Source organism: Choristoneura fumiferana, chromosome 12 (assembly GCF_025370935.1).
Source record: "Choristoneura fumiferana chromosome 12, NRCan_CFum_1, whole genome shotgun sequence".
In the NCBI taxonomy this organism is placed as follows: Eukaryota; Metazoa; Arthropoda; class Insecta; order Lepidoptera; family Tortricidae; genus Choristoneura; species Choristoneura fumiferana.
The window spans coordinates 2,419-74,507 of record NC_133483.1 but is presented as its reverse complement, the minus strand read 5'-3'; the positions used below and the strand labels follow the sequence as shown (position 1 = coordinate 74,507).

Sequence of the window (72,089 nt, the reverse complement as noted above, 5' to 3'; positions counted from 1 at the left end):
GGTAGCTATCGGTTATCGTTTGGTAATGGAGCTACTAAGGGGCCCCAATGCATCGCGAGGCCCTGGGCACGTGCCCAGTGTGCTCAATGGGGAAGAGGGGCCTATAGAAAAAAAATACCGTCGAGCGAGCATTCGGGGACACGTTCCTTAGGAATTCTTTCAGTTTCTCATATTGGATGCGTTTTGTGTCCTTCGGTACGGTCGGTACATAGTAGGTACATGTCATCACATTTTACGAGTCGTCCGCACCCAAGCACGCGGGACGCATGCTCTGTGATAAGGTCTGAAGAACAGCTTGAATAGTTGAGATGCTTTTCCCTCGTGCCTCTGTAAGTGTAGTCCGTACATAGGTGTGAATGTGATGTGTTGTTTCCGATGGCGCAGAGTCGGGCCGGTACGTGTGCCACCGCTGCGGCTGGTGTTGCGGGGCGCCGCACGCGCTGCGCGTTCACCTGTTCCTGGCGTGCGCGGCGCCCGGCGCGCTGCTGTTCTGGACCACGCTGCTGCGGCGGCTGGAGGGGCGGGGCGGGGGGCGGGGGCCGGGGCGGGGCCGGCGCCGGGCCGCACACGGCGCTCGAGCCCGCGCTGGAGGCGCTGGCCGCGGCGTGGGGGCGCGGCGCGGGCGGCGGCGCGGGCCACGCGTGCGTGTTCTGCGGGCGGCTGTACTCGCGCCGCTACGGCCTCAAGATCCACCTGCGCACGCACACGGGCTACAAGCCGCTGCGCTGCCCGCACTGCCGCCGCGCCTTCGGGGACCCCAGCAACCTCAACAAGCACGTCAAGCTGCACGCGGGCGCCCCCGGGGCCCCCGGCGCCCCCGCCCCGCACGCTGCTGCGCGCTGTGCGGCAAGGCGCTGGTGCGCGGCGCGACCTGGAGCGCCACATGCGCGCGCGACACTCCGCGCCCGCCCCCGCCCCGCCCCCGCCCCGCCCGCAACGGAAGACCTACTGAAATAGTACCTGCCTCTTAAAATAAACTAGCTAAGTCGTTTTAACTGTGATAACTATATTTAAGAAATATAAATCTATCTAGCTAAGTATTTACTATATTCTGCCTATTAATAATTTAGAATTTATAAAGATAATAATATACGAAAATCTATAAAATAAAAACTTTAGTGAATATCTTGATTTTAATTTAAACTTTTCCTCTGTATTACACCGTGTAGCGACAAAAACTGCTTGACTCGTATCAAATTTACTTATCTTTTGAAACAGCCCTGAAGCACCAGTAAAAGACCATCCCAAAGTGGTGTGGTGACCCCTGTGAACTTAATTATCGCTTAAAGTCTTCATTTAGGCTATGCGAGGACTTGCTTGCAGTTTCACTATAATAAGTTGCGGTATTTGTTTGATCGACTGAATTCATTGGCTCAATAGTCTGCGATGTAAATGCAAGACTGGAATGCAGGTTCTTGAATGGTCTAAATGAGGCTTTACTTGGAGTATTTATAACAAAAAAGTAAAACCGACTCCAAAAAAATAACATTAAATGGAACCGCTTACAAAACCCTTCAAAATGTTTTTCTACGTAGGTACATAGTACTAGCTCGAAGTCGGTGACACAGCACGAGCCAGCAGGAGTGGAACAATACCTACCTCACCTATTATTACTATGAGTTTCAATCCCTCCTGCTGGGTCGTGCCGAATCACAGATTTAAAGCTAGTAGGTACATACGTAGAAAAATATTTTCAAGGGTTTTGCAGTCGGTTCCATTTAATGTTATTTTTTGGAGTCGGTTTTACTTTTTTTGTTTAAAAATTTCTTTGTTTCTCACTATTTAGTGATTCTTAGGTAGGTAGATCTCACAACGATTCCATCCAACACGGCTTAGTTAGTTACGTTGTTTTATAACAGAGTTCCGTTGCCTACCTTCTGGCTTCAGCATGAGATCAGTTCGAAAGAATCATTAACTTAAAGCTTCTTCTTAGTCACTTATCTTATCGCTTAGACGACCAGATGGCCTAGTGGTTAGAGAACCTGACTACGAAGCTTGAGATCCCGGGTTCAATTCCCGTGTCGGGGCAGATATTAGATTAGGAATTTTATTTATTGTTAACTCAGGGACTTTCTACATCCCCTTGCTATATAGTAATTTTATTATTAACTCAGGGACTTTATACATCCCTTGCTATATTTAAGGCTGTATATTGTTAAGCTTATGATTTTAAACGTGTATATTTTTAGTTTAATTTCTAGTCACAGGCCCGCGACGTCGAAGCTCCCAAGACGATCCCATAGAGCTTATGGGAACGGAAGCAATACCATGCACTCGGTACCGCTCTGCTTTCAGAGCATGACATGAGTTCGTGTGAGCTAACTTTGGGGCGGCAGACGTGAGCTTGCCTTCGGAATCCAAAAGTTTAATGGTTACTTGACCTGAAATGTAAATTTCAGAATTAAATTATTATTATTATAATTATTATTATTTTTAATTTATGACGGTGGAAGCAGTCTACACTTCCACTGAACGTAGATTATAGTTAGAGTTTAGTTTTGTAACTAAGGGACCCCATACATCCCTGTATTATTATTATTATTATTATTTTGTATTTTCTTTTATTTCATTGTATACTGTAGTTTTTAAGTATTTTATTTGTAATTATTTTATGTTGAAAAAATGACTTTCTGCCAAGTTTCTTGCGGCGCATTCTTCTTGGCAATGATGGTCTTTCCGAAAGCGCTGGTAGTTTTAAAAAATGACGTGTAAAAGTGCCCATTGCGGCCTATTTACTGAATAAATGATTTTGATTTTGATTTTTTGATTTTATGAGTCGCGGCCCAGACGGCGAGGGGCCAGCCGCGGCCCAGGCGGCGGGGGGCCACGCGGGCGGCGGGGGGCCACGCGAGGCTCGGAGCCCGGCGCAACGGACTGCCGCAGCGATACCTGAAGCGCTGAACGAGCTCACCGCGACCTGCCATATCCTAATCCTACCTGCATAGACCCAACTACCCTAGCATATTGCATAGGCCAGTACAAAGATATCGATTCGGCCGAAGTTACAATAGTTATTTGTGTCACAAGGGAGCAATTACGGCAAGGGCGTACATTGAATCCAGAATGTAGCGAAGGATTCTGCAATAGAATCCTGAGCGTAGCGAGGGATTCTAAAGTAGAATCCTGAGCCTTTAATTAACGCTCAAGATGAAAATAATTTTGCTCCCGAGTGGCTCATATAACTTTTCACACCGACCATTAAGAAACTAGAAAAAAAAATCTAAATATTATTATAGAACAACCAGCATAGAAAATGGCGTGGCTTTACAATTATCAACTTCAAAAAATGGCATTTGCAATAAAACACCCCTGAAAAGCCTTGCACTTTGCTCCCTCTCGTCAGGGATAAAAAGTTACTTTTCTGAAGGAGAGGTGTGAAAAAATAACGACCTCAACATTAAGGTCGTGTACCTATACATATTTTTGTAACTTTGACCCTGTCGATCTTTGCACTTGACTGTACATGTACGATGTATTAGAGTTTAATTAATGGACGGACGTACTTCGATGCCGCTTCTTCATCAAACTTGCAACGACATGCGGCTGCGCACGCTAACGGACATCATTACACATTCGTAAAATAAGCTTTTTATAAGGATCACTTATCGCAAGGTGTACATCTCTAATGGTACGTTTCTTAATTATATGGACGGCCATAACAACAAGTACACGTACACGTAGGTATGTACATTTCGGTAGTGCGCATTTTAGAAGTGTATCTTTTTCGAAATTATATTCGAGAAACTCTCAAGTGCCCGTATTGAGAAAGTACATTTTAACATTTGACAATACATTTTGTGGCAAGTGTCTTGCTAGCCGCGGTTTAAACCCACGACCTTTTGCTTGAGAGGCGATAGGACAAACCACTAGGCCACCACGGCTTAATTCATGTGCGATGTTACATTTTAAATTTACCACGAGCTTTGCGGTAAAGGAAAACATCGTGAGGAAACCTGCACTAACCTGCGAAGCAATTCTATGGTGCGTGTGAAGTTCCCAATCCGCACTGGGCCCGCGTGGGAACTACGGCCCAAGCCCTCTTGTTCTGAGAGGAGGCCTGTGCCCAGCAGCGGGACGGATGGCTGGGATGGAAAGTTGTCTTGCGAGCCTAGGCCTCGAGCGCACAATATTGTTTTGCGGCGCCTGACGTGTCGTGCGACAAGGTATGTACCCGTACCCGTGGTACTGGGCAAGCTGGGCCGCCGGCACACTGAGGTACGTAGAAGCTTAGATAATTAAAGACCGTAGAAGAGTACAAATTAAATGAAAGAGTTGCTTGTAACCACATATTTAACTTTAAATGTTTGTTTGTATTTCAAGTGTATTAAGATTCCTTTCTACTCTTTTACGTTGTACTGGATATGTAATTCTAAGCAGGAAATGAAAGTATGTTTTAGTTTTTTTGTTTATTTTAGTGTTTAATCCTAAGATCCTAGCTGGCCTGCTGCTTGGCGGCGAGGCGCTTGTCGCGCTCCTCGGCGATGGTGAGCCGCACCCCGCGCGCGCGCGGCAGCGAGATGTACGCCTTCGTGCCCTTGCCGATGATGAACACGTTGTTCAGCCTGCAACACGCAACCACCTTACTGCCGCTGTGCCGCTGCACTCCCCGTCCCCCGTCCCCCGTCCCCCGACACGGCCGCAGTGGGGGCCTCCGCGGGCGCACGGCCTGGCTTGACGCGGCGTGCTTATTTCGTGTCATCTGACAGAGCAGAGCTGCACATCTGCCGCGCCGCGCCGAGCCGTGCACCCGTGCCACTCAGCAGAGGCCCTTACAGAGATATGTGTATACGCGACTTCATCGACTTGATGTTATGGTTATTGGAGTGCACATATTTTTGCAACATTGGCCGCATCGATCTCTCTGTGGTCGACTCTACGTCCATCAGGTACGGACGGTACGGTGGGTGTAGTTATTGTACGACCTGGACAATGCTCGACCGATTTTGTACGACCTGATAATTCAATCACATGTCACTTGGAATACGGGTCGAGCTTTATCACCTTGTACCGATAATGTTCAAGGTGCTAATGGACAACCTATTGAAGATCATTAATTCTGAGAGGAGGCCTGTGCCCAGCAGTAGAACGCATATAGGCTGAGATAATGATGATGATGATGATGATGATGATGAGGACAATGATGTCATAAGTATCAAGGTTTTGAAAGAGGTTGTAAGCTCATAGAATAAACCATTAGTACGGTGACTGAATTTTAAATTAATAGCAATAAATATACAAAAATAAGATTGGTTATTTGCCGGCTATGTATTACTAAATTAGAAAAATTGGTACCTGATCAGATCACCAATAAAAAAAATTACAGCTTTGTAGCACTAACAGTCAAAGTCGGGATGGACAAACAGATGTATGGACAGACATAGCAAAACTAAAAGGGATGTTTTAGGACTATGGAACTCTAAAAATGCTTGCATATTCCCTTTTCCTATTTCCGCCACGTGCGTGTGCCCGTTGTAAACGAGGGCAAAATCCTGTTAGTGAGCCATCGTGTACTGGAGTCTTTACAGCAGAGAGAAGGTGACTCATTTTAGTATTATTGATAGCTAATTGGCAGCGTGTCTGTCTGTCTGTCTGTAGTGGTCACTTTGTGGCCGTGGCCGTACCTTGTGGCGAATGTGTGTCCGGTGGTGTCCTTGACGTGCACGATGTCGAAGGAGCCGGGGTGGCGCTCGCGGGACACGATGGTGCCCACGCGCCCCAAGTTGCGCCCGCCCGTGATCATGCACAGGTTGCCTGCAACCAACAACGACACACGACTCAGTCACGTTACGACTTACAACTAAGAGAACTTGCTTTATACGAGTACACACCACGAGTTATCGGCACGGCACTGCTTACAACAACCAGCAAATAGTAATTAGACAGCGATTATAAATAAGAGGCATAAGTGGCGATGCTGTTTGTTCGTTCAAAGTCCCACTTTGGATATGCAAGGAAAATCGTGCAAGTCCAATACATGCGAGGCCGTCGAGAGAAGGAGTTCGAACCGCTCCGTCGAAAGTCGCAATCTAATAGTAATAGGGACCTGCACTATTTTTCTTGCAGATCTAAACTGTACTTATGAAGGCGTTGGCGACGCATTAACCTGAAATTACCATAGCTGGGTATAAGTTCGATTTCGTTCTAAAGATAAACATCTTAAGGTGGTTTTCCACCGGCGAGGCGAGACGAGACGAGGCGAGACGAGAATTGAAATTGGTATGGCAGCGCCCGCGGCCGCCCGCTGCGGCTCGCGGCGGGCGCGCGAGATTGCATACAAATTTCAATTCTCGTCTCGCCTCGCCGGTGAAAAATCACTATTAGACTGTGCGATTTATTTCGAGTGCCATCTAAAGTGTTCGCTGAAGAGCACTGGGGCTCTGCAATGCTTCTGCGAGCGTTTCGCAAAACTAATGACCATGATCAAAATAAATGCTATGCGAGGCAAAATATTTGGGATACTGTAAACAAACAAACAGTACAACCAATAAATAGTGAACATTTTAGTTTACGTCAGTAATATGATTGATCGAAGTATTGTAACGTATTTATATTATGAGATTAGTATTAGTATAGAATGCATTATTAAATGAATTTTTACTATCTCAAGGTTCTGGCTGTTATTCCATTAGGGTTCTGCCACCAAAAATTTAAAGAACCGCTAGTCTATTAACAGGTTATTTGGAAGAGATTACTGTTTAGTGGTCATAGTTTGTTTTCTACATCTTTCAATATTTTATTAAATTAAGTGTCTGTGCTGTATTGTATCATTAATATACTGAGTATATTATGGCATGTAGCGAGGGGTGTGGGGTGTGTGGTGTGTGGGGTACGGGGTGTGGGGTGCGGGGTGCGGGGTGCGGGGTGCGGGGTGCGGGTGGTGCTGACCGGATCTCGAACTTGATGAACGGGGTGTGTACTGACCGGACTCGAACTTGATGAAGTCCATGATCTTGTTGGTGGCGATGTCGAGCTGCACGGAGTCATTGACCTTGATGAGCGGGTCGGGGTAGCGCAGCGTGCGGCCGTCGTGCGTCACCAGCAGCGGCACCGCCTTCGGGCCCGTGCCCACGCGCCGCACCTTGCACAGCTTGTACTGCGGGCGACACAACACACATGACACATGACACATGACGCCAATACAGACACCACTGTACCCTCGCCCTCCCTCCGCTTTTTGTCGGTTCTTCGGGCGCGAAGCGCGAGTCGAAGGAGAGAGGAAACTAGACGTAGTGGCCATAAATAGAGTGGATGGCTAGCACCCCTGCTGCTTTACAGAGTCTTAATAACAAGGTAAAGATTCTCATGAACGTCACATCCATCAATGCGTGGAAACATTTGTCAACCACAACTAGAGCATGAATACCGGTATTCGATAATATCGAAAAACCGGAATATCGGACCAAAATTCCGATATTAACACAACCGATATTGAAATCGTATAATACCGGTATTTCGATATTTTCGATATTAATCTCTAAATAATATTTATTTGGTTTTTTAATAGAGTATTGTACTCTCAACACTCTCAAAAGTCACAAATTAATTACTTATTTTATTAATAGTATTATTTAAAGTAAATTAAATTAGAATCTACGATTTATAAAGATTACCAACGATACCTTGATAGGTACCTATGACAAAACCGCGTGTCATCACGTGCCGTGTCTTACTTAATATCTGCACCTGGCCATATAGTAAATGCATGGGATTTATTAGTACTACTGACAAGGGTCAGGTGGCGTAGCATGGCGTCGTGTTTTAGAAGTGTGTTCCTACCTATCTACCGTGAACCTGCGACTTTAACCAGGTCATCCATCCGTCCGTCTCGTTGGTGGACGTCCTACGCTTTGCTTGCTGATCCGCAGTTCTACATCGAGAATCTTTCGGCCCCAACGGACATCTTTTCTCCGTACTATACGTCCTCCATTGCCACTTCAAAGAGTTAATTCGCTTGGCTATGTCGGCAGGCCCCTCTTCCCCTCCCCTCCTCTTGGGCAAGCGCCCAGGGCCCCGCGATGGTTTGGGCCCCCTAGTCTCTCCTCCATTACCAAACGATAACCAAGCTACTCTACTCTCGCCTGAAAATCAGGCTTACCGAATGCAGCATGTTGTGCCCAGGGCCTCTAATAGGTGAAAGAGGGCCTGTACTCAATGCAGTGTACTGTATGTCGGTGACCCTTGTTCTTCTACGTGTCTCCGCATTTCTGATTCGATCCCGTAGAGAAACCCCAAGCATAGCTCTTTCCATAGTTCTCTGAGCAACTCTGAGCCCATTTCAACATATGGCCTACGTATGGTAAATCACCACGTCTCGGATATATACGAGTATGTCATCATCATCACTGGTAACACACATTGGTTAAAGACTTTCGTCTTAAGGTACTGAGGAATTTTGGACGAAAAGTCATTGCCGTGTTTCCCAAACGCTGCCCATCTGAGTTGAATTTGACGATTGACCTTCTTCTCGAAGTTGGACCTACCTAATTGCGGTATGTCCCAGGTATACATACGCGTCAACAACTTCAAGAATCTAATTCTCAACCAACACACCACACGACACCACATGTACATTGGACATGACCTTCGTCTTGTCCATGTTTATTTTGAGGCCTAGGTACCCGTTGGAAGACTCGATTGAGGCCTTCGAGCATCGTACTTAGTTCTTCCATCGACATTGCCATAACCACGATATCATCGGCAAACCGAAGTTGAGTGATATACTCGTATTATTCGCCGTTCATATTGATGCCTTGTCCTTTCCATTCCAGAAGTTTGAAGGCGTCTTCTAAAGCGGCAGCATACAGCAGGGCTACTACGAAACTCGAAATTTGAAGGTCGTGCGGTTTCTCTCGCTCTCGTATTAAATAGTATAAGTGTCAGAGGGACCGCACGACACGAACTTCGAGTTTCGAGTTTCGTAGTAGCTTTGCAGTTACGGAGATATGCCATCTTCTTGGCTTACGCCTCTTTTCAAGGGAATCGCCTTCGAAGTCTGTTCCTGTATCTACTCGGACTGACATAGTGGCGATTTTATACAGACACTTCAACACTTCGATATACCGATAGTCAATACGGCATCGCTGGAGAGCCTCAAGCACCGCCAACGTTTCGACCGAATCAATAAACATTAGTTTATCGGAGTGATACATTTTTGATTGTTAAGCCTTTAAAACGAATAAAGTTTAAGACATATTTGAAATAATCTTAGCTACTTAAGATTGTCGGTACCGGAAAGTTTTGTTGCGGGAAAATCATTTATTTACTTTAATAATACGAATATCGAAAAAATATCGAAATACCGGAAACCGGTATTTGAATTTTCGGTATCGAAAAAATACCGGTATTGGAAAAAGGTCCGATATTAGATGCTCTAACCACAACTAAAAAAAATCTGCATAACCTAACCAACAAAAAGGTGGAAAACCCTCGACTTTGTTACTTCAAAGTTCAATATAATAAGAACCGATTTTGATGAAACATGTCCACCATCCACCATTGCTAGAAAACCTGTATTCAATTAAAGACACTGTGTTCAAATCGGTCCACCCGTTTAAGAGCTACGGTGCCACAGACAGACAGACACACACACACAGACATACAGACACACAGTACAGATAGCAGTGAAACTTATAACACCCCTCTTTTTGCGTCGGGGGTTAAAAACAGACAGAGGTGTTCAACCATACTAACACAGCCATCGGCTGATATTTTTCGACTTTGAAATACAATAGAAGTTAAACAGAGCTGAAATGACTGGCAAATTGAAAATTCCTTTTAAGCCGAGTTCAGACTTTCAAGAACAATCATGCAGTTGCATTACATTGCGGCGCTCGATTGACCACTAAAAACTCGTTGGCTTTACGGCCTCGCAATGTAATGCAACTTGCACGATTTTTCTTACAAATCTAAACTCTGCTTTAGGAGAAACCTAGGATTACATTTGACAATTAACAGACAAAGGTTCAATGTAAACCATTCATATGAATGTAAGCCCGGTCTGGCCATGCTCACCTTGGCTTCCTCGGGTGTGATGCGGTGAATGGTGAAGCGACCCTTCACATCATAGATCAGACGGAACAGCTCATTGGTCTTCTCAATCGAAACCACATCTGTAACCACAATTCATAAACATTAAACTGTTGATATGAATAATAAGCCTAGTGGTTTGACCTACTACCTCCCAAAGAGTTGTGACTTCAACCTTTAATTTTTTTTTATAATTGTCCCAATCGTTTATTTAGCTTTTGACAGCTCGAGTACTAATTAAAATAGTGATGCCCTGATGCGTTACTGATTTGATTTCTTTTAACAATTGATTTTATTCATGAAGAAGTTTTAATCGATTTAACACATTCATATTTTATTTTTGCACAGGTGTTTAAGTTACTTTATCTTACATATTAAAATAAACCATTTACGTTGAGTTAATATGTTTATCACTTCCGTAATTTAGTAATTTTGTCAATTATGAAGCGGCAAAACTGGACGCGGCAGCGACGCCAGGTTGTTGTTACTCTACTCACAACGAGATGCCTGTGGTAGGTATAATTAAAAATAGTATTACAGTGCCTATTTTAGTTGTTTTAACTTTTTAATCCCTAAAGGCATATTAATGTATTTATTATTTTTAAATGATTTTGATATAAAATATAATCACAATAATTTTAAATGTATGTTATATTTATGAAATCGATTTACTTCAAAACGGTTTTTATAGTCTATGGTCATTCATTACGAATGGGAAATCACTAAGTGGGCGGTACCCGTCCATGAAGTACGGTATTCTCTGTAGTACATTGTACCGAAAATTATTGTAAAACTTCACATGTGTGATCTGTCAAGTTAAATAAACGATTGGAACGACGAATTCATGAGTAAAATAAAGTTAAGTTCCCAATCTGCTGATTGGCCTGTGTGGGAGTGGGAACAATGGCCCAATCCCTCTCAATCTGAGAGGAGGCCTGTGCCCTGCAGTGGGACATACATAAGCCGAGGTGATGATGGTGAAAGTGCTAATATGTATATGGTTTAACTTAGCATTCATTATCACACCTACACTTTCATCAAGGAGGTTACACAAAGATGCATAAAATTTGATTCTGTATCTATTTCAAGTCATGAGTGTTCTTTTTAATAATAGTAGATTGTACAACAAGAGCATAAAACAAACCATTTTACCCGAGACATTCATACAGCCACCTGAGCCAGTATGGCGAGGGTGGATAGACACATCGAGGGGAAAATGTGGGTTTAATGCTGGAGTTTTACATGCTGCTTTTCACTTTGAATGCAACGAGACGAAATAACAACAGTGGAAACATTGTTCACTTATTAGTAGACCCCACTATCGGAGGTGCAATTTCTAAATGTCGATAATTTTTCATTACCATAATGACAGTCTAATTAAACGTGTTTATTTTCTAAAACAGGAATAATTACAAAATGAATAAGTATTAACATTTTAAAACCACTCTGCTCGATCTTTTATTTATTTCTTTAACAGAAGTAAAATGCCCAAAACAGCTAACACATCGTCGTCTGTCACTGGTGACGCCATTGTTTAAACTGAATGTCGCTGCCAATTGGACAGTTCAAACTGATTGTGTGTGGTGTATATGGACGAACTATAGATTGGATCATGCCTGCAGCGTCATGCCGATTGGACGATAGGAAGGGCGGTGTATGTATGGCCAGCATTAAATGAAGATTTTACTTTAGGCATTAGAGCATATAAATGTATTTTACAATGCACGTGCTCGGAAAGTGCCTCTTGACGTGGGTCAACATATCCATAGAAAATTAGTGATTCCTGCACGCATCCACAAGTGTGCCGTAAAGTTGTATGGATTTTACTTACCGCACTTGTGCGGTAAAGTAACTTTTTTAAATTGCCAAATTATGTCCAAACTATTGTTAAAAAAATAAGTCTAAAGAGTCGTTATAGTTAGGCTTTGAACAAATAAGAAAACGTTTGATGCAACCAACTGAATATTTACTGATAAGATAATACAGATTAATCGCGACAGAAAAGAGAACGTTAATTATTTTTTTTCATGTAAACTCGTATTTTTAATTCCGTCTAAAGTTATGAAAAAAAAGGAAATAAATCTTGAGTCCAATTCGGACCGTGCGACGTCAAGCGCGCGCACTCGAAAGTTAACCAATGAGCTTCCAGTGCGCGCGCACGACGTAGCACGAACCAATCATGGTTACCCGTTCGCGCCTGTCATGAAACCCCGCCAAAGTAATGTCCATAAGTTCAGTCCGGTGAATTAATTTTTGATGAGTAAATTAAAATGAAGAGTTTAAATGATGAATTTATATCTGACTTTACGCCGCCTTACGTCCTTCACGAAGTACATATTGTCAGTGACAAACTCAACGCTGAACAAAATACGTGAACTATAATATACATAACAAAGTTAATAAACATCTTAAATTGATAGAATAATCTACTTCTACACACATGGATATTATAACATTACCGGTATGTCTTATTCTTATTTATTTGCTTTTATCTATTAGAATTAGTGAACCAATTTTGATTAATTTACAGTTCCAAAGCTAAAAAATCTCAGACTTACGGTAACTTTTTGTTAACAGCTGGTAGATTAGATACATAATACATATACTTGATGATAATTAACTATTACACGGATTTATTCACGGGTTGCACTGATATTTAGCATTATAGGAGCGTGCAGGAGATAAGGACTAGCCAATATAAGTGTGGGACATTTTCATAAGCAAAAAGGGCTAATAATTAACCATAAAAAATCACGATACTAAAACAAAGTCTCCTTTACCTATCATTAGTAGCTGTAGCTGTTTCTAATCTTCTGAGTCAATGATCGTTATGAAAGATGGTTTAATAAAGTGTATACGTTAAAGATTTTGGTTTGGCGTGCATATCGGTATGTATATCTACTGCCTGCTACTGTAGTAAAAGGAGTATGGCAAATAAATGATGTAGTCACTGCCTCGATTTTTTTCCTCGCTTAATGCATTGTAAAACATTGTATGATATACGTGTCAAAAGTAGGAAATTCCCAACTCGTGCCGGCTCAAAACACTCGCTTCGCTCGTGTTTCAAGTTCTCCGCCACTCGTTGGGAATTGCCTACTTTCCGCACTTGTATCATAAATAACTATTATGTCGCCTAGATCCAGCATAAATACCAACTTAACGGACATGAGAAGTGAAAAAGTATTTTCACTACAGGTAGTGCCACAAGTGTTAAAGTGAATGATTACACACATAGCTACAACATGTTGTGTAATGACAGTAGGATTTTAACATTTACTCATTAATTTCATTCATTCTTCTTTTGTGCAATCAGTTCTTTTTGTAGTTTTTTTGTGTATAGTGTGGCCAGATGTCGAGTACCCTAACTGTGTGTGTAATCATTCACTTCAACTCTTGTGGCACTACCTATACTTACCTGTAATTTTTATTGACTTTTTTATTGACTTACATCTTACATCCAATCAATAGCCCATGGTAGTCATGAAGTAAATCCTGACACATTGCGCAACTATGAAGTTTCTGTATAGCAAAACAACCAAACTAAAACTCAACAAAATATCAGGCGTTACTTCGTGGAGGTCCATATCAATGGACTAAAAGAATTTCTTTGCTCACCTGTGACCTTAATATGTGGTGGTGGTGATAGATGGGTTTGTGTGATTTGTGTGTGTTCTTACAGTGTGGAGGTGGAGGAACTGCATGAACACGCATATTTTGCATAAACTTAAATATCATGTTAAGGTTGCGGGTGAGCAAAGAAATTCTTTTAGTTCTTTGAAATTGAAATAAGAAATTTAAAACGAAAATGAGTGAACATAGATTTACAGACCATCAAATAGAAAACGCTCTAGGTAGTATCTCGTAAAAGTACAGTTACACATCAGATTCCCTGGTAGCGGTAGTGGTACGTACCCATAAAGCCGGCGGGGTAGGTCGGGTCAGTGCGCACGCGGTGGTCCACGCGCACGAGGCGCTGCTTGACGATGCGCAGCGCCTCGTCGCCCGTGAGCGCGTACTTGAGGCGGTTGCGCAGGAACACCACCAGCGGCAGACACTCGCGCAGCCGGTGCGGGCCCGTGCTCGGCCGCGGCGCGTACACGCCGCCCAGCTTGTCCAGCATCCATGCGCGCGGCGCGTTCAGGCGCTTCAGGTGCTTCTTGGGGCCGCGAGCCTGCCCGAACAGAAACACCACGGGTTAACCACCGCCCCACACGGATCCGGACCGGACGCCCGCGGCCCGAGACCGGGGATCGCATCCCGGGCCCTCGTCGCCGTTCGCGCGCCTCGGCCTCGCTCCCTTCCGATTATTTATATGTTTCCATTGACGGTCGTCCGAAGTACGACATAACCCGCAAGTTAGAGAATTAGGCGAACGGCCCGACCGAAATAAAACCCTCGACGTGATTCGAGGATATGTGGCGACGTTTAAGGATGAATTCCGGTGCAGTTTTTATTGTTTTAGACCACGATTTTAATGGATTTAGCGAATAATTCCGCCTTGACTCACCATGTTCAATACAAACTTTTGACAGAAAGAAAATGTCAAACTTGCACCACAGACAAGAGCTTGTCTGTCCTGCCGAGCCGAGGATCCCGTCTATGGTCGTTGTCTGAAATGTCAAACGTAAAAATAATGTGGCAGCATAAAAGGACAGTGTTCGTAAACCTTTTGTGATTTTTTATTATCACTGTTTTCGTATAGAAGTAATGAATAATGTATTTTGTCGGAAAAGTTCGTATTTAAAGCCTGACCAGAAATATATGACTATTCGCCATGTTGCGGAATTTCATTGGAACTAATTTCTTACACTGGCAATAATTTTAATGATTGTCAGTGTCACCTGTGGCGGTTTCTTTGAACCAAAGCTTTGAACAATAACAATAAAAAATGCCCAAAACGATTCTTAGTCAACAACGAATCATTGTAAATAATGTTTATAATAAACTACTGGAAAAAAAAAGCTTGGGGAATAAAACTATTTAGCTACAAAACCTGTCCAAATTAACATCGGAGCTAACAGGTAAACGTTGTAGACAAGTCAAGATGTCATTGTAGTCTGGTAAAAATAAGCAGTAATTATAGTAGTTAATAAACTTTCTAGGTATATCGGAGTCATCGATTACGCGAATTATGAAAGAAGGTCGTTCCTCCTCAGGTTTTAGTCGCCAAAGAAAAAAAGATCGCATTGTTCCGACTATATTGAACTATTTGCCATATAAATAAGAACAATAGCGCCCTCTTGACAATAGTCATATTTTTGGTTTTTAGGTATCTTGATACGATGAAAAAACATTATTCACTAGATCTATAAGCAGGTAACTGACTATCCTACTAATCCTACTTATCCATACTAATATTATAAATGTGGCGTTTGTTATAAATATTTATATATTAGTTATTATTAACATATTGGTTAATTTTCGAAGCCATTTAAATAAAATATTATAATTAAAATAGTTGTGTTGGTTTCTTGTGATCGGTCGAGGGATGACACTTATCGACGACCAATCACAAGCAAGTAAAATGGCGGGAAAGACATTTGACAGACGGCCTACGGTGGTATGCCGGGACATTCGTTTTTTCAGCATCAGGGCTAGTAAAATAATTTGAGAGTACTGCGATTTGTCTACTTAACTAAGTTGAACTGTTGTAACTTTTAAACAATAAAACTGTTTTCCAATACTGCTGAGTGTTTCTGCATTCAAACTCCTTACTTCTGAGTGTTGAACCAGTACGGTTCACATTTCAGAAGTGGGATTGCAACTTAATTGCCCACAAAATATTTGGATTGGACTGGAGATACAAATAATCATTTGGTTTGCATAGAAAACGTAAGTGTTTACTGTTATTTTTATTTCGCTTTATTACTTACCCTCCGAAATCAGTGTATAGAAAGTGTACATTCGTGAATTAATTTATCAAAGGTTGTAATCACAAAATTGAAGTAAAGGACAAAAAGTGAAATTTCTTACCTACATTTTCTTTTCGGAATTTGAGTAGAGTATATTCTTTCGATACACTGAGACCCACGAAGCCGTTTTTAATGTTGTTTACTGAAATACCATGGCGAAATTTCCGAAAAGAAAAGTCTGTTAATACTCGTGTTTATACATGCGCGACGGACGCATTTTGTTTCATTCTCCTTTGTGGCTTTATTTAATTTACGCATTAGTTATCCTATAATTACGGGGAATTTATTACCAAAATGTTTCATGTACCTATATATACGTTATTGCGTTACCTGCTGAGCAACTTAAGTTTTTCTTTTGTGCCTTTCTTAACTATGCTTTAAAAAAATGATAATTAAAGAATCTTCTTAACGAATATTTCTTTTTTTTATGTATTGAGGTCACGAGAATATGGACGAACGAAGGGCGTCTCACGGGACGCTTACGCCGCCACTAAGACTCCGCGAAGCGACTCGGAGCCGTAGCCGTGGTAGAGGGCGTATGCGTTCACCTGAAGAGAGCCGTGTCAACCGCCACCGCCGGTCGCGGTCCAGAAGGTCGAGAGGAAGGCGATCACGATTGACGATTAGTCGGTCTCGCTCCCGGTCACAACGTTCAAGGAGGACAAGCTCGCGATATCCCCGTGATTGGCGCTCCAGGACACGGTCGCGTACTCCAGGGCGGCGTGAGACGTGCTGCACAGAATCCAGACGTTCATCTAGGTGCAGAGCTTCGCGCGTTCGTACGCCGTCCCGTGAAGCAATACGTCGTGGTCGTGAGTCAGATAACAATTTGTTTATTGAGAAGTTTATTAATGCTCTTAAGGGTATGAATAATAGTAGCGATCGTGATAAATTTCCTGTGTTGAACAATGTAATTCCTGAGTTTGACCCTTTATGCAAGGAACAAACGGTTGATACGTGGCTTCATAAAGTCGACGAATGTTCACAAATCTATGGTTGGAGCGATAAACAAGTGATCCACTACGCTTTACCAAAATTAACGGGTGTAGCTAAAACCTGGTATCAAGGCCTACCCTCACTGTTATTCTCTTGGCCAGAATGGAAACTAAAGCTTAAGGAATCTTTTCCAACAAGGGACAATTATGCTGATTTACTAACGGAAATGCTCAATAAAAAGGTACGCTATGGGGAGTCATTAGAAATGTACTACTATGCTAAAATGAATCTTCTAAATCGATGTGAAATTTCGGGAAAACGTGCCGTTGATTGTATCATAGCAGGTATAGAAGATCGTGGTGTTAGATTGGGTGCACAAGGAGCAGAATTTACCGAACCAGAGTTGGTTCTCAAGTTTCTGAAAACAGTAAAAGTTGATAGGTCCACAAACGAACAGTTAAAGGGGAAAGATAGAGATAGGCGCTCACAAAATAATACATTTTCTAGTAATAAAGTAGGTGTCAGTTCTCAAAAGCAATCCGGATCCAGCATGGTATGTTACAATTGTAAAGAACCAGGTCACCCTTTCTTTCGATGCACAAAACCGAAGATACAGTGCGCTAAGTGTAATTTATTAGGGCATAAGGACACTGAGTGTCCTGGGACAAAGCAAAGTACCAATGATAAACCAAAAACAATTTTGAAAGTAGAAAACACAGGTGATTCAAGTGCTAAGTATAGAATGCCTATCAAAATTAACGGTCTATTTTCAGAATGTCTTGTTGATTTGGGGAGCGAAGGTACTTTGGTGCGTCTCAGTGAAGCTCAGCGTTTAGCAATAGATTGGAAGGTAGGAAAAGTGCCATTATTAAGAGGTATAGGTAACGTGCCATATAACCCACTTGGTAAAGCTAATGTTACGATAGAAGTGCAGGGCGTAGTAGAAAATCACGTAGAGATTTTAATAGTAGATGATTATTTAATAAATTGTCCTGTACTACTAGGCCACACTTTTACCGAAAGACCATCAGTCAAAATAGTCAAGACAGAATCGGATGTCATTTTTCAGAGGGTTAGTGCAGAGACGGTTCTGATTTGTCCGCTTTTATGTGAGGAAGAGACGCGCATAGGATGCGGCGAACTAAGAGCGGTCCTAGTTGGCTCGCGCAATTATTTTTCGGGTAAGGTTTACGTTAATGGAACCGTGCGCAATATTGTAGGCCATGAACATTATTTATTACCCGGCGAGTATCAATTGACGCAGGGTACGGGTAGGGTCCTTATTCAGAATATTAGCAACAATAATCTGGTTATAGAAAAGGGTAGCCTTATAACTCGGAGCCACGCTTTAACTGATAGTCTACAGGTTCAAAGATTAGACGCTAGTGAGCAACCGTCCACAGATGAATCACCAATTAGTTGTGGAGAAAACTTAACAGCCCAGCAAAAGGAGTCATTAAGAGTCCTGTTGGATAAATATAAATCTTGTTTTTCGATTGGATTAAAAGATCTTGGATTTACAACAGAAACTGAAATGGTGATTCAACTGGATGATCCTGACCCTGTAGTCTATCGACCATACCGTTTATCCTTTACTGAACGCCAATTAGTTCAAGATATGATAAAAGAAATGTTAGAAACTGGCATTATTCGGGAGTCTAACAGTCCTTATGCGAGTCCTATAGTGCTAGTCAACAAGAAGTCTGGAGAGAAGAGATTATGCGTTGACTATCGCGCTCTGAATCGCAAAACAAAGAAAGAGCACTACCCTTTACCTCGTATCGAGGACCAGTTAGACTTATTAGCGGGAAATTCTCTTTTCATTACCCTCGACTTGGCGTCAGGCTACTACCAGATTCCAATAGCTGAGAGTTCTCGGGAAAAAACTGCCTTCGTTACCCCTCAAGGTCAGTACGAGTATAACAGGATGCCCTTTGGGCTAGTAAACGCACCATCCGTATTTCAGCGTACAATGAATAAAATCATTCACAATTCGTCCGCTTCGTCTTATGCATTGGTCTACATGGACGATATTTTGATCCCTGCTAAGTCCTTCGACGAGGGTATGGTACGGTTGGAAGAGGTGCTGAGTTTACTAGCAAAAAGTGGTCTAACACTCAAAATGAGTAAGTGCAATTTTTTCTATAGTAAAATAGACTACCTGGGTTACGAAGTCAGTTCAGAAGGTGTTAGACCAGGGTCCCTCAAGACAGAAGCCATATCCAGATTCCCTACACCAACCAATGTTCATGAAGTTAGGAGATTTTTAGGACTTGCTAGTTTCTTTAGGAGGTTTGTTGCAGGATTCGCCTTGATAGCGCGCCCTTTAACTAGCTTGTTGAAGAAAGACACTCCTTGGAGGTGGGGTAGTGAAGAACTGGGATCATTTGAGACACTAAAACAGATTTTAGTACAAAGGCCGGTCCTGGGGCTTTATGACCCTAATGCACTAACCCAACTTCACACCGATGCGAGCAAGTACGGAGTAGCCGGTATCTTAATGCAGCAAGACAAGCCTGGGGTATTCAAACCTATTGCTTATTATAGTAGGCAAACCAGTGTCGATGAGCAAAAGTTCCACTCCTTTGAACTTGAAACCCTCGCTATTATTGCTTCGCTAAACAGGTTTAGGCACTATTTACTGGGCATTAGATTCACGATCGTAACAGACTGCAATGCCTTACGTACCACTTTGAGCAAACGCGATTTAGTCCCGCGTATCGCTCGTTGGTGGTTGCAGTTCCTAGAGTATGACTGTTCAATAGAATATCGTCCTGGTGACAAAATGGCACATGTAGATGCTCTTAGTCGGGGTGCTATAGATGGTAGTCCAGATACCGAACACGTGTTAGAGGTACTTTCAGTTGGTACTGACGATTGGCTTGCGACGGTGCAACAGACGGACCAAGACATTAAAAATATAGCTGATATCTTAGGCGACTCTAAATGTAAAGATGCCGTTGATATTTTTAAAAATTACAAGCTTGTAAATGGACGTGTATATCGCATAATTGACGAAAACACTATTCGTTGGGTTGTTCCAAGTGGCACCAGATGGCAGCTGTTGAAAGCCAATCATGATGACGTGGGACACTTTGGGTTTGACAAAACTTTGGCACGCTTACAAGCTACATATTGGTTCCCGAAGATGAGACGGTTTGTAAAAAAATATGTTTCAGCTTGCCTTCAGTGCGCACATCATAAGCTGCCAAGTGGTGCCAAGCCCGGTGAACTACACCCGATCCCTAAAGCTATCATCCCGTTTCATACCATACATGCGGATCATCTTGGCCCGTTTATCCGCACTAAGCGTGGCAATACATACATACTAGTTATCGTGGACGCGTTTACTAAATTTGTTGACATCACGGCTGTGCGAAATACGAAGTCAGTTACAAGCATTAGAGTATTCAAAGAGCACTTTAGTTACTTTGGCGTACCAGCCCGCCTGATTACAGATCAAGGGACAAGCTTTACTAGTAGGAAGTTTAAGGAATTTACCCAATCATGCGGTGTTAAACACGTGTTGAATGCCGTTGCCACACCCCGAGCGAATGGCCAAGTGGAACGGTATAATAGGACCATTTTGGCGGCGCTCGGGGCAATGAATCATGACAAACCGAACGGTTTATGGGATGAACATTTACCAGACATTCAGTTGGGTATCAACACCACAGTACATGCCACCACTAAAAAGACTCCAGCTGAACTTCTTTTTGGTCGAAACTTAACCAACCCATCTGAAGGTCTGCTAAATGATGTAATAAACGAAGTAACTTCCGATGTCGGGGAAAATCTGGATGATGTAAGGGCTGCTGCCGGTGAACTTATTAGGACACAACAGGAAAAGGACAAGAAACGGTATGATAGGTACAGGAAAATAGGAGTGCGTTTCAAAGAAGGTGATTTGGTCAGAGTAGCTAGAGTTCCAACAGGTATAGAAGGTCAGTCAAAGAAACTTGAACCTAAGTGTAAAGGCCCCTATAGAATTAAGAAGGTACTCCCCAACGATAGATTCGTGGTCGAGGACACACCCCTCACAAAAACTAGTAAGAAGTATGAGGCTATAGTAGCCATTGATAAAATATTTCCATGGGTCTGTTTTAATGAACCCGTATCAACCGATTGTGAATCCGAGCGTAACGATAGCGAATCGGAATGTGGAGACTTGTAAAATAAATGTATAGAAAATGAATACGTTGTTAAAGACGGATATACTAGTTAAGACTTGTAAATAGATATCGATTAAATTTATTTACATACATCAATGAAATTTAAGTATTGGTTGCCGACTTAAATAAATGGGTAAACTAATGATGAATTATTTTCGGTTGATTGTATTCGAGTACCTATTTCTAATAGATTTAATTAATGAAAATGCGATTGTACTTATCGATGATTAGTGTCATGTATCATCGAAATTGGTTTATGTACAAATGACTAAAATATTTGCGGGTCAACGTCATGGACTAGTAAATACTGATTCATTGGTTAGGGTAATGAACTGATGAATTAGTGTGGGGTGTCAGGTAACGGATGCCACACATTTTAGTCATTGAAACATAAGTATACTTATTGGTCAAGGTCATGGATTAATGAGTATACTGCTGATATTAAAAATGTGAAGTAAGTGAAGGATGTCAGGTAACCGACACCCTGAAAAGTTATAAATATTTTGTTAATGAAAGTTATGTAATAATACAAGGAAGTTTAAAAGTAAATCTAAGAATAAATGAACTAAGAATTTAATCTGAGTTCTATTAACTAGTGACTAATTCGGCTTAGGTAATGTAAACAACTTTAATGGTATGCATGTTCTTAATTTCTTTTACTTTATGTTACATACACTATTTTTGTATAGTTTACAGCCTGTTACTTAGTGTTGTGTTTTTTTTGTTTTGCTCTTTTTCACTTATTTTTATTTTGGTTAAACTTACACATAACAACGAGGGACTCGTTGAAAAGCGGATGGCCGAGCTGTTATAAAATATTTATATATTAGTTATTATTAACATATTGGTTAATTTTCGAAGCCATTTAAATAATATTTATAATTAAAAATAGTTGTGTTGGTTTCTTGTGATCGGTCGAGGGATGACACTTATCGACGACCAATCACAAGCAAGTAAAATGGCGGGAAAGACATTTGACAGACGGCCTACGGTGGTATGCCGGGACATTCGTTTTTCAGCATCAGGGCTAGTAAAATAATTTGAGAGTACTGCGATTTGTCTACTTAACTAAGTTGAACTGTTGTAACTTTTAAACAATAAAACTGTTTTCCAATACTGCTGAGTGTTTCTGCATTCAAACTCCTTACTTCTGAGTGTTGAACCAGTACGGTTCACCGTTATTATGGTAAAAGGTACCTTGTTGTCGGTTCTATGTTTCCTAGATAATCGCGCCTTGAAAGTAAAATGTCGAAAAAAATCATTTTTCTTTTTTTTACTCTATATTAATAAGCAGGGTCTAAATTTTAATTTGACAGAACACAATTTTTAATCGATTTTTTATGAGTTTAAACATCCCTTAAAGTTTAGTAAGAAAGTACCTATTGTCGGTGGCCGTCTTGAATGCTTTCTGTGCGCTCGATATCGGTTGGAAGAGTGTCGGACGTCGGTACTTTGTCGGCGCGTCATCATCATCATCATCCTAGCCTATACGTCCACTGCTGGGCACAGGCCTCCTCTCAGAATGAGAGAGCTTGGGCATTATTCCACGCGGGCCCATTGCGGTGCTTGTCGGCGCGTAAAAAACATCAAGAATCATCATAAAATGCGTTTAATTAGAGTGGTAATCATATAAACTGGCCACCTTAAGCGGTTAGCCATAGGCCTTATTACACTAGCGATTTGCGGCGAGTTGAAAGCGAGGTGAGCGCGCAGCGAAGTTCGCTTCGAGCGCGTAACGATTTTCACTGCGAGCATGAAACGATATCGCCGCACGAGCGCGCAACGATGTCGCTGCGAGTTCGCTGCGTTAGCGCCGAAGACGCCCTATTTATTATACGAAAGTCTACAATATGGCGTTTTTGGCGCTAAAGCAGCGAACTCGCCATGCGCTGCAGCAGCGAATCGTTGCGCGCTTGCGGCGAAATCGTTTATACGCTCGCAGCGAATTCACTGCACGCTTGCCACGCTTTCAACTCTCCCGCGAATCGCTAGTGTTAAGGCCTTATTAACGATTTACGCCAATTTGTCTTTTTATTCGACTGGATGGCAAACGAGCAAGTGGGTCCCCTGATGGTAAGAGATTACCACCGCCCTTAGACACCTGCAACACCAGGGGATTGCAGATGCGTTGCCAACCTAGAGGCCTAAGATGGATACCTCAAATGCCAGTAATTTCACCGGCTGTCTTACTCTCCACGCCGAAACACAACAATGCAGCAGCTATTCACGCAGGATTAGCGAGCAAGATGGTGGTAGCAATCCGGGCGGACCTTGCACAAGGTCTACCACCTGCTGGGTCTTTAGAGGTTGATTTTATAGTAATAATAATAACGATTAATAGTTACAATTACAAATCAAAAGCATTTTTTTAGATCTTATTCTCAACTATGTCACTAAACATTTTACGGCGACAATAAGGTACCTTTTCAAATACGTTAATCATTTAGTTGTTGAGACAAAATTATATGTTTTGGTAAGAGTTTTAATACTACAGTGTTCTTAAATTAAGACTATTAAAATTAATCGTAAGTTATTAGTCGTTTTCAAATGATATCACTTCATAATCACTAAATATTTTACCACCGACGATAAGGTACCTTTTAGAAAATATATAGTGATTTGTACCAACTTTTTACTAAACTTTACCTTGAATTTTGAGACTGAAAAAACTAGTTTTTTAAGATTTGTTGAGTTAATTTGGTCTCATTTGGCTATGTTTTAGCGTACTAATATATTAAGTTTGTTGATTTTGACTGTTTAATTACATTTGTAAACAACAAAGTTATTTTTGTTAAATTATTTTTTTATATAATAAAACAACGTTAATTCAAAACGGAGTAGTTCTTATTTAGTGTCCAATTACGCATAATATTTTTTTCCTTCGATAAAATCCAATGGAATATACTATAAATAGAAAAAAAGTTAAAAAACCAAAAACTTTTTTTTACTTTATGCACTTTGGCAAGGTAAACTATAGGAAAACCGTTGTACCAATTACAAATTATTCATGAAACCTGAAAGCCCGTACAATCTACTCAAATAGCATGTCATCTATGTAACTTCCAACAATAACATACTTTTATTGGGTGTATAAGTTTGAATTCAATTTTCTCATAATCACCTTTTGTGGCTTTTTTAAAAAAAATTATCTATTAAACCTACATGCATGTTTTCTTACATGGTTCGATAGCTAAATGTATGTAGATTATGGGGATATCAATAACTCAATACCGACAACAAGGTACCTTTTCCCAGATAACGCCACATTTTTTGTTCTGGCAAATTGCCTAGATGTTAAATCACTGTAGGTGTATGCTAAGGCAAAGGCAAGTGTGCAAAGTAAATAAAAAAAAAATATTGTTAGGTTATATTTTGATTTTTGGTGCGATGGGTTATCACTTTTATTATAACCTTAAGTCAATATGTCGAGCACTTAAAAGTTGCATTAAATTATGAATGGAGTCGTCCTCGGAAGACAACTTCGCCTGGACCGACACGTCGAGTGACCAATCTGAGAACGGAGTCATGTAAGTTAGGTTGCGAGTTCGTATGTTCTTGTTCTGGCGTACTACATAGATGTACTTACTATTTATTTATATTAAAAAAACATTATTAATACTGAAAGAAATTCTTTCATTACATAAGTTCGCCTTTATTCATCAATTCCTCAACGCAGTCTGTTATTTTTATGCATTTTTTATACATAGGAAGAAAAATTTACACATACACATACTTACCTACGGTCCAGTGTAAAAATCAATCTGAACCACACAAAAATAAGTGACCAAGTCATACGAGCACATAATTAAAACATAGATTGTACTCATCAAACTGAGCGACATTAGTTCAGAGACTTAAAAATAATTAGTTTTTTTCAATTATTCAATTCAATTCAAATTTAGGAGAAAGGGTCTCCATAAATTTTTTGATGATTCTGCCAGTGTGGAGGTTGACTGAGACATGGCAGGTAAGTGGACGTCTTGTTCGATAATCTGCTAGTTTTCGGTGGGGTAACTACCAGTTTAAAGTTTATTTGAAGAAACAACGTAAAGCAAAATGTTTGATATTTCTAGCGTGACAGGCGACATCAATTGTATTCTAGAATGGCATACATTGATAACAGTATGTAATTGTTGTATGAAAAAGGGAAAGTCAGACTCCATTATTTTTAAAAGTCGCTGAACTAATGTTGTACAGTTTGATGAGTATGATCTGTTTTAAATTATTTGCTTGTGTTAGAGGTCACCTCTGGTGTAGTGTCCAAATGTCAAAATGGCTATAATGTTGGGTACAGAAACTCATTTAGTTGAGAGCATAAAAATAAGAACTTTTCTGATAAAATACAATGCGAAACTGTTATGCAGTACATCTGTATTAAGTTCACATAAAGCAGAGGATACAACATCTCTCTTTAATTTTTCAACTATATACCTAGACCTACCCAGAATTTGAGCAAGACCAATAACAGTTTCCTATTGCCCAACCCAAGTTTCCTGTTGATCATTTCACACGCTAGATAATTTATTTTTTCATGTTTTAGGGCTAATGAACAAGAGTCAGATTTCGATAAGAGCTTCAAAAGGAAACTTCAAAAAGAGTTGTTTAAAAACGGCGATCACAGCGAGCCCGCAGCCGATGAGCCGCGCGTCAAAAAAAAGAAAAAAATAAAGCGCGAACCGAGCAGCCCGTCGCCCGTTAAGCGCGAGACCAACGGCCACGACGCGGCCGCCGCCGAGCGCTACCTGCGCCTGCAGGTCAAACAAGAGCAGGCCGCGACCCCCGCGACACCCGCCAGCCCCGCGACCCCCTCGACATCCGCGACCCCCGCCACCCGCGGCAAGCGCGCGCGCGCAGCGGCACGCCCGACCGCGACCAGCCCCAGAGGAAGAAACACAAGCGGCCGCGCCGAGCGTGACTCCGCCGGGACGGGCGTCGACGCCGAGGAGCCCCAGGAAGAAAAAGAAAAAAACGAAAAAGGCCACTTCCGACACCGAGGATGCGGTCATTGACAAGTTTGAGGCGGAGGAGACGGTCGTCCAGGAGCGCCGGTCGGAGCCGCGGCCCTCGCCCTCGCCGGCGCCGCGCGCCCCCCGTCACAGCGGCCGGGAGCTCGTCCGCGAAGACTCAGGCTCCGACGACGAGCGGCCGCGCCCGCCTCGCCGGCCGCTCCCACGCCCGCGCCGAGACCGCTCAAGATAAGAGAGCGGATCACGTTCGAGGAGGAGCCGGACGAGCGGGAGGAGCGGGCCTCCGGCCGCCTCGCGCGGTACCTGCGGGCGCGGTCGCGGCTGACAGAGGCGGCCGGCGGCGCGGCCGGCGCCTGCGTCGTGGGCGCCCACGAGGACGCGTGGCTGGTGCTGGCGCCGCGCGGGCTGGCTGCGGCGGCGCTGGCGGGCGCGGCGCTGGCGCCCGGCGCGCGCTGCCGGCTGCGCGCCGCCGGCCGCCACTACGAGGCGCTGCCCTCGCCGGCGCCCGCACGCGCCGCGCTGCTTGCGGCGGGCCGGCTGCGCGCGCCCGCCTGCTGGGCGCGCTGCGGCTGCGCGAGCGCGTGCCGCGGCCGCGCGCGCCTCGCCGCCCCCGCGCCGCCCGCGTCGCCCCCGCGCTGCCGCTGCCCGCCACGCGCGCGCGCCACCCGCTGCTGGGCGCCGACTGCGAGCGCGCCCCCCCCGCCCCGCCCGGACGCCCCGCAGGCGGAGGACCTCCGTCCGCGACCCCGACCCCGACCCCGAACCCGACCCGACCCCACCCGCGATCCCGAAAAAGAAGAAGAAGAAGCGCGACAAGCCGCGGCGCTCCCCGGCGCCGGTCGCCGCGTGGGACTCGGAGCGCGCCATCGAGGCCAGCCTGTTCGGCTGCTGACCGCGACCAATAATTAATAAAATGAATGTTCAATTGAATACGTTAACATTAGTTTCATTATACGCTTCCGTTTCCCGATTTTCCCGCAACCGAATGGACGAAAAGCGGTCCGCGCCGCCCAGTAAGTGTAATGCCCTGTTCACATTATTCCAGTAAAGCCGTTCCAGTAGCGCGACACTGCGGCGCTCGATCGATCTTGTGTAACTCGTTTGGGTTGTTGCCTCGCGATGTATCGCTACTGGCACGATTTTACTGGAATTATGTGAACCGGGCATAATCTTTAAGTGGGTGGGGAAGGTTGGCGGAACAAATGCCCGATGCCGATGCGTTAGCACCTACAGGGCGTCGCACGCGCCAGCTCGACGCATTCACTGCCACCTGACTTCCACAGGTGCCACCGACGCACATGTGCGTTCAAAATGTATGAATAATTATGATATATGCGTCGGTGGCAGTGAATGCGTTAAGTACCTAATTTGACTACGACTTTTTAACGATCTACAAGAAAATTAGACCACGTTTACCTGTTATAGAATTACCTCTCAGGAAGGAATGCGAGTATTATGTCTAACGCTTGGAGGGCTAAGGCCGGTCCTGTGTGCTACGACGGCAGCGATATTCCGCACAAATGGCTTGTAGACGCCATACAATTTTTGCACAAACCGTTTGCGCATGCAAGTCGATGCGTGTAGTCTGGCCTAAACGCACATGCTTGCTCGTGCAAATTGGAATTTGCGCAAGCATGATTGAGCGTATAACCGGACCCTCAGGCCTCGTATTCGCACGAGAGCTAAAAACCGTTGCGTCAAACCTCTGCCTCTTCGTTTGGCGAGGCGTTGGCCCAATTTCAATCGCCCAACGTCCAGCGCAGAAAATACAACACTGCTCGGTTTCTAAAAGCGCAAACGAACGAAACCCATTCGTTAGCGCTCGTTGGGCCGGTGTGTGCACTGCTGTGTACGCGCTAGGCGCTACCAGAGTTGGTGCATGATTACACACATAGCTACATGAAGTACTGATAGCAAAAAAAGTGAATGAATGAAATGAACGAGTGAATGTAAATGTAATTAAGTAAAAGCACTTCAATATGGTATAGTTTTAATGAGTAGGTAAACATAACAAAAATGCCTTTATAAACACAAATAAAAACAAGGCAATAATACAAGCTTATTTAGTTTCACCTGTCCCGTTGTCTGTCTGTCTGTAATCAAATCTTGCAAGTTACTTAAATACTTATGTAAATTGCGTGACAATACAATAATCTAGTAATTCTAGTAATTCTTGCGGCGCATTCTTCTTGGCAATGATGGTCTTTCCGAAAGCACTGGTAGTTTAAATAAAACCGGCCAAGAGCGTGTCGGACACGCCCGAAATTGGGTTCCGTAGCCATTACGAAACAATTACGTAATAGTTTTCTAAGGAGTTCGTATTTTGTACGGAATATTCCAAGTTTAGGTACTTGTACTATTACTTATTCTGTGGTTTAGGTATATTTTATTTTATTACACCCTCGATTTTAATGAAAATTTGCACTTTAAAGTTGAATATTTCGCAAACAAAGCACTGAATCGAAAAATCGTCTTAGCAAACCCTACCTAATGGTTTTAAAAGACCTATCCAACTATACCCCACACTACAGGATTGGATGAGAAAAACAAATCACCCCCACTTTACACTAAAAAAAAATATTTTTTATTTTTTATTGTACCATTTTGTCGGCATAATTTACATATATATCCGTGCAAAATTACATCTAGCTAGTTTTCTAGCATTGATAGTCCTTGAGCAAAGCCGCGGACGGACAGAGACAGACAGACAGACATAGCGAAACTATAAGGGTTCCGTTTTTGCCGTTTTGGCTCCGGAACCCTAAAAAAGGATTAGGAAAGGACTTAAAATTTATTTAATTAAAAATAGCCATGAACACTTCGATAGGCGAGCTATCATAGGCGTGTTTGTAAATAAATAATATTTAATAAAAAATATGTCTCATCCCTTTATCAGATGGGTGAAGGTCGATCTTCCACGTCTTCCTGTACGGTTGTTGTTGTAATGGTTGTTATTTGCAATGTGATTTGCTTTCTGCGTAAACGTGATCTGTAGGGCTACTTACTACGAAATTCTAAAATTGAAGTTCGTTCGTATCGTACGTCCCTCTCACTCTCGTATGAATATTAGCGTCAGCCCGCAGCCGGACGGTGCGATACGAACGAACAGCCGAGATCAGCCGGTCGGTGAAGGTCACGCAGAGGACGCAACTGTCAAAGAAAACTTAGTTTTATCTATCTATCGGCTCGCTCGACTCGACACGGACGGATTTACATGAAATGAAAGAAAACAAAATGCAAAACATCGAGTGAAAAGAAACCCAAGCCGAGTAATTAACAGCGAAATCACGATTTACCAGCTTGTATTATCGACGAAGTGTGTGTCAATAGAGAGCAGAATTCCATGAGCGAGTGTTAACCGCGGTAAGTGTTCTGCTCTAGGTACTAACGCATTCAACAACCATTCTCGTATTTAATTTAAATCTGACAAATTTTAAAAACTACAGTATGACTTGAGACGATAGAGAGGTACGGGATACTTTTGGTTGTGGCAAATTGCATAGTTCCCATGGTATAAAATAAAAATAATCAAATTCTATGCACAAATTCGCGGGCACTCACTAGTAGGTGCCATCAGCCAAATATGTGGTCTACCACCCTAAAGTTGATAATCGTTTGCATGTCATAAAACAATAATGCCAATTTTTTTTTACCGATATAGGTACAGTCAACGCCATAAATAATCACTGTATACATACATACCTACCTTGTCGCTTTCAGTCGGTACACAATTTCGTATGGCTTTTCAAACGTGATGTGAAAATGACAAGGTACAAAAGTGATGACTTATTTATGGAGTTGACTTACATAAATCTGAAAATTGTTTCTTGTGACAAAATAGACAGACTGTATGTATCACATATACCTGTTACTTTTTTTTTAATCTAGTATTTTAACGAGGCTTTAGTACACCAAATGTGACTATGTCAGCCACATGGGGAGCGTCAGTTATATACACCACACTACAGATATTACGCTCTCCCTTGCACTGAAACCACATCTCTGGATGCAAAGGCCTGCCTACTGACCCTGTAAATCAGCATCACTTCTTCTGAAAGCGGTTGACTTAGAATTACATTTACACCTCCATTGAACAAGCCCATACCATCCAAATACCTGTCTCTGATGTCCTTATTCTGATCACATTCCAAAAGAAAATAAATAAGGTCTTCATTCTTATTAACAACAACATGATGTTAAAATGACAAGGTACAAAAGTGAGGACTTATTTATGGCGTTGACTGTACACATATATCTGAGACTATTTCTTCTGACAAAATAGACAGACTGTATGTATCACATATACCTGTTATGATTTGATATACTTAACTGAGTGGTAATGCAGGCCCAAAGTGTTAAGTTACCACTGAAAATATAAGGGTTTACATCTGGTAGGGATACCCTGATCACACACACACGATATGACTGTATAAAATAAATTAAACAATTGAATACTAACAACTATGATAAGCAGTTCAAGGCAATTTTTATTTATTTTATTGAAAAGTTTATGTAACCAATACAATTTACAAGTTGTGTTGCCCGCATGCTGATGCATTGTGTTGTGTACCCATCAGAAACACCTTACGCACAAGATAATTGTATAATGCTATGGCGTGATGGCAGCAAAGGCATAACTCTTTTGTTTTCATTTCATTACAAGTTTACAATGAAGAATGAATGTAATTGTAATTGAATTAGCTGTAGAGCATGTCAGTTGATATTGGAGCTCAGATATGGTTGGGGTTTGCCAGTCTCTTCTATTTCCTGTAAGTTGCATATGTAGTGTGAGTGTTGACTGGGAACCCAGATCCCAACTATGATGCTCTGCTGCCGACGGGCTCCGCAGGTCAGTGCCTGAATGACCCCAGCCCAAGCAGGCTGGCTTGTGGCCTGTGGCTCTAGATCTACCTTGCAGACATTTTAGAAGCATTAAATATAGACAAGCATGGGCGTTTTCAATAAAAAGTGTACCCTTTTCTTTCAAAATGTATTTAATTTTTTCATAAAAAAAACTGTGTTGCTTTTGTGACACCCTTACCGACTGAGTGTATGAAAAAAAAGTCACAAAACTGTAATTTTTTAGGATTTTTTTTAAACTAAGTATTTGAATCGATTGTGCTCTTGATTCTGAGTAGGAAAAACCATATTTTTTCCAAAATTGAAAAAAAAGAAAGGTACACTTTTTTTGTGAAAATGCCCACATATCTTTGAACTGTAAGTACAGAATATTTGTTATTAATCATTGCCACTCAATCCTTCCTCCCTCCCAAATCATAACTACTCACTGATATATTTTAAAACTAAAAATATTTGACTGTGACTCCTCCAAATCTTTGGCACTTCTGACTGTGACCTCCCTAAAGCTTGGGTCGCACGCACTGTCTGCACCTTAGTAGGCAATGTGAGATAATAATGTAGTCTAGGTAGGTCAATTTGAAACAAGAATACTATAATTATGTCCTGTTCTGCTTTGTTTGCAGCAGGGTTGCTGTTCTGTCGATTTTTGTCCCTATACTATACCTACGTACATATGTAACTGCAATGCTTTTGCATTTTTTCCTACCGTTTTTTAGTTTTAATAAATCAAATACAGAAGCCAGTCGCGTTTGCTTTGAAAATCACTTGCAATCTAAAGTGAACCTTATCACCCTAAGAACATGGTCCATCGAACCAGGACTCTTGACAGTGACGAGAAAAAATATTTGGTTCTACAATAAATAGGTGTAATTTCGGTGAAATAACGTTAAATAGATATTAAAAAGTGTTTAAATTAATGAACAATAGTGTAACGAATGTGAATTACGGCAAAAGAACTGTAAGGATCGAGACAATTTGGTGCTTTTTTACTTAAACAAAGTCGTACTTTATTCCGTGTGATCAACGAACAAAAGACAAAGTGTATCGTGAAATCATAACGATAGTGTTGCGTTAACGGCAGTGCATTAGTTAGAATAAATAGTAAGCCGCTGAGGTTTGGACAAAATTTGTTGGACAATTCCGTGTGGCGGGCGCTTGCTTACCCTACGTTAAAAAAAAAGTAAAAAGAGGCTGGAACTTTCTTATACAGACGTACTATTCTCGCTGTGTTTTAACCGTAAAAGACAAACTATTTTGCTATTGCAATGAATCAAACAGAAAAAAGTGTACTTATTCAAGAAGATAAGTTAGACAAGGTGAAAAAAGGGTATCTTAATTACAAGAAATCACCTAAGGAAAGAATTACGGTTAGTTACCTAAAAGGCAGAATGGATACATTGGAAAAGTATTGGAAGGAGTTTTCGCAAGTACATGAAACCTTAATTATATTGGTTCCAATGGATCAGCGTCAACTAAACAATTATTTTGCCGAAAACATGTTTGAAGACTTTGAGGAAACATATTACATGTACAAAGGCGAAATGATGTCCAAGTTAGAAAGTTTGGTGCCAGGAAAAAGTGAGTCTAAACCAATATCTACTTCAAACACATCTGGTAGTGAAGTTAAATTGCCACGAATTTCTCTTCAACCTTTTAATGGCAACTACACAGAATGGCAGTCCTTCCATGATTTATTTCTGGCATTGGTGCACAACAATGAGTCCTTACAAGATGTTCAAAAGCTACATTATTTAAAAGGCAGTTTAGTCGGAGAGGCGGAGGTGCTATTGCGTCAATTTTCAATCACCGCTGAAAATTATACAGAGGCTTGGTTAGTGCTGAAAAAACGCTATTCTAATAAAAGATACATAGCAAACTGTGTTTTCAAGAAATTCTTTACACAAAAGGTAATATCACAGGAATCAGCTACAGCCATAAGGCAACTATTAGACACTTCAGTGGAGTGTATGAGTGCACTAAAACAATTAGGGTTGCCTACGAATCACTGGGACGCGATTGTCAACTATTCAGTTGTATCGAAACTGGATACGAGTACCCATAAAGAGTGGGAAGAGTTAATAAGCAGAGATGAGACTGACGACTTACCTAGTTTTGATAGATTAAAATCATTTCTGGAAAATAGATTTCGCACTTTGGAGATGGTGGAACCTACAAACAAAAGCTATAAAACTGTTAAAACTAAAATGTTTCACGTTACTGCGCCGAAGGAATTGAAATGCACCTTCTGTAGCGAAGATCATTATATCTATCAGTGCAAACAGTTTTCCAAGCAGTCAATAGAAGACAGATACAATTTCGTCCAGAAAAATAATCTCTGTTTTAATTGTCTAATACCGAACCACACTGTATTCAAATGTAAACAAAGAACAACTTGTCAGATTTGCAAGAAAAGGCATCATTCGTTATTGCACCGAGATAAGAAACAAGCAAGTGAAGAAGCGCATACGTCTGGAGAAACAAATAACAACAAAGAGAAAATACAACAAACATTTGTCTCGGCGCACATGTCGAGCGTACCACAAATATTACAACCTGGTCAAAATATCCTGTTGGCGACAGCACTGGTGCACGTCATATCTGAGGCAGGGCAGTCACACGTGCTACGTGCTCTTCTGGACCAGGGTCAGAGGCTTCCTTCGTCACCGCAAGGGCGGTGGAGTTGTTAGGTTTGAGGAAAACTAAGGTCAGCGGAGTAGTCTCTGGTGTTGGTGAGGACAATCAAATGTGTATAAAACATTTGGTAAAATTACACATTAAGTCAAGGTACGATATTTCCTATTCTCTTCATGTTAATGCTTATGTATTGAAGACGTTAACCCGTAGGCTTCCAGCTAGGGAAATCAGAGGTTTTGTATGGCCTCAGGTTAACGAAGTGAATTTAGCTGATCCTACTTTTAGCATTCCTGGGAAGATTGATATACTCCTAGGCGCAGACGTTTTTGGTGACATCATAGACGCAGGTTTAATGAGAGGACCAGGCAACGTTGTTGCCCAAAAAACACACCTGGGTTGGATTTTGTCTGGAGGCACTAATTCGTCATTTACTGCTTCACAGCACATCACTAGTCTGCATGTCACACGGCAAGTAGAAGAGGATAATAACCTACTGAAAAGGTTTTGGGAAGTGGAGTCAGAGCTATACAGTAAGCAGAGCATTTGGACAAAGGAAGAAGAAAAATGCGAGGAAATATATCAGCAAACAACAACAAGGGATGAAAACGGGAGGTATGTGGTACAGCTTCCTTTAAAGATGGACATTGCAGACACCGTGAAGGTGTGCGGAAACACCAAGCAGCTAGCTGTAAGTAGACTAGAACAACTGGAAAGGAGGTTCGCCAGGAATGAGCAGTTAAAAACTGAATACACCAAAGTTATACATGAGTACTTACAGTTAAATCACATGAAGAAGGTTGAAGTAGAAGATGAATGTAATGCTATCTATCTTGCGCATCATGCTGTAATCAGGCAGGATAAAGATACGTCTAGGGTGCGTATAGTGTTCGATGCCTCGGCGCGCGGCTCAAACGGATGCTCCTTAAACGAAAGCATGATGGTAGGGCCTACAATTCAACCAGATCTGCGAAGTCTGATATTTAGATGGCGATGTCATAAAATCTGTGTTATTGGCGATATAATCAAAATGTATCGTCAAGTAAGAATGAATGACAAACACACAGATTTGCAGCGCATAGTGTGGCGTGACGTTACAACTAAAAAAATTGAGAGTTATAAATTACTCACCGTAACGTTTGGGACATCAGCAGCGCCTCATCTTGCTGTACGAACTCTTCAACGCTTGGCAGATGATGAAGAAAAGAATTACCCTCGAGGAGCAGTGGTAATTAGAAATTCTTTTTATATGGATGACCTTATGACAGGTCATGAAGATCTCAAGGAAATGAAGGCTATCTGTAAAGAAATTGACAAACTGTTGAAGTCTGGAGGTTTTGAAATGCAGAAATGGTCCAGCAACTCCGAAGAACTCCTGAAGGACCTGGCTGACAACTCGAAGACTCTGGAACCTGTAAGAGAAACGAAAGAAATTAAGTTAGATAAAGTTATAAAAATACTAGGTCTTAGTTGGGATAGAAAAAACGATACCTTTCAAGTTTCAGTTAACTTACCAGCTACCAGGATACCTGTAACAAAAAGAGTGATTTTATCTGATGTCGCTAGTCTCTTCGACCCGTTTGGATGGCTCTCACCTGTCGTGATAACTGCTAAAATTATGATTCAGAAGTTATGGCTCAGTTGTCTTGGGTGGGATGACGAATTACCCTCCGAACTCGTCAATGAGTGGATGAACTTCCGAGATGAACTTCACGAGTTGCAAATCGTTGAAATCCCTCGTTGGATAAAGATGTCATCTCTCTGCAAAGAAGTGCAGCTCCATGGGTTCTCTGACGCTTCAACTCTTGCTCTTGGTGCGGTTGTTTACATAAGAGTTGTGGACGAGCATGACGAGGTTCATGTTACGATACTAGCTTCAAAAACAAAGGTAGCCCCACTTAAACAATTAACAGTCCCGAGGTTGGAGCTCTGTGCTGCGGTCTTATTGGCAAAGCTGTTGCACGAAATTTCAGGTTTGTTGAACATACCTATGAACAGAATTTTCGCTTGGACGGATTCGATGGTGGTTTTGTCCTGGCTACAATGTCAACCCAGTCGCTGGCAGCTGTTTGTGGGTAATAGGGTGTCTGAGATTATCCAAAATATAGATAATGACAGATGGAGACACGTTGTATCTGCTGACAACCCTGCGGACCTCGCCTCAAGAGGAATTAAGGCGAGTGAACTGGCGGATAGTGAGCTCTGGTAGACCGGACCAGCATGGCTGAAGGATAAAAACAACGAAATTCCAAGACTCACATCAATACCTGACACAAAGATAGAGAGCAAGAAATCATTCCACACACTTATAAATGACATTCCCATTTGGGAGAGGTTTTCATCATTGCGAAGGATGAAAAGAGTAGTAGCACAGTGTAAGAGATTCTTAGATTATAAAAACAAAGACAAAAAAGGAGATATATTGACTGTGGCTGAATTAAATCACGTTGAAGAAAGCTGTGTGAGGTACTACCAGAAATTAATATACAATCAAGAATTTGAAGATCTGAAAAAGAAAGGAAAGGTTAGGAACAAGAGTTCTTTGATCAAATTTACACCGTATTTAGATGAAAATAATTTGCTGAGAGTTGGAGGGAGATTGAGTAAAGCAGACTTACCTGAGAACGCTAAACACCCGATTATTATTCCCAGCAAACAGCATGTAACAAAACTAATAATAGCAGATGCACATACAAAAACCTTGCATGGTACGGTTCAGCAGGTAATGACATACATACGGACCAAGTACTGGGTAATTAGTCTCAAGTCAGCAGTTCGAGATTTCAATCGAAAATGTGTCGTGTGCATTAAGAATAACGCTCTAACGAAGCAGCAACTGATGGGCCAGTTACCCACAGCAAGGGTGACTCAGCAGCGAGCCTTCTATCACAGTGGAGTTGATTTTGCTGGCCCTGTGTATTTAAGAACATCCAAGGGCCGAGGTCACAAATCCACAAAGGGTTATATATGTTTATTTGTCTGCATGTGCACACGGGCTATCCACCTGGAAGCTGTGACTGATCTTACAGCACAAGCGTTCATTGCTGCATTTCGGAGATTTGTCGCAAGAAGAGGACATTGCGCACAGCTATGGAGTGACAATGGAACTAATTTCGTCGGGGGAAATAAGGAATTAAGACTACTGTGGTCCAGGAGCAGTAATGGCGTGGCTAAAGAGATAGCTACGCTTTTAGCCAACGATGGTACGACGTGGCATTTTGTGCCTCCAAAATCAGCAAACTGGGGAGGCCTGTGGGAGAGTGGGGTCCGCTCGGCGAAGCGCCATCTGGTGAGAGTAAATGGTTCCACGAAACTAACATATGAGGAAATGTCAACGTTGCTGGCACAAGTTGAAGCGTGCCTAAATTCACGTCCTATCTGTCAATTAGATGAAACTTTAGACACACTAAACGGGTCACTAGTAGAATGACTAGATCGCAAAATGACCACATCGCTCATAGTCTACATCTCAAAATGACCGACTCGCAAAATGACTTTATCTCATGTAGTCAACATCTCATTCTGTCTGAGTCGCAAAATTACTACATCGCTGCTAGTCAACGTTTCATAATGTCAGAATCGTAAATGGCCTTCATCTCATCAAGTCCATATCTCACAATGTCCAAGTCGCAAAATTACCACATCGCTCCCGGTCATGATCTTAAAAAGTGCAAATATCATTATAGCTAAGTCATAAAATGACTAGGTCGTCGAAAGTCGGGACAGTTACGCTCAATATATTAATAATGATATATACGGGGCTTCTCAAACTACTTGTTCTTATACTCCACTTGGCCTTTTGGTCTAGACAACTATATGTAGGTATTAAAAAACGAACATTACATCCGAATTGAGAACCTCCACTTTTTTTTGAAGTCGGTTAAAACACCTGTTACTTTTAACTATTATTGTAGGTTCGTTGTCATCGCTAGGGAACACCTCTAAGGATATACATGAAATATTGTATTACACATTTCAAGTTTATTAAAATTCAAGTTTAAAAAAAAAACAGGTTTTTTTTATAAAATATTGAAGCCTCGGTATTTACAAATACGCTACCATAGGTAACTACTTTTAAATACCTACTTATTGCATATGTTACATACTCCTTGATAATGATTATTATCGAATACTAGGCCACTTAAAATAAATACTGATAATTTTAAATAAAACAAAAGAAAGATGCATCATTCGATTTTTCAATTCGTTTGTATTGTCATTTCTACTAAAACGCTTTCCTATGCTTATGCATGATGAGTACTAAAGAAATTATATCTATTTCTAATAATAAAAACAGACCTGCAGTATTATGCGACGGTTACCGCTACAATTGGGTCAAGGATAATGTTTCGGGAAACACATTTTGGCGATGTGCAAATCGCGAAGAGTGCAGTGCGTCAATCACATTGAATCCCAACCAAACTGAAGTAGTCCGAGGAAGCCTTCATAGTTGTGTGCAAAATCATCACATATTCATAAGAGACATTGTTGTTCATGCAGCGAAAAAAAAAGTTTGTGGAAATATGGCACCAGTGAAGAAAATATATGAAAAAATCATACTGAAACACGTTCAAGATGATGAGACAATTGAGATGATGCCATCTTTTGAATCAGTGCGTAATAAATTGCATAGAGCTCGAAAACGTTTTCTGGAAGTAAGTGCAGCCAAATTTCCTAAAAGCATTGATGTTGAGATACCAAACACTTTCAGAAAGAACTTTTTAGTCGCTGAGTATGAGTTGGATTCTGAAAATAAGATTTGCTTGTTTAGCACTGCCACATGCAAAATGTTTGCAATGTCAGCTAGCAGACAAAACAAAGTTTTTTTTGGAGATGGCACATTTAAGCCGGTGCCCAGTTCTTTCACCCAGCTTTTTTCGATTCACGTAGATGGGGCGAGTGATAAGAAAAACATGAATGTTTTTCCTATGCTGTACGCTTTACTACCATAAGACCCAAAACACATACGTAGCTTTATTTACATTGATACGAGATGTCTTAGAAATCGAAATAGAAATATAAATGTGACTTCGAAATGGCTCAGATGAATGCGTTCCAAGAAGTGTTCCCGCAAGGAAAGGTTACAGGATGTTATTTCCATTTTTCGAAGGCCGTCTGGAGTAAAGCAGATGCACTGCACTTTGCAAATTCTGACCAAGGAAAGCAAATTGTAAGACTGGTATGTAATTTGCCATTGTTGCCATCATCACTTATAAATGACGGCTGGAACTCGATCACTAACTATGCGATGAATTGTGAAGGAATGACTGCGTTCACACAATATTTTGAAGCTCAGTGGCTTAAAAATACGGCATTAATATCGTGTTGTAAAGAGAGACACAGGACAAATAATGCCATGGAAGCTTGGCACCGGCGTCTCTGCGTACGATTGCACTCCAAAACAACGTTGTTTGGTTTTCTGCACAAACTCAAAAATGAGTCCAGGTACCAAGATATCAGAGTCAAGGGCTTATTAACCAAGAAAGAAAATAGAAAAAAAAGGACATGATATTTGACAAAGAATACGGCAGAGAACTCAAAAAACTCGTGGGAAAGAAGACGACTACCTTGGAGTTTCTTTTAAATATTTCAAAGTTGAAATTCATGTTAAGTTTGAAGTAATAATAAATCAAATCATTTATTTCAATAATAATAAGCGACTATAAGCCGCAAAATGTCTTACGTGCGAAAAAGATGAAGTACATACTCCATCTCTTATCGCGCTGTGATTGTAGCCCAGTAGTAAAAGGTAGTATAAAAGAATTTAGTTTTTTTTTTGTCACAAGATTAAGTAACCTTGTTTATTTTAATTGTTAATTAAATAACATTATTGAAAACTGCATAATTGTTTTATTTTATATGCGAAAAATGTTTTGGTAGTAGGTATTATGACTAAATAGTAACATGACCACATTGCTTGTCTAATCTAACCAACTGTACTTAATAGGTAGCATTTTGTGACTTAGACTTTTTATGACGTAGACTTTCAGCATTATGTTTATTTTACTATGTCGTCATTATACGGATCAAGGCATTTTAGAGATGTAGTACATTTTACGACCTAGTCAAATCATTATGTAGTCATATAGCAATTCCGGTATTCTGTGATGAAGCACATTTGCGATGTAGGCGCTACGCGAAGTGGCCATTTTACGATCTAGACTTACTAAGATCCAGTTATTTAGCGATTTAGGCTTTTTGCGATGAAGCACATTTGGGATGCAGCCCTTATGCGATGTGGTCATTTTGCGATCTAATCATTCTACTAGTGACCCCACTAAACCCTCTTACGCCAGGACATTTTCTTGTGGGCGAACCTATAATTAACGTTCCCGATGTAAATTATGAAACAAAAAATATAAACTTATTAACTCGGTGGCAACTTGTACAAACACAAATGCAAGATTTTTGGAGAAAATGGCATACCGAATATTTAAATACTCTCCAACAGAAACAAAAGTGGTATAAAGTAGTGCCGTCACCCTGTATAGGAGATATTGTAATTATAAAAGAAGAAGACTTACCTCCAGCTAAGTGGTTGTTGGGAAAAATAACGACGTTGCATCCCGGACCCGATAAGTTAGTACGTGTCGTAACAGTGCAATGTAAGGGTGATCACGTTTTAAAAAGACCGCTGTCAAAATTAATATTGCTACCAAAAACGGCAGACTAGATAATTACGTCTGCAGCGTAAATACCTACTGAGTTATGGTGGGCGGTTTAGTTACATTCATTTCGTAACTTTAATAATGAAATAAAAATATGAAGCTGGCCTACTGCAGTTGTTACCTATTCAATACATAAGCACAATGTCACTGCAATGATTAATTATACTTACCTACCTAACTTTGCGCAAAATACCATTGCAGATAATCATTATACCATTAAACGTAAACCTTAATCTATTCATGCTCATTGTCATTATACAATTTACCTACTGATTGTATTGTAAACTCTTTATTGTACATAAATACACATTAAATTAACAAATGAAATAATAATGAGAAGTACAAAGGCGAACTTATCCCTTAAAGGGATCTCTTCCAGTTAACCTTCCCTAATCCTATGCAATTTACATAACTAAATAAACTTGAACAAAAAAGGGAAGCTACTTATACTTTTTATTTAAATTGTGTTATGTTATTTTGTACCTAAATAGACAATTGAGTTCATATTTTGTACTCGGTGTCTTAGAAGGTTTGTAACCTTGAAAACCGAAAATTGTGTATTTTTTATTAAAGTAATAGGTGATAGTTTTAGTTAACTTATTTGTCTTGAGTCTCGATGTTTTGTTTACATACTCGCCTGTATTCATATTGTTTGTAACTTACTTGTACAGTCATCTTAAAATAAATGACGTCTAGTTCCTAAGTTCTAATACATTTTCACAGTCATCCATAAAAACAAACCGCTACTTTATTTTACACTTCTACAGTCCATTAAAGTCAAATTTATAGAAAACAATGTTTTGTTGTTATGGCTGACATTCTGTTTAGAAAATAAGTTCATTTACTGAGTAAATAGATATAGTTAAGCATTCTCTAAGTTTTATAGTAATACCCTACATTTGTTTGGAAATATCACTTTCGCGACGGTGCAAGCAGTATTATGAAGTTGCTCGCACATAGATCGAACAAATGTAAGTAATGCAGTTTGTTGAAGGATGCTCAAGCGTCGCTTGATTTGTTTTTATTGTTGTTGTGATCAATAAGTGAAATGAGTGAATTGTTTCATGATCTTTTGACCTATTAGTGTTGACTCTGACTGGTTGCAGTGTTTGTGTCCATCATATAGCTAGGATGAATCAGTTCAAGAAACAATTCACGTAAGTTTAGTTTGGATAAGATTCTTAGATATTTAAAAACTGTTGTTTTTGGTGGGCGGAATGTTCTGTCGATTTTTGTCCCTATACTATACCTACGTACATATGTAACTGCAATGCTTTTGCATTTTTTCCTACCGTTTTTTAGTTTTAATAAATCAAATACAGAAGCCAGTCGCGTTTGCTTTGAAAATCACTTGCAATCTAAAGTGAACCTTATCACCCTAAGAACAGTTGCAGACTATTTTGTTAAGTAACTCCTGTAATGAAATCATAACTTATTCTTCAAATAAGGTATCTTTATGGTATTTATTTTGCAAATGGATCTTGCTTATCTTGTAATTTTCTCTGTGTACCTGTTTTCTGTATCGCTGACTATTTCTGGTGTACTATCAGCCAAATAAGTGGTCTATCAATTTTTAAACATGTGAATCAAATGAATATGTCGCTAAAGTCGAACTTTGAAGTTGACAGACACGTTTATTGGTATTATTGTTTTATGACTTGCAAACGATTATCAACTTTAGGGTGGTAGACCACATATTAGGCTGATAGTACAATAAAGAGTAATTGTATTGTATTGTATTGTATCTCTAAATTGAAAAGTGGTCACATCACAGCAACCTATCTATTACAATGTTTTTGAAAGACTTATTCAGTGATAGATACCCCACATCACATCACACTAAGAGGAGAAAAATAAGTTTGCTAAAAATTTCATTATTAATGCAAGCTTTTTTTGCTGACTGTTTTTTGCATTGTCATTATAACTGCATATCCATACCAAATTCAAGTCTGTAGGTACTATTAACCATTACTAACTAGGAGACGATCCTGGCTGGGCCACCAAGATGTCACTAACAGATTATTGTATTTTCACCAAATTTATATAAGTACACAAGTATAAATTTATCTTAGCTTCCAAGATTTGACCCAAACAAATAAATAAATAAACAGGGCAAGCTAAAGAAAAGCTTCTAAATAAAAAGGGAAGGGTTTTTTAACCTAGCTAGCTAGTCACTATCACCTCGGGAGCCTACGAGCCTACGCGCAGTATTGTATTACCTGTAATGCTCTGAATCCGAGTCGGCAGCCCTGATCGGCAGCGACCCGTAAAACTTAGCAGGTAAATAGAAACAAAGGTGGCTCGGTCGGCCGGGCCCGGGCTTTGTGCGGCGGCGGCGGCTCGGCGCGGGGTGAGGGGGAGGGGGGGCGGCGCGGGTATAAGGCGGCCGCGCGCGCTCGCGCCGCCGACAACATGCTGCGCCGGGACTCGCGCGACCGCGCGCCGCTGGACAAGGTGCCGCATGGGAGAGGGGGGGGGGGGGCCCGAGTCGCCGTGCATGTTTTAGACGCCGCGGTGCTTTCTCGTTTTCCCTTTAATTAAGTGATCCCGCGAAGCTTCTCATTTTCGACCAGTTCGATCCCAGGAGATAGCTAGGTGGTCGGTGGCGACTCGAGCCGCCCGCACGCAGCGTAGACGGAGCCGCTCGATGCGAACTAAAGTTTCTCTAGTTTACCGAATCGGGTTATTGCCGTTAGCGAATTATAAATCGGTGTCCGCAGAGGCAGATGGCGATCGAGCGCGGAGCGTCCGCGGAGGTGGCGCCCACGCCGGCGCCGGCGGTGCCCGCGCGGCCCGCCAGCCCGGCGCCCGTGGCGCCCGCCGCGCCCGTGCGCTTCATCACGCTCAACCACGGCGAGCACCTGGACTCCACGCTGTACCGGTGCGTGCCCCCCCCTCCTCCCCCTCCCTCTCCCCGCGGCCCGCGGCCCACCGCCCGCTGTAATAACTGGTGTCCGCGTGTGTGCAGGTTCGAGAAGGGCACGCGCGTGCAGTTCGTCCCGGGGCCCAGCCTGCTCGGCCGCAAGGTGTTCGTGTACACCAACTACGTGGTCCCCGACAGCCGTGAGTGCGCCCCGCCCCGCCCCGCCCCCGACCCCGCCCCCGCCCCCAGGCGCCCCCAGCTGAACGCGTGTCGTGTTGCAGTTGCAGAGGACGAGGCGGCGGAGGTGTCCGAGTTCGTGCGCAGCCAGTACCACCTGCTGGAGTGGCGCCGCGGCGGGGGGGAGGGCGCGGCGGGGGGCGGGGAGGAGGGCGCGCCTCTGCCGCCGGGCGCGCTGCTGCACGACACGGACCTGCACTGCGAGCTGCGGCTGGCGCGCGCCGGCGCCTTCCACTACTACTTCGTGTACGACAACGCGTGAGTACTTGAAAGAAAAGCAGCGGTTGGAGCTGGCGCGGCCAATAGCGTAGTCAGTGGTATCGGATTTTTTTGAAATAGTATTAGTCGAATCTTGTTCGTAATTTCTTATTTACCGCCCTTAAGACAATGTATTATTTGGTGTCGATGTGATGCGTCATGCGGGCAGGGAGTCCCCGGTGGGGCCGGCCGGGTCGGGCTACCTGCACGCGGCGCCGGAGCTGCGCGTGGGGCCCGGCGGCCGCCAGCGGCTGAGCGTGCCGGCCCTCGCCTGCCACACCGTGCTCGCCAAGTGCCTCGGCCCGCTGCACCGCTGGGAAGCCGTGCTGCGCGTCAGCAAGGAGGCCGGCTACAACATGATCCACTTCACGCCCATCCAGGTGAGCGAGGCCCACCCCGCGCCCGCCCCCGCCCCCGCCCCCGCTCACCGTCTCTGTCCGCCCGCAGGAGCTCGGCGGGTCGGGCTCCAGCTACAGCCTGGCGGACCAGCTGCGCCTGAACCCCGCGTTCGGCGCCGACGCGTCCTTCGCGGACGTCTCGAACCTGGTCGGCAAGCTGCGCGGCGAGTGGGGCGTCGCGTCCATCTGCGACGTGGTGCTCAACCACACGGCCAACGAGTCGCCCTGGCTGGCGGAGCACCCCGAGGCCACCTACAACTGCGGCAACTGCCCGCGGCTGCGGCCCGCCGCGCTGCTGGACGCGGCGCTGGCGCGGCTCACGAGGGACGCGGCGCGAGGCCACCTGCTGCCGCGCGGCATCCCCGACCGCGTCCACACGCCCGACCACCTCGAGGTGAGCGCTGTCCCGTCCTGCGCCACGCTCGTCCTGCACCAATCCGTGCGCTGAAGTCAAAACATAATTTTAAAACAAAATGTAAAAATTACTTTCTGGCACTGGATACAATTTAGATTTGGCATATATTTCTACTAACCTTGCGCCAATAATGAATTAATGATCCATCTGACTGAGGTAACACTAGTCACTGAGCACATTGAGCGCATTTGAGAAAGACTATGAATATTCATTAATGTTTTTTTTTCTTTGAATTGTTTTTGCAAAGAATGACGGTACCTTCACTTATCGTAAACGGCTTTGCGATGGGCCGGGCTGTGTTCCCACCCAGTCTATAATCATGAATGTTTCTTTTATTTTTGCACTGTTTTTATAGTTTATCGAGAGTTATTGTAATGCATCACAATATCATTGTTATTAATAAGAATAGTAATAATTCATTTATTCATCAGATTACATAATTGATCCAGTTTTGTTAGTACCGTTAAAATAATAAAATACTTATTGACTATGTTAGTAAGTTATACCAAACATAACAAAACAACATATTTACCGCCTAGCAGTCATGACAGCCTCATAGTGCCTCATAAAAGGGGAGTCGTACCTGGCCGCCACAGTGCTCATGATGGGGTTGGGGCTGGCCCGCACCCTGCAAAGCAGAGTGACAAGTCTTTTTCGCATTATTGCGAAGAAGTCGTCAGTACGAGCCAGTGCAAACATGCCCGAAGCACTGCAGAATCGGGGCAGCCCCAACAGCATCCTGAAGCCATTATTATACTGAACGCGCTGGGTACTGATGGTCCCCAGCGTGTAACTAGTCCAAAGGCTGCACGTGTAAAACACCTGACAATAAGCTTTAAATAGTGATACTTTCACTTGCTCACTACAGCGTGCAAACCTTCGAACCAGCATGTTGCATCGGACCGCCATCGCCCTACGTTCCCGCTCAATATCCTTTTGATCCTTAAGGTCGTCGGCAACATAGTGTCCGAGATATTTAAAATGATATACCCGCTTTAACTCGCTGTTATCCAATTTAATAACGGGTACGCGCTCGGGTAATTTACCGCCGGCGGTCTTAAACACCAATAGTTCTGAAATTAATTAATTAATTATTGAGTTATTGAAATTAATGTAAATATTACGCTACAATCCTGGTTTGACTTGTTGAGGTTTAACTGTTTCGAAGATGGTTAAACTGATCGAGTGTTGCCATTATTTCCGGTTGCGAACTTCCTTCCGCTGGCGTTCGTGTCGTCATAGTGTGTTGTATGGTTTTATATCTTTTAGTTTTTAAATGGGTCCCACCGAAAAACAGCGTTGCGGCTTGCCGTAACAGTATGCTGAGTGGGGTCCACTTTATACTATTCGATGTTATTATTATCATTTTTTCTCTCCGTCTAATGTATTTTTATGTGTATCGAATATGTGTAAATAAATGTTTCTCTCTCTCTCTCTCTCACTGACCGTGTCCGCACTCCGCAGGCCGTGCGGCACTACCTGGCGACGGCGGTGCTGCCCGAGCTGCGGCTGCACGAGCTGTTCACGTGCGACGTGCCCGACCTGCTGCAGCAGTTCTACAACATGGCGCGCAACAAGTGGGTTCCGCCCGTCCCCGCCCCGCCCCGCCTCACCCCCGCTGACGCGCCGCCTGTTGCAGGGTGCCGCCGGTGCAGTCTGCGGGCGCGGCCGGTGATGCAGGCGAGCTGTCGCTGCGGCCGGACCCGCTGTGGCGGCGCCTGCGCGCCAGCGTCGACATGGAGCGCGCGCTGCAGCTCTACAACGTGTACCACGCCGACTGCTACGACGAGGAGACGCGCCTCAAGCGCTGCTGCGACCACCTGCGCCGCCGCCTCGAACACCTCAACGCGGCCGCCCGGGACGACCTGGACGGACACCTGCGCGCCGCCGTCGACAACTGCGTCGCCGGCATGAGGTGCGCCCCCCGCCCCGACCCTCCCGCTCAAGCGAACCGAACCACGACTGACGCGAATCGGGCACCGTCTGTTTCAGATACTTCCGGCTGCAGGAGGACGGGCCCAAGATAGAGGAGGTCAGCGAGAAGAATCCGCTGGTGCCCCGGTGAGTCCCGGTGATCGGACGCGGGGAGCCGGGATTGTAGGTCGGACCGAGACTGAGCGGCGTGTTGCAGGTACTTCACGGGGTGCGGCTCGGCGGCGACGGCGGCGGACGCGGAGCGGCTCGTGTACGGCGAGGACGGCCGCTTCGTGATGGCGCACAACGGCTGGGTCATGGACGCCGACCCGCTGCTGGACTTCGCGGCCGCCGGCCACGTCTACCTGCGCCGCGAGCTCATCGCCTGGGGCGACAGCGTCAAGCTGAGGTGCGTGTCGCCCCCCGCCCCCCCGCCCCCGCCGCCCCCCACTCACCGCGCTGTCTGCCCGCCCGCAGGTACGGCGCGCGGCCCGAGGACAGCCCGTGGCTGTGGGCGCACATGCGCGAGTACGTGGAGCTGACGGCCGAGCTGTTCGACGGGCTGCGCCTGGACAACTGCCACTCGACGCCGCTGCACGTGAGTGAGCGCGCCCCGCGCCGCCCGCGCCGCCCCCGCCGCCCCGCTCTCACCGACTGACGCCCCCCCCCCGCCCCCCGCAGGTGGCCGAGTACCTGATGGACTGCGCGCGCAACATCAAGCCGGACCTGTTCGTGGCGGCCGAGCTGTTCACCAACTCCGACAGCGTCGACAACATCTTCGTCAACCGGCTCGGCATCTCCGCGCTCATTCGTGGTCCGTACTCTGAACACGCGTTTTCACTAGGGGACGTTTTGTCCCACGACCTTGGCTCCCGACGGCACGAAATTTGCGCGTCCCGCGCGATGTCGCCCGACAGTCGCTTGCGACATTGACTGGCTCGCCAACCGCCAGCGTCGACACGCGGTATGTCGAAAGACAAAGTCGCAGACTTCTACGTGAATATCGGGCGACTTGCCTCCGCGACATGTCCCCTAGTGAAAACGAGGCTTAAGATAGCTTCTCGTATGAATTCAGCCGGCTGCTTTATGTGGCCTTCGTCCGAGCTGTGACTCACTTTAAGGTCTCTACCTACAGATTACACCGTATCAAGCCGTGACCGTAATAGGACCGTTTCTGACCGAATGTCAAACGGTTCCATGACACGCGACGACGTGTCTCATACTTTTCGATACAAAGAATATACATATTTTTGGCTGGCACGTTGCTATTACGATCATGATAATATGATACAGTGTAACGTTACCTTTAACCGACATTGGCGAAAGCAAAACGACGATGGTCATACCATAGTAAAATAGAACAAGTATGCATTAACTGCCTACTCCGGCGCGGACGCTTATACAGCCGTAACAGACGATCGAACGGTCCGGCGGACCGAGAGGGACGCAGCCATCTGTTAGAATGGGATATCCATACCACCACCTTACAGACAGTTGTGTCCCTCTCGGTCCGCCGGACCGTTCAATCGTCTGTTACAGCTATTAGGGTTGTCGATGTCTATTTTTAACCCCCGACGCAAAAAGAGGGGTGTTATAAGTTTGACCGCTATGTGTGTCTGTGTGTCTGTCTGTGGCACCGTAGCTCTTAAACGGGTAGACCAATTTCAATGCGGTTTTTTTTTATTTGAAAGCAGGTTTTCTAGCGATGGTTCTTAGATATGTTATATCAGAATCGGTTCAGCCGTTTCAAGATCATCAGCTCTTTTGTTCGCTGTGGTAGGAATCTTAGACGCATACCTAATGGGTATTTACTTTACTTTCAAACATATTTGGAACCTAAAATTTGAAACACCCATGTATGCTATATAACTATGCAAGATTATGGAATTCTCGGCCTGATGCTGCAGCCAGGATATCCAGAACACTAGTAGGTACACTCTATAACCACTCCAAAACCATAGCAGAAATATCGTATTTGGATTCTTTTCGATCAGTATTTGATTCTACATACAATGCAATGGTGGCAGCAGGATAAGCTGATGCTGCAGCCAGGATATCCAACATACTAGTACACTCTGTAAAAAATAATAGCAGATATGTCGTGTTTGATCCCTTTTGATCAGTATTTGATTCTATGAAATGATTCTATTCAATGCAATGGCGGCAACACGATGAGCTGATTCTGCAGCCAGGATATCCAATACACTTTAAAAAAAATATACCAAAGTTTAAAAATACGACATAAAAAAACTTAAAATTTAAAACCTTCGACAAAAAAACGCCAGCAAAAATTAAAAAAACGGCCGAAAACAAACGCCGACATAAAGATGCCGCTAAAAAAGAACTAAAAAGTAAAAAATAATTATGCACTACCTAGCTGTTGCCCGCGACTTCATCTGCGAAGAATTCGTTTATCCCATCCCGCGGGGACTATGCTGATTTCCCGCAAAATAAGCATTAGTTAATTTAGTATAAGCTCTCCGGTGGCGAATGCACTAGTCCCAGAACGCACTATTAGTCAATACACTCTAATTTCGAAAGCCCGTCTACTCATAAGAAACTAGGCCCAAAACACCATATTTCCAAAAAGGCTCGTTCTCGATTTACACGAGAACCATTACCTACCTAGTAATGTTTTTGCTATCTAAGCGTCGTCGGTGTCGAGGGACCGCTAAAGTTAATACTTTAAAAAATACAACATATGTACCTACTTTAGTTTCCTGTTAACCTTAGCGGTCCCCCGACACCGACAACGCTTAGATAACAAAAATATTACTAGGTACTTTTACTAAAGGTAGAAGGGAGCTTAAAAACGAATACGGGGTTTTGGATGTTGCAAAACTTGCAAATCAAGTTTACCCATTTTATTTTAGTTATAGATTTTTTTGCAGTTACCTACATTGAAAATGTTTAAAATTGGGCAAATTAGTTAGTATTATAGGTATTGTACAATTTTGATGCATAGGTAATGCCAATCACCACTTACCTACGTTAGTCATTATTTTTTTATTGCGATACGTTTAATTTCAATGAAGTGGTTAAAAATAAAATAAAAATATAGGCTTTTATAAGTTTTGAAAACTTGTGTTTTTAAGACGAGACGGAGGTTTTTTAGTGTACCATTATTTTAAAAACCAAGCCACTTTCCTGAATTTTTTATTTTGAGATACCGGACGGGTTCGGGCCCGTTCGTCGCATGAACCGTTTGTCGCGGTTTGCCCTGATTGCAGAGGCGCAGTCGGCGTGGGACGCGCGCGAGCAGGGCCGGCTGCTGCACCGGTACGGCGGGCGGGCCGTGGGCGCGTTCCTGCCGCTGGCGCGCGAGGCGGCGGCCGGGGCGGGTGGCGCCCGCCCTGCTCATGGACCTCACGCACGACAACCCCAGCCCGCTGGAGCGGCGCTCGCTGCACGACGCGCTGCCCACGGCCGCGCTGGTCGCCATGGCCTGCGCCGCCAGCGGCTCCACGCGCGGCCTCGACGAGCTGGTGCCTCACGCGGTGCACGTGGTGGACGAGGCGCGGTGGTACGCGGCGTGGGGCGGGGCGGCGCGCCCCCGCGCCCCCCCCTGCTCGAGGCGCGCGCCGAGCTGAACGCGCTGCACGCGGCGCTGGCGCGGACGGCTACGACGAGGTGTACGTGGACCAGATGGCGGAGGACGTGGTGGCGGTGACGCGGCACGCGCCGCGCACGCGCCGCTCGGTGCTGCTGGTGGCGCGCACGGCCTTCCGCGCGCCCGACGCCGCGCGCCCGCCCCCCGCCCGCCCCGCTGCGCTTCGAGGGCGACCTCGAGGAGATCCTCTTCGAGATGGAGATGGAGCACAGGTCTGGACTAGCTCTTAGGAAGCGGTCTCCGTTATTTGTCTCTCGCTCTTTGCGATCCCGTTCGATCCGGTACACGTCCTACCGCCTTGCGACTGCGCGACGTGGCCATGTTTACGACACCGGATCACCGGAAACGCATGCGGGGTGTTCGGCACGTGGACCGACTAATTTTTTTGGGATATTATTGAAGCTATTTGCTATCTTTTCACTCTTTGAACCTTGGGTCTTAAGAGTCACGGTTTTGGAATAGTAGGTAGATTGTACGACGAGAGCATAAAACGAGCCATTTTACCCAAAGACGTTCATTCATATAGCCACCCGAGCCGGTACGGCGAGGGTGGATAGACACGTCGAGGGAAAAATGGACAGTTTTACACTCTACTTTTCACTTCGATGGCGAGGAAATAAAATAGTAACAGTAAAAACAATTGTTCACTCACTACGTAAATTTTATTTTTCATCCATTATTATATAATTATATTTGTTTTAGTTTTAGTGATTTATTTGGATTGATTTGATTGATTTTTAATTTTATATAAAAAAAATGTATTAAGAAAATATAAAGAAACTTCTTTGTTTGTGGCTGTTGACACCTAATTAGTGCATAAAAAGTCATTTTATGTCGCCTAGATCCAGCATAAACACCAACTTTACGAGCATGAGAAGTGAAAATATTATTTTTTAAATGTTGTTTCACAGATTTCCCGAAATCCCACCTATAAACGTTCGTTACTGATTTATTAATGTACTAGCCGTTACCCGCGACTCCACCCGCGTTGAATTCGGTTATCGCTATCCCGCGGGAACTATGTAATTTTCCGGGATAAAAACTATTTTATGTCCTTCCCCTTTTTAGTGTAAATAATCATAGATGCAATAGTTTAATGTCAACTGCTACTCACCTTTTAGAAAAGACAGCTTTTTCCGATGCAGAGAAGTTCATTATTGAGGAGTCCTGGTGCTTCACCACCCATTCCATTTCACCATATGCATTACGAGGAGCATAAGTAAATTGCTTAGTAACTGTGTTAAAGTAATTGAAATTCAACTCGTGACATAGTTGTTATTGAGTAGTAACTCCGATGGTCAACTGTGGTCTTCATCATCAGTTCCACTTCACCAAATGATGATTTTTAAAAGCAAATGCACGAGTTACTACTAAATATATCAAAATGACCATGGGCGTGATGGGCGTGATGGGCGTCCCTACAACATTCGTGATTCGGTCTGTTCGATCGTACCGTGACGGTCGATACCTATTGTCGTGGCAGGGGCGGCGAGCCGTACGCGCGGGACCCCACCTACATCAACGGCGTGACGGAGTGGGCGGCGGCGGTGCGGCGGCGCGTGCCGCTGGCGGCGTCGCGGCTGCTGGCGGGCGCCCGGCGGGACGGCGCCCACACCGAGCTCGGCTGGCGCGCGCTGCCGCCCGGCGCCGTGCTGGCGCTGCGCGTGGCGCCGCGCGCCGAACACCGCGCCGCGCTCGACGCGATACACGCCGCGCTCGCGCCGACGCCGGACGCGCTCGGGCTGGCCGGCGCGCTGGCGCCGCTGGACCTGGCCGACCTGAACGCTCTGCTGTACCGGTGCGAGGCGGAGGAGCGCGCCGCCGCCGGCACCGGCGTCTACGAGGTGCCCGGCCACGGGCCGCTGCCGTACGCCGGCCTGCAGGGCGCGCTCTCGCTGCTGGACGAGCTGCGCGCGCGCGGCGACCTCGGGCACGCGCTCTGCGACAACCTGCGCGCCGGCGACTGGCTGCCCGACTACACCTGGGGCCGGCTGCGCGCGCCGCGCCTGCTGCCCGTGGGCCGCCGCCTGCGCGACCTGCTGGCGCCGCTCAAGGACCTGCCGCGCTATCTGGTGCCGGCCTACGCGGAGGCGCTGCTGCGCGCCGCGCACGGGGCCGCCACGCGCGCCGCGCTGCAGCGCCTGGCGCCCGCCTGCCGCGCCGGCGCCCTGCCGCGCGCGCTGGCGCTCTGCAGCGTGCAGCTGACGGGCGCCGCGCCGGGCGCCGCGCTGCCGCCGCCGCACGAGCGCGCGCCGACGCTGTCCGCCGGCCTGCCGCACTTCGCGGCCGGCTACATGCGGTGCTGGGGCGCGACACGTTCGTGGCGCTGCGCGGCGCGTTCCTGCTGACGGGCCGCGCGTCCGACGCGCGCGCGCACCTGCTGGGCTTCGCGGGCTGCCTGCGCCACGGGCTCATCCCCAACCTGCTGGACGGCGGCCGCAACGCGCGCTACAACTGCCGCGACGCCGTCTGGTGGTGGCTGAACGCCATCAAGCAGGTGAGCCCGGCGCCGCCCGCCCGCCCCGCGCCCCCGCCCCGCCCCGCCCCGCTGACACGCCCCGCCCGCCTGTTGCAGTACGTGGAGGAGGTGCCCTCGGGCGCGGCGCTGCTGCGTGAGCCGGTGTCGCGGCTGTTCCCGAAGGACGACAGCGAGCCCGCGCCGCCCGGCGCCGCCGACCAGCCGCTGCACGACGTGATGCAGGAGGCGCTCGAGGTGCACTTCCAGGTGAGCGCCCGCCCGCGCGCCCCGCGCCCCCGCGCCCCCCGCGCCCCCCGCCACTGACGCGCGCTCGCTCCCCGCAGGGCCTGGTGTTCCGCGAGCGCAACGCGGGCCGGCAGATCGACGCGCACATGTCGGACAAGGGCTTCACCGTGCAGATCGGCGTCGACCCGGAGACCGGGTTCCCGTTCGGCGGCAACGAGGCCAACTGCGGCACCTGGATGGACAAGATGGGCTCCTCCGAGAGGGCCGGCACGCGCGGCCGCCCCGCCACGCCGCGCGACGGCAGCGCCGTGGAGCTGGTCGCGCTGGCGCACAGCGTCACGGGCTGGCTGGCGCGCGCGCACGGCGCCGGCGCCTACCCGCACGCCGGCGTGGCGCGCCGCCACCCCGACGGCGCGCTGACCAGCTGGAGCTGGGCGCAGTGGGCCGGCCGCATCGAGGCGCACTTCGAGCGCTACTTCTGGGTGCCGGGCGCGCCCTCCGCCGGCGACCTGCGGCCCGACCTGGTGCACCGGCGCGCCATCTACAAGGACTGCCACGGCTCCTCGCAGCCCTGGGCCGACTACCAGCCGCGCTGCAACGCGGCCGTCGCGATGGCCGTCTCGCCCGCGCTGTTCGACGCGCGCCACGCCTGGCTGGCGCTGGACCACACGGAGCGGCTGCTGCTGGGCCCGCTCGGCCTCAAGACGCTGGACCCGCACGACTGGGCCTACCGCCCCGCCTACGACAACTCCGACGACTCCGACGACCCGAGCGTCGCGCACGGCTTCAACTACCACCAGGGCCCGAGTGGGTCGGGCCGCCCGGCTCCTCCCTGCGCGCGCGGCTCGCCTTCGCGCACGACGCCGGCCGCTGGGCGCGCACGCTGGCCGCCGTCACCGCCGCGCTGGCCGCGCCCGCCGCCGAGCTGCAAGCCTCGCCCTGGCGCGGCCTGCCCGAGCTGACCGGGCCCGGCGGCGCGTTCTGCCGCGACTCGTGCCGCACGCAGGCCTGGAGCAGCGCCACGCTGCTGGAGGCGCTGCTGGACCTCGAGGCCGCCGCGCGCGCGCGCCCGCTGCCGCCCGACTGACGCCGCCCGCGCCGCCTGCGCCACGCCGCCCCCGCCCCCGCCCCCCCCCCGGCCCGCGGCAAGAGCGCATCTACAGCGTGCCCTACGAGCCGGCGGCGCCGCGCCGCTTGCGCGCAGTGCGCCGGCTGCTGCGCGGCGCGCGTCGCCCCCCCGCCGCCGCCGTCTACAACGAGCTGGCGGCGGGGGGCGGCGCGCTCGCCACCGTCGTGTACAGCGACCGCTACTTCCGGTACGGGCTGCCGCTGCGGCGCGACGCGTGCGCGGCGCACCGCATGCCGCGCGCGCCCTCGCCGCGCCGCCCGCGCGCCGGCCTGCTGCTGGGCGCGCCGCCCCCGCCGCCGCGCGCGCCCGCCCGCCTGCGGCCGCAGACCCGCGCGCGCCGCGACCTGCCCGCCGCGCTGCCCGACGCCGCCGCCGACCAGTACCCGGCGCGCGCGCTCCCGCTCGACTACCGCCAGTCGCGGCGCGGCGTGCCGCCTCCGCCCCCGCTCCCCGTGACGGGGCGCGGCACGGCGGCGGCGGGCGGCGCGTTGGCGCGGCTGCGGCGGTCGCTGTCGCTGCGCTCGCGCTCGAGCTTGTCGTCAGCGCCGCGGCCGGCGTTCGCGCTGGAGGACGGGGCCGAGGGCGGCGCGGCGGCCGCGGGCCCCCCGGAGGCGGCGGGCGAGCTGGCCGAGCCGCGCGCCGCGGCCGAGGGCGGCCCGAGCGGCTGCAGCGCAAGGTGCTCAACACCGAGCGGTACAACAACGGCGCGCGCGTGCCGCTGCTGCGCGCGCTGGCCGGGGGCGGGGCGGGGGCGGCGGCGGGGGCGGGCGGGGCCGGGCAGCGCGCGGCGGTGCGGGCGCTGCTGGGCGGCAGCGCGCTGTTCTACTCGCTGGCGCTCATCGCGTTCTACTTCCTGAGCCTGGCGTGAGACGCGCGGCGTGAGACCGCATCGGCTCCGAGTGCATATTTTATTTTATGTTATAGTCGTCCTAATAATTTCGAGTGCCATATTTTACTTTAAGGCGGCTCCGCCCGCTAGTGCCTTTTTGTCGATTTACTTTAACAAATAAATAATATTTTTATAAAAATCCATTTTTCAGGCACCCTTGCAGTGCTCAACACATTTATTTATTTATTGATAAAACATTCAAGTACATGACATTACAGTAACGACCAATTCATCATGAATGGTGAAAGATTATTGTTTTAACGGATAAACAGTAACAAGTAACAAACAAATTATATTGGAACAGTAGAACATCTATCGTCCATCGCCTGTCGCCTCCCAGCAGTCAGTACCTCAAGCATTCAGTCCCGACCGGCGCTGGCGCCCATCGCCATTCGCCGCGCAAACAACTCGCACTCAGCCACTCGGGCACTCAGGTGGCACGTGTCATTGATCATGATTGGCAGCTCTATCTATTTAACGTACCGATGTGTACAATAGGCACGAATCCGTAACTATTTAGCTCTGGTGATAATTTACAATATTGTAACAAAATAAAAAAATATTGTACAAGATTTTAGCTACTGGACAACATAAATCACACATTAAATTATTTATATTAGATGCAAATACAGTGATCTGCAGTCGCCAATCACACTTAGTCACTGGCTTGCTTTAGAACGATATAAGCAAATACTAAGTACCGCACCACACTGTTTGTTATACTTAATAGCAATAAGTTTCTTTTAAAATATTAATGTTTTCTATTAGAAGTTATGTATAATAATTACCTATACCGTTCTGTTACAAACAGCTTGGCGCCTTTCAATAAATCTGTACCTACTTGTACTAAGTAATAGTTATGTTTGTATCGGTGACCACATGTTTATGGCATGTTTACTAAATGTACAGTTTATCAGTTGTTTATGGGCTTAAATAAAAAATATATCCGTTGAACTGTTGTTTGCCTTATGTACCTACCTATACCGGGTGTGGCCTGAAATATGAGCAAATAATTAAAACGTAGATCATACTCCTTATGCTGAACAACATTAGTTCAGCGACTTTTAAAAGTAATTAGTTTTTTATAAGGGTTTCGTACCCAAAGGGTGCCAACGGAACCCTATTACTGAGACTGCTGTCCGTCTGTCACAGGGCTCTATCTCTTGAGCCGTAATAGGCCTAGGTAGGCACTTGAAATTTTCACAGATTATGTATTACAGTGGCCGCTACAACAACAAATTTATTATTTATTTTATTATTTATTATAAGCCTTTAATCGTACAGCATGTAACATTACAAGAATGTATAAATGTATTTCATCACTTCTTTCCTTCTCTTTTATTCATAGATATCTCGTTTGCTTATTTTTTGCATGTCCGTTTGCCAGGTGGCAAAGGCCTCCTCCAATCTTCTCCATTCTCGTCTTTCTATAGCCACTCTATTCCATGATATTCCTGCGACCTGTCTGATATCGTCATCCCACCTTCCTTGTGGTCTTCCCCTTTTTCTTTTTCCACTTCTCGGGTACCATTGCGTAACTATTTTGCTCCATTTTTCTTTCCCTCTCAGTATGTGACCTGCCCATTTCCATTTTTGCCTTCTTATTTTCCGCGATATATCTTGGACTTTAGTCTCGTGTCTGATGTGGCTGTTTCTTACTTTGTCTGTTTTTTGATTCCTTTCATGCTTCTTTCCATCGCGCGTTGGCATATAGAAAGTTTACTTGTTATGTTCTTTGTTAGAGCCCATGTTTCGCTACCATATGCCAATACCGGCAGGACGCATGCATTAAATAGTTTGGTTTTAGTTGTTATGTGTAGATTTTTGTCTTTCATTATTTCCTTTAAACCCCAATACTTTTTCCAGCTGTTTGCAATTCTTCTTTCAACTTCTTTATTTATATTATCTTTCATTCATAGCGCGTCATTGCGCGTACACATTTTGTTGTCATGAAGCCCTTGGTCGGTCGCATGAGTCAATGTGCGTACTTGTACTGCTGCGCCGTGCCGCGTGCCGCGTGCCGCGTGCCGCGTGCCCGTGGCCCGTGCGCGTGCGCGTGCGCGCGCTGCTGCAGCAGGACTACTACGTGGACCACATGCACACGCACGCTGCGGCGCATGCTGAATGCCGACGGAGGGGCAGGGAGAGGGCGGCGCTGACAAGAGCACAGTCTAAGGTATCGCCAATATTAGGAACAATTATTTTTTTTCTTTTACAAATATAAAATTTTACTCGCAAATGTAATGAAAAACATTGTACAGTCACGTCTAAAAATATGTATACAAAAACAAGGTTGCATAAATATGTAGTCATACATTGTATCAAAAATATTTATCTATTACTGACACCAAAAAATTGTATTCATTATACTTTTTCAGTATTATGTAATCACAAAATGCTTCAGAAAGTTGCATACTTAAATAAATTCCATTTAAATGTATCCACCTCGTAGGCAAAAATAAGTATACATGAATGAGTTCCATATACATATAACCACACCAATTTGGCAAATATTTGTATACGCCGTTTGATTCATAAATATGTAAACACGATTTGATATTTTGATTCGTTTTGAAGAATTACTGTTTTGTTAAGATTACATGTCTGTCTCTTTCGTAACCTGCATGCGGGCAGGGACATACATACTACGAATCCATACTCCATTAAAATAATATTATACACCGTGGGCCCGAATAACCCGAGGGATTTTAACAGGGTATTTCTGACGATAATACGAGTAAAAATGTTATATGAACATAGGTTCAATTATGTACTTTAATTAAAATAATTTTTTAGAACAAAATAATTCAATTAAGCTTAGCACGGCCTTGTGAACAAGTCTTTAGTTAAGAGAGTGAGTAAGAGGAACCAACCTGACGTGACAATCAGTAATCATTTTTAACGTTGACATTTAGTAACATACTTAGGGTGTATTACACTTGAGATTTTTCTACTTATGATTTTCTTAAAATAACGATTATCTCAAAAACGGGTTGTTATAGGACTACATGTTATACTACTTTATATACTCCAATTGGGCTCTAAAATCGATGGTTAAAATCCCTCGGGTTATTCGGGCCCACGGTGTATACTGGTGACCCGTTCCGGCACAACACGGTTACGGTATACATAGACACCGTGAATCACACTATTTATTTGTGAAAACCGCATCAAAATCCGTTGCGTAGTTTGAAAGATCTAAGCGTACAGACAAAAAAAGCGTCTTTGTTTTGTACTATGGAGTGATGAATTGAAAGTAACTCTGTCTGTTCCGGTATCACGTCGAAACCGACTGGTTTCGACTGTCAAGGGGCTGAACATAGGGTACTTAGTTTTTATCTCCAAAAGCAACCCTTAAGGGGAGAAAATGGGGGATGAACTGACTGGAGTGAGCTGGATGAAATTTGGTATGGATATATTTAATTTTCTATACACCATCAAGATCACCAAATACTGGAACGTCCAGAGTGGTCATTAATATCGACTAAGCAAGCGATCATTGTTCGGGTCATCCACTGAGGACAGATCCACTGAAGCATCTATAATTTGCAACAACAAACACTAACAATTAACAATATAATTAAAATAAAACAAAAAAAAAATGCTTAGTGCACCTTTCTGAGAATGACCCTAACACTGAAATACTCAATATTTACAAGTCAATTCAATCTAAGGACTGTCAAGTGCGTCATAGAATAATCGTGAGATAGACGTATGCAGTGACAAGTCCGCACTGTTTTCGTGAATTGTCAAATCAGTTAAATATACAACTTACGATTCTATGCCAGTCAGACAAGGTTTGTTGTTGCAGTCTGGATACATATTTATGAATCAAATGGCGTATACAAATATTTGCCTAATTGGTGTGGTTATATGTATATGGAACCCATTCATGTATACTTATTTTTGCCTACGAGGTGGATACATTTAAATGGAATTTATTTAAGTATGCAACATTCTGAAGCATCTTGTGATTACATAATACTGAAACAGTTTAATGAATACAATTTTTTGGTGTCAGTAATAGATACATATTTATGATGAAAATGTGTGGCTACATATTTTTAATTTGTTTTTGTGTATACATACTTTTAGACGTGACTGTACTATGTCGCACGGGCGGTACTAGAATTACGAACATCGACTCATTAAAGCCCTCAGTCTTCGACTTCGGGCTTCTAATAGACTCTCATTCGTAATTCCTTATTTACCGCCATTAAGACACAATGTACTATGGTCTACTAGGTGGTTAATAGGTTTTTTATTCTCTGGATTTACTTAGGTACTATTGGTCTCGGATTCTTGGGCTGAGATGACCTTAATTCAGCGCGTACCATACGGTGGTTGGTGTTGAAGTTTAAGTAACAACAAATACTAAAAATAAAATAAAGTTACAAATTAAAGGGGGTCGTCATACAAGAAACGTGTTTCATTCAGCGGTTTTTAGGGTTTCGTACCCAAAGGGTGCCAACGGAACCCTATTACTGAGACTCCGCTGTCTGTCTGTCCGTCTGTCACAGGGCTCTCTCTCTTGAGCCGTAATAGCAAGGCACTTGAAATTTTCACAGATTATGTATTACGTGGCCGCAACAACAACAAATACTAAGGAGTCGTCATACAAGAAACGTGTTCACTGGAACTGGTGTTCAGTGTTCACTGGAATAACCCCTAAAGGGGTAATTCGGGAAAAAAAATAAACTATAGCTAGGCCTTTTAGACGGACACAGTCATTCGCAAAAAACGATTATTTGTCATAACATTAATAGTTCAATCTTGTAACTTACCAGGTTTTAGAGATAGCGGTGTTGGTTGGTTTTTAATTTTTTGGCACGAAAATGCACTCGACCCAAAAAAAATATATTGCACGTCCGTCCGATGTCAGCGCCTCGCATCATCTGGAGAGGCGCGAGGAGCGGTAAATAGGGCGTCCATTTAAGTGCTGCCAGTGGTTAAGCATCAACACGTTTAGGAGAAATTTTAAATAAATGGAATAACCCCGTTTACAGAATTAACCCAAAGCACCTTATTATTATAAGGCATGCCATGTAATAGAGTTAATGCATATCTACATGCCCATTCAATATCAAATTTAATAGTTCTTGCAGGTGAACGCTAACTTTATCAGCAGCAGCACCTCATTTAGGCCTCCACTGAGGCCACTGAGGCGGAACGAGCGAAGCGGAGAGGAGACGAGGAATCGCCCAATCCCTCCACGTCTGATGATAATGAGGTGGAGACGAGATGACGAGATGTGGATTCAACTAATGATTGGTCGATCTCTACACGTCTCCTCTCCTCTCCGCTCGTCTCCGTCTCAGTGGAGCCGCAGACTTAAAAGCTATAAACAAACGTCAAGGTGGGTTTTCAAATAATTTTATTGATCACTTTCCGTTAAAAAAACCAAAATTGTTCCGCTAAGAGCCCCTGCAGACAGACCGCAGGCCGACCGCAACGTGACTGCCGCCCATCTGCCGCCCGACTGCCCGCAGTCTGTATGGGTTCTAATGACGGCGGTGGCATGAGGCCGTATGAGTTAACATTATTTATTAGACCAAAGCGGCTGCTATTACACAATATTCGTACGTACGTTGTCCTTTTTGGGTGATAAATATAAGGGGAAGGACTAATACTTGTACACAACACATCACTAAAGAACAACAGACAACTCAACCAAAACTTAACAACATTTATAACATTTAAAAACATACCTACGTATTTTACAAGCTTTTATTTAGTTTCACCAGTCCCGTTGTCTGTCTGTCTGTAATCAAATCTGCAAGTTAAATTCGACCAACTTCCACTGGTTGGATTGACTTGAAATTTAGTATACTTATGTAAATCGCGTGACAATACAATAATCTGGTAGTGACATCCTGGTAGTCCAGCCAGGATCGTCTCCGCAGGACGAAACTCTTCAACGGTTAATGGCATCGACTTGAAATTTGGTATGCAAATGTAGTTTGGGTGATCATACAAGTACAGTTAACAAAAAGTACAGTCAGGAAAAAAGCTTGCATTAAAAATGAAATTTTTATCTAGCACTGAGTGCCATCTGTCGGCAAATACATCGCCACCCCGCGGCCAGGGCTTGTTAACGTTACCAAATTCACATTATAAATAACGTTCCATAACGGTAAAATCGTAAAAATACCTCAGTAAGTACCGGTATTAAATTATAACATTACTTGATAACTTAACATTATGGTAACGTTATTCAATTAAGGTTACTTAAAAACACAAGCACATGTGTACATACATATTATCATATCGTTGTTGAGTAGATCTAAATGATCTAATAGCATAAACAAAAGTTCCGATTTAGAGCGTTTTCAGATTATCCGATCCGATATAGGCATCGGACGCCGATATCAATATCGGGGCAAATAAAATGTATCAAATATTCAGATTATCCGATGCGACATCGGATCATATTTCATACATTTTAGGCTTTGGGCTTATAACTTCTAAATTGCATTTTACCTTTTTTAAGGCGTTTATTTATCAATATCCCAGATCTCAAAACTTCTTGGTCTCAAAATACTTACCTAAATTGCAGAATGCCTAATTTTGTTATCTTATAGCACCGGAATCTTAATATGGCTGAATTTCAAAATACCTTAGTCTCATAAGTAATACCTAAACTTCAAAATCACTTTCATGGCAAAACAACATATGCTTAAAACAACCAAAAGTTAAAATACCTAAATTTGTAAGTTAATTTGCAGGATCAACCGACCTGCAGTCCAGCTCGAACTTGTTGAATCGTCGTCGTATTTTGCCTTTTGGGTGTTTTCCATAAACTTAATATTACTAGCGTAAATTTATAGCGTATTACGTTTATGGTGTTTTCGGTTTGAGTTGTTTTAATTTTTGTCATTTCTGTCATTCGGTATTTGAATAAATGTGCATTTCAATGTTTAGGTATTTAGAGAATATGAAATTTTAAGTCAGAGTCATAATGAATTTCGTTCATTTTAATTTGACAATTCGACATTTTAGGTATTATGGGCCCATGGTAATTTAAAAGTTAGGGGTATTAGTGAATAAGGTATTATGACATTTAGTGGTTTTAAGCCCAAAGCCATTTTAGTTGCCCCGATATCGGATCGGCGTCCGATACCGATATCGGATCGGATAATCTGAAGACGCTCTTAGCAGAATGATGACCAGGACCAGGGACGCCGCTATTATGTAAAAATGAGAAGTAATCATTACTAGATACTTTTGAATTAACGTTAAGTCTATTTGACCGCGGTAACGTTACCAACTTTTTAACGGTATTTGAAGCCTTGTCTGAGGCCGTATAGTCTAACGCGCTGACGTTCGCAATTACGTTCACTACCTATCTCTTTCTGTTCTCGTCTCCCAGACCGCACTACGGCTAAACCGTCGCAGTTTTTTTACCCGCGTCCGCGTGACTTTTATACAAGTAAACTTAAAGCCGCCAGTGCGGCCGCTTGCGTAGTATACTTGATTCACAAAGTCACGCGGTAAAAAAAAACCGCGGCGGTTTATCCGCAGTGCGGCCTCGGCCTTATATCGCATGTGAGAGGTGGTGAAAATAATTGTGCTTTGCTTTCAAGTGTGTTAGACAATAAGGCTCCGTTTCTACCAGAGATGTGCGGGACGGGGATGTGTTGCGAGGAATGTATTTTTCACGAACCAATAGAAAGCGCGTTTCTATCATTTACCTCCCCTCGCTCGACTCAGACTCAGCCTCAGCTGTTGCCACCAGAGGTGTGCTGTGCAGGGATAGGTACGAATGAAGCGTCCCTACTGGTTCATGAAACCACATTCCTCGCACATCTCTGGTAGAAACACAGCCTAATGCTTCTGACTGGTCAAGGGACGCATCAAGGGGTGTAGTTATTGTACGAGCTGGACAATGCTCGACCGATTTTGTACGACCTGATAATTCAATCACATGTCACTTGGATTGGAACACGGGTCGAGCTTTATCACCCTGTACCGATAATGTTCAAGGTGCTATTGGACAACCTGATTTTGTACGACCTGAGCACACTTTTGACAGCAAGCAATCGATTCGCACGATTGATCATGTTTTTCGTGTACACCGAATATTAATAAATTTAGTAGAAAATAACTTATTTGGTCCTGGCGCTTCGCCGGCCACTGCCGCGGCACGCTCGCTACGCTCGCTCGGCTCGCGCATTGTGGTCACAATTGGACCTAACACAAATCTATGGTCATTCGATTCGATTGGATTCCGATTATAACGACTTACAATAACAAGTCGAGCATAACAGGCCGACCAAAAATTTGGACACCCTAATAATAATAATGCACGACCTCATATTGTACGACTTGATAATTGTAATCCAAAATGAGTTCGTATTATCAGGTCGTACAGTGATGGCTGAGCAGTACAGGGTCGAGCATTACTGGTCCCCGCATCAAGCAGCGCTGCCGTCGGCCGTCGGTGTCGGTCAGTCGGTCGCGGGCTCGCGGCACGTCTTGCTTTGGTTGATGGCCGAACGATACATACCCAGCCCACCCGCAACATCGTCGTCGTCAGACCACCCTTTCAAATATGTAAAATATAATGGTAGGATACGTATCAAAATGCATAAAGTTTAAAAAGTATAATGGACTTGGCATAATTAATTTCTCAGAATTTGTCATCTAAATAAACCAGATCTAACGTAGATCAGTTGATGATTTTCCCCCGTTATTCTTTTTAAACTTGACCTGTTCATTCGGACACGTTTTCACAACGGCAGATCCGTTAGAGCACGTTCCCACTTGTCGAGTGTCGGATCCGTTTCGTGTCGGATGTCGGTCATATCCATAGAAATTCGTGTCGGGCGAGTGTGAATAACTTCATAATAAAACTAGCTGCTTGCCCGCTGCTCCACCTTCCAGTCTTCGTTTATCGCTATCCCGCGGGAACTATGAAATTTTGCGGGATAAAAACTATCCTATGTCCTTCCCCGGGTCTCAATCTATCTGTGTACCGAATTTTATCTAAATCGGTTCAGTAGATCCAGAGATTACCCCTTACAACCTCACAAGCTCACAAACTTTGCCTCTTTATAATATTAGTATAGATGTTATGCCGACATCCGACATCCGACAAGTGGGAACCAGGTCTTAGAAGTCGACGCAGTCGTCGGGTTGTCCTGTGCGCGTGACCCACCCGCGGCAGTTCCGCTCGGGCGCGCCCCCCGCCGCGGGCCTGTCCGCGCAGGGCGCCCCCGCCGCCCCCGCCGCCCCCGCAGCCCCCGCCGGCGCCGGGAACAGCAGTCCCTCGTTGGACACCATGAGCGCCGTGGTGTAGTCCCCGTACACGTGGTTGCCCGCCGGGTCGAACTGGCCCTGCCGCAGCCGGTGGACGTCCATGATCTGGCGCGCCAGGTCGCCCAGCACGGCCGCGTTGGGCAGCTCGCCCAGCAGCGCCACCTGCCCGGCCACGCGCTCCGCGTCCGTCATCTCCTCCAGCTCGTAGTACGACCCGAGGAAGCCCTAAGGGTAGTTATCAGATTAAACATTCAAAAGTCCGAAAAGAAATCCTGGTGTCCGTCAAAAAATACTATGGGATTTGTCGCAATTTCAAATTTTTTCCCAAACGTCATTTACCATTTAAAAAGCCGGCCGAGAGCGTGTCGGACGGATCTTCAAAGTTTAGGTAGGTATATTATATACTTTAGGCTGCTATTTCTTTGCCTGCACGGCTGTATATGGTGCTACCTGCGGGTGGCAGCGGCGGCAGTACTCCTGCACGGCTGTATATGGTGCTACTGTAACGACTACTCACCCGGGTCTTATCAGAAATGGATAAAAGTACCGACGTAAGTCGCGTCCATATTTAATCCTATATAAAGCTCAATTATTGGCCATATCTAAATAAATGTGATCGTCTAGTTTTAAGTATTTAGGACCCTCTGATACGTTGTGTAAATTTTAATTATGCCGCAAAGTGAGAAAATGCTTTGTTTCAGAAAGTTAATGTTATGAGATGAATTATGTTATGAAATTTCGTTAGAATGACAAAGTCAAGTAGTTATTATAAGTAATCAGTCGCCGCCTCTGCTTCCTCGCCGGACAACGTCGCACCTAGGAAAAAATACCCGAGCACAAGGGACCCATTGGAATAAGACCTTTAGGTCGTATGGGGGAATCCTAATCGATTTGAAAATCTAGGCCTCCCAGCACACCTCAATAGCCTAGTCCCACACATAGATCGTTAGAAGGCCCCTGCCCCGATCATGTGCCCAACAAAGCCTTTGGAACAATCCTAACCCCCTAAAAATATCTTCCTTCAAACCGTCACGCTTTGCGTACAAAATCACACACGCCCACACACATGAACCCACAATCACACACGCCAATAGTGCAAGTTACGCTCGCCGCTTCATGCTGATTTTACGCTCACAAGCTCTTAATCTATGCTGATCTTACGCTTCCCTACACTCGAAGCTGCCGCGGGTTTGTTCGTGTCAAAGAACTAGAGGGTGTTGACGAGTTGTGCGAGGTAATCCGAATATCACTTGGATGCGTATAAGAAGCACCTTATCTGTGAACTCCTACAAAGGATACAGCTCTAACCAGTCTCCTCACAAGACGCTAGACGGTCAAGGGTCAAAAGGCCGAGACGGCGCACCTCAGAGCCACTGGCTACAATTGGGGATGTCTATTTTTTTGCAATGTATAGTAAATCGAAAACCATTTCGAGATAAATGCTTTTTAACTCGTTTTCTGTAGTTATTTAATTTTAATATAATGTAATTAATTTATTATTTAACAAATAAGCTATGACCTTCATTTGACATTGGTGTAAATTGCGTAACCGGTCCAAGTCGTACTTTATTCTGTGTGGTTAGAACTCTTCACAATTTACGCGTGGATTATACTACGGAGTTTGATTTGGATCGGCAATCTGACATTTGGCACTGACAGTGCGGCAAGTGTCATTACTGTAAATTGTCATTCTTGTTTGTTTTGCGACGAATATTGTATTGAGCGGAATTAAGTAAAATACCCTGGCTGTGTTTATACCGGATTCCGATGACCTTTTCTGAATGAACCTTTGGTTAAACCGGACGCCGATCTTTCTGCACTTACGACGACTTACATTTCTCTCTTTGAGAACAACTTTATTTGGCCCCGGACACCGATCTTTCTGCACTTACGACGACTTGCACTTTTCCGTTTGAAAAAACCTTTCTTTGGCCCCGGACACTGATATTTCAGCATTTACGACAACATACGGTTCCCTTTGAAAACAACTTGGCTTGGTCCCGGATACCGATCGTTCTGCACGTAAATATCACGGGACAATTCACACCAATTGACCTAGTCCCAAAGTAGGTAAGCTAAGAAAAGCTTGTGTTGTGGGTACTAGGCAACGGAAAAACATACTTATATACATAGATAAATACTTAAATACATATTAAACACCCAAGACCTCAGAGCAATATTCGTATATTTCATACAAATATCTGCCCTGACACGGGAATCGAACGCGGGACCCCAAGCTTCGTAATCAGGTTCTCTAACCACTAGGCCATCTGGTCGTCAAAATGCTATGCCTTAAAAAAGTTAACTAAACAAGGTGATACTGATGAAAATATAATGTGAGATAGATAGATAGAAAAGATGGAAAAGTTTATTTCTGCTAAGAGTTACATTTTTAATTTACATTTGTTGTGCCAAACTACAGAGCAGTAGTAGTGAGTAGTTTTAAGGTTGAAAATAAAATAAAACTATTTTGGTTGTTTATTCACTTTTTATTATCTCACTTTGCAAATTAATCACACCGCATGCTTTAACAACAATATGTTCATTAACTTTACTAGGCTTGATACCAGAGTACACGCTGGGAGGGCGGAGCAACATGACACCTTTTGTTATCAGCTCAGTTTCAATTTATTTGAAGCCTCTGTCTGCCATGATGACTGAGTTTGGTGGCAGAATATCAATTTTCTAAATCTTCTTCCAGCTATAAAAAAAAAACTAAATTAGGTTCATGGTACAGAAGCTTAATACGATGAAAACTAAATTACATGGGTACATAAAAAACGGCGTTATTTATTAGATTTATAAAATAAATGCTAACTGAACCATACTATACCATTTTCTAAAGTTGGTATTTTGTGACCCCTACTCATATACAAAATAATTAAGTATGTAATATCTGGAATTCTCTGCCCTTTTTTTCTGCACTCCAACATAAATCAGACATGACTCAAGTTTCACGCATGATAGTGCATCTTCTGCAAATACGACAATAGTTATACTCGTATTTGTAGGTACTAGTAACTGTATAAAATAAATTACTTACGTTTAGATGATCTTCACAGCAATAACACTGGCGTTTTGAATTGACATCGATATCTTATTTATAACACCATAGCTTTTTCAAGTTCTTATTTACGTGCACAAAAGCTTTTTTACTATTACGGCTAGTAGTGTTGGTGCGACTTGGTACAATACATTTTTTATTCATCTCGGTATCCAGAGGCGAGCAAAGTTCAACGAATAAGCAGGTTCAGTCCAAGGTACTAGCACTGGTCGACGAGTAAGTATATTAGGGTAATCGGGAATCCAGGGAAAAACAATTATGTTACGAGGATGGAACGGATTGACAATAGTGAAAGTTGGTTGACAGTTGACACTAGACTTGACCACAGATAAAAAAATAAAAAATAAAGAGGGTGCCACATGACAAAGTCATGAACTAATCAACTATGTGGTAGCACTTTATCGAATTGTGACGTCATCAACCAAAATATTTTCAATAATTAATTTTGAAAAAAGTAGTGAACTAAATGAAAAAATATTGAAATTAGTTTCTTATAATTGACTTTTCTGTACAAAAAAAATATAAAAACCGTGGGTAATTTTTTTTAGACATCCCCAATTATAAACACACAAGTAACTCAGGGCTCGTTTTGTGTACCTAGTGCTTGTAAAGGACCCAGGTTAGTCGACAGACAACGTGTGCCTCCTGAAAATGGGCCCTAGTCCTTGACGTGCTGCTCTCCAGTTCATCCAGGAGCTAATCTCAGCCAGATAACCTTCCTGCAGGTGTGTTAGCTAGTGTTTGTATTCACTGCACAGGAATGTGTGGTGTGTACCTAGTGCATGCTGTGACATCGAACAACTAAGATCATTCGGCTCATAAGGCGGATTACCTAGGCCGACCTCACGTGTGATGTTGTATAGTGTAAAATGATTTGTGCCTGTATAGTGTAAAAGTGTATTCGTTCTCTAGGTTGGCACGAACTAGAAACAAATTAAGCAGTGGCACGTGTGACACAGTAATCTAGTAAAACTCAGGATCGAGTGAGTAAGGATTGATTAGTGCATAAGATGTGTGCACTCTCTCCTTTATTCCACTGAGATTACAATGACACCTTAAAATTAATCAACTTAAGCGGTATCAAATTTATTTTGCTCACAAATAAATTCTTGTCACTCTCACACTCTTCACTCTTTCACTCTTTGTCCAATAAATTTCACGCAACGCAGCTCCGCCTCACGACGAACGACTAAAATAATATAAACGAATATATGACTAACTGAACTGCACTAAATACTAATCACCGCTGGCTCGTACAGAGTATAGCTGCACCTCAAACTAATTGAGTCCTACGCGAACAAAGTAACAAACTAGACTTCACGCCCCGCAGCTTCTAGAAGGGAAGTGGTTTTAGAAGGTTTGATCAGAAATTAACCAATAGTAGTAGAATTATGTGGGACTACGCGTGGCTATCCTCCGAGGAAGGTCACGGCGAGTCAGGTTAAGTGATTTTATAGATTTGAGGTCAAGAAATGGTAAATTTAATAGTTTTACGTGTTTCATTAAAGAACGACTATTTAGCTAACTGGTTTAAAGAATGAACATAGTCCGCGATTTTTAAAGCTAGATCAGAACAAATAAATTCACAAAATTAATGCAATTATGTAACACACAAATCACAAATCCAAAATCAAACAGAGCACCAAATAAAATACCGTAAATTTGGGACCGAATCAGAAACACATATTGTCACTGTGACAAGATAAATTAAGTTAGACTTAGCTGCCACTACTCGTCCTTAGTAGTATAAAACTTCGACCGCTATGCTCCGGAAATGCGCCTAGCCCGCAACTCTCCGCATTCGCGCCCCGAGGTCCGATGTCGCGCCTACCCTTTACGGTCTCTCCGGAAGAACCTTTCGCGTTCGCGTGCCCAAGAACTGTCTCGCGCGCCTGTCACCTACGAGCTCTCAGGAAGCACTCCCTCCTCCCGACAAGCTCAGCAGTCGCTTCCACCACCATCTCCACCCCACTGCCCCGGTAGGAAGATACCTGACAGAGATGAAACTATCTACCAGCTGTCCTTGTTTAATTTCCAAAAAACCCCATCGACAATTGTTTCGGCGCAATCAAAAGAACCAATGCCGCCGCTGTCCTGTCAATAAAACATCCGGCTCGAACTCTCACATCTGGTCATTTAGACAAAGCTTCACTAGGATCATGTCTATTGTCTACAGATTCTCCCAAGTAACTTGTCTATTGCTATATTGCTTAAAAATACATCCTACGAATAAGTTAATTGAGGGTCCCTTGTACTGAAGAAGTTTAGACAATAGCTTATAGTTTGGTTTTTACCAAGTCACACGCATCTGGCAAACTTTTCAATGCCTAATATTATTTTATTGGCTCGCTTTGAAATTCCGACAGCAATATAACACAATAGCTATATTAAAGTATTATTTTATTTCGCGTTAGTCTATATTTTAAAAAAAAATAACCACGTGTGAAACGACACATACTGTCACGGATCAACAGCCGTTACACTACCTGCGGGTGCAGCGGCGGCAGTAGGCCTGCACGGCTGTATATGGTGCTACCTGCGGGTGGCAGCGGCGGCAGTACTCCTGCACGGCTGTATATGGTGCTACCTGCGGGTGCAGCGGCGGCAGTAGGCCTGCACGGCTGTATATGGTGCTACCTGCGGGTGGCAGCGGCGGCAGTACTCCTGCACGGCTGTATATGGTGCTACCTGCGGGTGGCAGCGGCGGGAGTACTCCTGTACGGCTGTATATGGTGCTACCTGCGGGTGCAGCGGCGGCAGTAGGCCTGCACGGCTGTATATGGTGCTACCTGCGGGTGGCAGCGGCGGCAGTAGGCCTGCACGGCTGTATATGGTGCTACCTGCGGGTGGCAGCGGCGGCAGTAGGCCTGCACGGGCTCGCCGGTCAGCCGCGGCATGGCGTGCAGATCGCTCATGTAGCTCGAGATGAGCGCCGCGCGACTCGCGCTCGCGCCCTTCGGCAGCAGCGTCCCGCCCGCGAGGCACGGGTACCTACAATCAAAGGAAACTACATTTAAAAAGTCTCTTCGGGACACAGACAAATCTTACTAAAATTATAAGGGAAATTATAAGTGCAGCCTAAATAATTATTCAGCATCCGCAACGGAACGTCTTTTAAGGGTTCCGTACCTCGAAAGAAAAAAACGGAGCCCTTATAGGATCACTTTGTTGTCCGTCCGTCCGTCCGTCTGTCAAGACCCTTTTTCTCAGGAACAAGTGGAGGTATCAAGCTGAAATTGATATCGAATACTCATATCTGCGGTCCCTTATTGAAGCCTTGAAAAAATCAAACTTTTAAGTCAATGCAATCAAAAGTTACAGTCATTAAACAACGTGATTCCATACAAATTTCCGTGCACTGAAAACTTACAGGATACTTCTAGTTGTCCTAGAAACTTGAAATTTGGTGTGAAGGTAGCTATAACACAACCAACTAGAAAAGTTTGAAAATCTTGATTTTTTGTCTGTAAATATTAATGTCCAATATAATTTGACCCCACTCTGCGTACGTTTTGCTTAGGAGCAGGGTTCTGCTTACACTGGATGTATTAAATCACTCGGAAAAAGCGGGAAATATCTTCAACGCACTAATTCCCTTTTACATACCTATAAATGTGTACGGAACCCTCGGTGCGCGAGTCCGACTCACACTTGCCCGGTTTTTTTTGCATGTATGCAACGGGTTCATAGAACAGCTTCCATTAAACTAATTGCCGTATTTACAATAAGTACCAGCAAATTATGCAAAATCGAGCGATAATTTACAAACAATAATTAATATAATTCGGCTACCGATAAATATATTATCTTCAAAATTGATGATTTGGCGACTTATACTGTAAGTCAGTTACTTTATTTATTTTTGAGCTTCAATTATCTGTCTACTAATTTAATAAAAATCAACCCCTAATAAAGCAACTCACACCTCGCGTATGTGTCTGTTTGTTTGGTTGTTACTTCATCATGTCTGAACTGATTTAGATGAAATTCAGTATACAGATAGTTGAGTCCCGGGGTAAAACATAGGATAGATTTTACCTCGGAAAATTGCATAATTCCCGCGGGATAGCGATAACTGAATTCTACGCGGACGGAGTCGCGGGTAACGGCTAATAATAGATAAAAAAATAAAAATGTAAACATGAAAAAAACTAGCTGTTTCTCCGGGTCTCAAACTATCTGTTCACCAAATTTTATCTAAATCGGTTCAGCGGCTTAGACATGATGAAGTAACAAACAAAAACAAACAGACTTGCAAACTTTTGCATTTATAATATTAATGGGATTAAAAAAATGAGTGTCAAATGCCTAACAATTACCTACAAAATATTTCTTTGTGTCCGAAATGGTCCCGCTTCTGTTTTGATATAAAATGCGGACTCCTCGCTGGTCTTCCGCGAGACCATTTCAGACCATTTTAGGCACTTGTCCCACCGCCGACGATGAGCGAGTAATTAGAAACGAGTGGGCGAGCAGCGAGAAGCGAGTGTAGATTTGTCGCTGGCTGTAAGCGAGTGATCGAGTGCGACGGGCGATTACTCGCTCCACTCGACTCGCTCGTGCGGGGCGGCCGCCAAGCTGACATCGCTGAGCGAGCATCTATAGCTCAGCGAGTTTTATAGCTCTTGTCGCTGCGACAAAAGATGTAAGAGCGAGTTCTCGCCGACAGTGTCAGTCTCGCCAGCGATCAACTATTAATATATGCGTCTCTTTTACACTCACAGGATGCTATATCTTTTGTTCGTTTCTTGAGCGAGAAAATAGTCGATAGCCAATCGTTTCCTCGCCGGCGGTGAGGCAACTGTCTGAGATAGTATACCTCTGTCGGATGCGCATCACGAACATACAGAGCGGCCACATGTCGTCCCACAGACTGTCCACGAGGTTGTAGTCTGCGGGCATGATCTCGTCGGGGTTGGCGAGCAGGCAGTTGTCCCAGACGGCGCCCGGGATGGGGCAGTTGTCCTTGAAGGCGGCGCGGTACTTGCACGCCGTGGTCTCCCTTGACAGCGCCACCACGACCTCGCGCAGGTTGCTGAGCAGGAGGTTCTCGGGGCGCGGGACGAGCTCGCCGTCCTCGTCGCGCAGCTGCCCCGCCACCACGGGGACGTACTTGGTCTCGTTTAGATGTATCACGTCGATAGCGTCTATGATCCGCTTGATGGGCTCCGGGACCAG

At 44.6% G+C, this 72,089-nt stretch overlaps 5 protein-coding genes across 5 annotated transcripts in view; 3 read left to right on the top strand and 2 right to left on the bottom strand.

The window, feature by feature from the left end:
* Positions 1–4,391: 4,391 nt before the first annotated feature.
* RpS4 (ribosomal protein S4) lies at positions 4,392–14,641 on the bottom strand. The gene is made up of 6 exons (XM_074094874.1): positions 14,534–14,641; positions 13,939–14,197; positions 10,012–10,109; positions 6,922–7,093; positions 5,622–5,751; positions 4,392–4,562 (listed from the first exon to the last, which is right to left on the bottom strand). Exons 1-6 carry the CDS (start codon positions 14,534–14,536, stop codon positions 4,433–4,435), a joined length of 792 nt encoding a protein of 263 aa, XP_073950975.1. The 5' UTR covers positions 14,537–14,641; the 3' UTR covers positions 4,392–4,432.
* A 9,712-nt stretch (positions 14,642–24,353) lies between these two features.
* LOC141433743 (uncharacterized) lies at positions 24,354–26,417 on the top strand. Its single transcript, XM_074095835.1, has 2 exons — positions 24,354–24,573; positions 25,587–26,417. The coding sequence occupies exons 1-2, from the start codon at positions 24,503–24,505 to the stop codon at positions 26,053–26,055; spliced, it is 540 nt and encodes a 179-aa protein (XP_073951936.1). The 5' UTR covers positions 24,354–24,502; the 3' UTR covers positions 26,056–26,417.
* Positions 26,418–28,944: 2,527 nt separating this feature from the next.
* On the top strand, positions 28,945–53,696 carry LOC141433054 (glycogen debranching enzyme). The gene is given in 22 exon segments (XM_074094873.1): positions 28,945–29,376; positions 42,893–43,053; positions 43,141–43,235; positions 43,317–43,530; positions 43,700–43,910; positions 43,978–44,322; positions 45,808–45,920; positions 45,983–46,258; positions 46,336–46,404; positions 46,475–46,666; positions 46,735–46,855; positions 46,939–47,071; positions 49,488–49,576; positions 49,578–49,796; positions 49,799–49,868; positions 49,871–49,983; positions 49,985–50,079; positions 51,351–52,174; positions 52,177–52,364; positions 52,443–52,592; positions 52,670–53,366; positions 53,369–53,696. Coding segments are annotated over 21 exon segments (4,659 nt in total). The 5' UTR covers positions 28,945–29,376; positions 42,893–42,898; the 3' UTR covers positions 53,659–53,696.
* On the top strand, positions 36,920–39,596 carry LOC141433645 (uncharacterized). The gene is made up of 2 exons (XM_074095748.1): positions 36,920–38,447; positions 38,519–39,596. Exons 1-2 carry the CDS (start codon positions 37,755–37,757, stop codon positions 39,011–39,013), a joined length of 1,188 nt encoding a protein of 395 aa, XP_073951849.1. The 5' UTR covers positions 36,920–37,754; the 3' UTR covers positions 39,014–39,596.
* A 10,004-nt stretch (positions 53,697–63,700) lies between the features above and the next one.
* LOC141433644 (uncharacterized) overlaps positions 63,701–72,089 on the bottom strand; it is an 8,791-nt gene continuing 402 nt past the window's right edge. The window contains exons 1-3 of the mRNA XM_074095747.1: positions 71,731–72,089; positions 69,752–69,902; positions 63,701–64,072 (exon numbers count right to left, since the gene is read on the bottom strand). The exon at positions 71,731–72,089 is cut by the window's right edge and continues 402 nt beyond it. Coding sequence (XP_073951848.1) covers positions 63,701–64,072; positions 69,752–69,902; positions 71,731–72,089 — 882 coding nt within the window. The remainder of the gene's footprint in view (positions 64,073–69,751; positions 69,903–71,730) is intronic.

Excerpts from the sequence above, each read along its gene's own strand:
- RpS4 (XM_074094874.1), bottom strand. Across the intron at positions 7,094-10,011 it reads TCACACCCGAGGAAGCCAAG|TACAAGCTGTGCAAGGTGCG; the intron begins GTGAGCATGGCC and ends TGTCGCCCGCAG. Across the intron at positions 4,563-5,621 it reads GGACACACATTCGCCACAAG|GCTGAACAACGTGTTCATCA; the intron begins GTACGGCCACGG and ends TGCGTGTTGCAG.
- LOC141433743 (XM_074095835.1), top strand. The coding sequence starts at position 24,503 with ATGGAGTCGTCCTCGGAAGACAACTTCGCCTGGACCGACACGTCGAGT. Across the intron at positions 24,574-25,586 it reads CAATCTGAGAACGGAGTCAT|GGCTAATGAACAAGAGTCAG; the intron begins GTAAGTTAGGTT and ends TTCATGTTTTAG.
- LOC141433645 (XM_074095748.1), top strand. The coding sequence starts at position 37,755 with ATGATGAGTACTAAAGAAATTATATCTATTTCTAATAATAAAAACAGA. Across the intron at positions 38,448-38,518 it reads TTCCTATGCTGTACGCTTTA|AAATATAAATGTGACTTCGA; the intron begins CTACCATAAGAC and ends AAATCGAAATAG.